Source organism: Chinchilla lanigera, unplaced genomic scaffold (assembly GCF_000276665.1).
Source record: "Chinchilla lanigera isolate Chin_1 unplaced genomic scaffold, ChiLan1.0 scaffold00147, whole genome shotgun sequence".
In the NCBI taxonomy this organism is placed as follows: Eukaryota; Metazoa; Chordata; class Mammalia; order Rodentia; family Chinchillidae; genus Chinchilla; species Chinchilla lanigera.
This window is the reverse complement of record NW_004955548.1, coordinates 740,796-802,157: the sequence shown is the minus strand read 5'-3', so window position 1 is coordinate 802,157 and position 61,362 is coordinate 740,796. Positions and strand designations below refer to the sequence as shown.

The 61,362-nt window shown below is 41.8% G+C and overlaps 1 protein-coding gene and 1 long non-coding RNA gene across 3 annotated transcripts; both read right to left on the bottom strand.

Annotated features, from left to right (window-relative positions):
- Window positions 1-4,911: 4,911 nt before the first annotated feature.
- Plp1 (proteolipid protein 1) lies at window positions 4,912-20,636 on the bottom strand. Of its 2 annotated transcripts, none has more exons than XM_005411997.1 (7): window positions 20,490-20,636; window positions 12,183-12,369; window positions 10,938-11,199; window positions 9,605-9,773; window positions 9,061-9,134; window positions 8,096-8,161; window positions 4,912-6,977 (listed from the first exon to the last, which is right to left on the bottom strand). In XM_005411997.1, exons 1-7 carry the CDS (start codon window positions 20,491-20,493, stop codon window positions 6,906-6,908), a joined length of 834 nt encoding a protein of 277 aa, XP_005412054.1. In that variant the 5' UTR covers window positions 20,494-20,636; the 3' UTR covers window positions 4,912-6,905. The 2 variants fall into 2 exon arrangements, with proteins under 2 accessions (XP_005412054.1, XP_005412055.2); XM_005411998.2 differs by having other exon boundaries at window positions 11,043-11,199.
- Window positions 20,637-28,289: 7,653 nt separating this feature from the next.
- Window positions 28,290-36,103, bottom strand: LOC106147376. The gene is made up of 3 exons (XR_001232239.1): window positions 35,983-36,103; window positions 28,935-29,073; window positions 28,290-28,329 (listed from the first exon to the last, which is right to left on the bottom strand). It is a non-coding gene; the product is annotated as an uncharacterized LOC106147376 (long non-coding RNA).
- Between the last annotated feature and the right edge of the window lie 25,259 nt (window positions 36,104-61,362).

The following is a 61,362-nucleotide window of genomic DNA, read 5'->3' as shown; positions in this document are numbered from 1 at the left end:
CTCTGTATTGCTTGTATTGTTCTTATGCTATTTTGTAAATGGATGTTTGTTTGTTAATATGTTTTCCTTCTTTTGTTTGTAAGATAAATTTTAAAAAAGAATGCTGGATGTGGTGGCGCAGGCCTATCATCCCAGCACTGAGGAGGCTGAGGCAGGAGGATCGTTGTGAGTTTGAGGCGAGCCTGGGCTATAAAGTGAGCTCAAGGCCAGCCTGAACTGCATAGCAAGACCCTGTCTCAAAAAGACAAAGAAAAAAAAAAACAACAATGAGTCAGAAAGTAAGTGCCTTTCAAAAGAAGTGTGCCTTAGAGACAGCATTGGAAAAGAGATACTTGGAACTGTTTGACCATCTTGTGATTCTGTTGCTGAAAACTATGTGTTACCTATTTGCCCAACTGTAAAGGAAAGAATAACAGAACATTTTTAACCTACCTAAAAGAGTCTACTTCAGTATCTTGAGTGCAGTCATAAACAATAGTTTAGCTTACAAGAGCTACTGATTGATGTTAAAGAAGCCAAATTTCAACAAAAACCTTTATGTAATTATGCAGGTGAAAGTGAAAATTTAATAGCATGATTTACTGAGCACAGCCAATGCCAAGTTGGGTCCATGTAGATCCATGAATCTCTGTAAGGTATCATTTTTGCTATGACATCCACTCAAGACTATTGTCAGTTTAAATTGCACTCAGTATTCCAAAATGATAGGCCATGATTTTGAAACTAATGAGGCATACCTAATCATGTTGTATCACTAAAATGTTCATAGTAACATTTCTCAAATAAGAAATCAACTTTGTATATCATTAAATAAAATAAAAATTCATTTTGAAATATTATTTCATATTAGCCTCATTTTAAATGTCCTATTTTACATACTTTAGGGTTAAGGTTAATATATTAGAACAGCAGTAAATGAATATAATGTTAATATATTCATCCTAGGGTCTTGTTAAAATGCAGTTTCTGATTTAGTAGTTGTAGGTCAGGGCCTAAGACTGCATTTTTAGCCATCTCCCAGATGACCCTGGTGCTATTTGTCCTCAGACCACAATTAAATCAGCAAAGACATGGTTGGTGGGAGTGTCCAGTGTTTTTTACTGATTAAGATGTAAAATAGATATATTTGGAAATGACTAGGGAATTAAGTGACCACACTTCCTTCTGGTTGTCCTCCCTAACTACTTCTATCAGTGGGGGGTTCTATTCTACTCTCTGACAAACACCTTAATTCAGCTAATCGCTGCAGTTTTAGAAGTCAGCTGAGCTGGAATAGGATCAACATCCTCATGAGGAAAGCGATGTGATGAATAAGGGCATGTGCTCCACACTGGAGATGCTTCTGCCTCGTAAGCCTGATTGAGGGTTAAGTGAAATAAGATGTGTGAAGTATTTTGCAGAATACTCAAGAAAGTGTAGCTATTCTTGTTGGAGAGATTTGCCTGTGAACTGGGCCAAGATTCTCTTCAGACAATTATTTGGGGTCTTTTTAAATGCTGAGAAATATAAGCCATCAAAAAAAAAAAAAAATGAAAATCATGCCAGATGTGGTGGCCCATGCCTGTAATCCCAGCACTTGGGAAGCTGAGGCAGGAGGATTGTTGTGAGTTTAAGGCCAGCCTGGGCTACAAAGTGATTTCAAGACCAACCTGGGCATAGTGAGATCCTGTCTAAAAAAGAAAAAAAAGAAAATCAGAGCATGATATACGCATGTAGGGAAATATCAAAGTAAAGCCTATTAGTTTGTATAATTAATATGCACCAATACTGATAATAATAATAATACAACAGTTATTGTCCAAAAACATCTATGTCATGAAGTATGGCTAAAAACTGTTAAGCTGAAAAGTATTTTTAAATTGTTTTAAACCACTTCAGCTATTAGAAACAAACCAACAACATGCACACAAATTCAGTAAACATAAACAATCTAACTTTGAGAAATATAATTTACTTATGTCCTTCTACATAAATTAGCTCCCAACTATATCCTTAAGTACTTGGTCTATGGAATTTTTATATTATTTATGAAGAAGTTGGAAACATCTACCAAAAATGACAAATTTGTTTTTAAAAATATTGATATGTAGGCTTTCTCTCTAGTCATAATTAGCTAAGCTATTTGTTTAGTGAGATCATTTGTAGATTACAATAATATGTCACCAGCGTATAGGAAAATTCTTATGTTTACATTCGCATTTTTTGTTAATGTGAATGAGACCTACATTTCCCTTCATTTATACCAGTTGCTGGTATACATCTCAATTTATCACCTATTAGAATTAAAAGCATCTATGGACTTTAAGCTATCAGCTGTTTGGTTTGGTTTCAGTATTGCAACTCTCAGAATCTGCTTTGTGTTTTCTTCCTTTTGATCTTTGAAAGATAGAGTTTAACACAGTATACACAGTAGGATGAAGCCAGGTCCTTTGAAACCCAGAGGTGGGTTAATTGTCAAGTTGGTAAGCAAATCAGTCCAAGGCTATTAAACATTTTCAACCCTGAATATCATAGATTGGCAGGCCTCTTTCTCTAGATGCACATTTGGGTGTCTATATCTTCTTTCATGTAACATTTGTTTCTTTTGGAACTGCACAAATTTCTCTCTGATTCTTTTTTTTCCAAAGGTTCGACAGTCTCATTTTCCCCCATGCTTCCTATCTCCCTTCTAGCCCTTCCTTTGTTTAACTGAGCTCCATGATCACTGAGGCTGTATCTCTTTACTTCACTGCTGTTTTAGAAAGATCTAGCATATTTTGGCACAGAAAACCTATTAAATCCGTATTTGTTAAGTTTTTAAATGTTAAGTTTGGATTTCCTTTGTTTCATAGTGCACAAATTATTTTATTTTATATTTTATCCTATTTTTTCTTTGGAATAAAGTAGAACAATTCAGAAGTACTGGGATATGAGCACATAAACATTAACATTTGTGAGACAATAAAAATAAAAATACAGCTGCTTGCTTCAACACAAGTGAGTGAACAATAAAAATTTTCCCAAGTTATAAATATTGGTTTAAATTCTTTACCACTTACTAGAGTAAAAAAAGGCCAAGTATTGATTTGTAGATATAAGAATGATTATGACTTCATATTCATCAAGCTGTCAGTGTGAAAATACGCACACACTAAGTGTATTCACAGTAAGGAAGTAGAAAGAGAAAAGGACCTTGTGTCTTGCATTGCCCTTCCTTTACTTCTCAGATTTAGCCTTGATGGAGAGAGAACAGGCAGACTGAATGGCTTGTGTTTATTTAAATCCTAATCCATGTGCCCTCTGACTCTTCAAATGACTGAGTGGGTGGAAGCAAGCACAGGCATTGTGCCAGTCTGTGCATAAATGCTGTCACATGTAAGGCAAGAGGCAGGATGACATAGAACAAGTCACAAGCTTTCAAGACTCTAAATTGAAGTTTTGTTTTTAGCAGGGCCCTAGAAAAAAAAAAGTCGTGACCCATAAAGTCATGACCCTTATCCACCACCTCTCCTACATACTGAGGACAGAAATCAGGTGTCCATTGCAGTCAGTCAGTCAGATTGCTTTTTGCATCTCCCCTGCCTCCACTCTAGTCCGCTCTGGGAGGCTTCCGTGTTGTGACTGATGGTAAAAGAGATCCTTACGTCCAGGATCATGCCCCCGTCACTGAATTACCCACACAGCTCCCAAACTCGAACCTCCCAGGGGTTAGCACGAAGCTTAGTAAGTGTTCAAAAAATGTATACAGAATGACTGAATGCTGCTTTGGACAAAGCTGCAGCTTCCACACACAGCATACTTGCACTCAGTACTGACCCTGCAGATAGGAAAAGCCATATAACTGACGCTGTAAGAAAATGTTTCTTGTTTATACTGCTGCATCTTGATCTTTGGCTGATCTAAGCACAAAGAGGGCTCTTTCAGTTCAGAGAAAGGAGGTTTATAGTGTGTGGGAGAGCTAGGAATAATGGACTCAATTGATAGACTGGAGATGCTGTCAGTTTCTGAGAGCTTGGAAACTCCGTCTATAGATCCGTCCCAGAGGGCAGAGGCAAATAAGGGCAGATGGAAAACACAGCTTTCTTGGGTACTGGTTTTCGGCTCCTCCAAGGCAAAAATACATTCACTCTGTAGCACCCTGAATCAATTTTCCACAATATGATGCTGTGCCCTTGTTTACCAGTGCCTAAAAATAAGTCTTTGTCACTCATATTTTTATTCTTTTTTGTCTTAAAGCCATTCGGCCAGATTCATTTGCAGAATATTAATTGTGGCAAAGAAGAAATCAGAGGACTGCATTGAAAGTACCTTCAAATGGATCTCCTAATGATGACTGACTTGTCACCTCCAGCTAAAGTCTCCCATCATGCTCCTTGCCAATTGCAACTGTGGGACAATAAATACACAGCTAATTTAGAATTAGCTTTTCTTTTTAGGCGGGGCATCAGAGACTGACAAATTCTAACCTAGGGCTGTGACAGCACTTTAAGGACTAGTGCGGCAAGCCCTGCAGGGCAGTAAGTTTCACTAATTTATTTTAGTATTGCCTTGCCGTAGCCTGTTTATATTTACATTGCCCCTGGCATATCTGTTCTTCTACAAACATTACATTTTTAAACCTCTAAGCTGGATGTGGTGATGTGTGACTCTAGTCTCAGGTGCTCTAGAAGCTGAGTGAGGAGGGTGGCTTGAACGAAGAGGTTTGAAGTCAGCGTGTGAAATACACCAAAACCCCATCTCAAAACAAAACAACTGCAAACCTTTCATCTAGCAGTTTCCAGATAAAGTTCAGTATTAGTCATGTATGAAGTACCAAGGTAGTACAGTTCTTCAGTTCTGTCGTGAGGTTGGAATAATTCAAAGGACACAATGTTTGATTGATAACATTCTTAACTTTATTTTCTTTAATTTTATAAAATACATTTTGTAAGATAAGTTTCTAAAAGTTTATTCTTTATGTGTGTTAAAATTGAAATTCTATATCGGAAATAAAGGAAACACTTTCAGTTGATTAAATTTCTTTGTGTGTGTACATGTGTATATGTATTCATGTGAGGTTTTCAGAAAAGGGTTGGTTATTTGTTATGTTATTAAATCAAAACAAAACACAAAATATGTATTACTTCACTTTCCTTGATCTTGATTGGTTTCTTATAGAGCCTTTTTCCTCTCCTCCCTTTATGTAGCCTGGAAGCTCATCTTGTATTCTGGTCTAAAAATAAATATCAAGCTTCTTTTTGTAAAGATACTACGTCTCCTAAACATTGCTAAAACCTAAACCGCTTTAGGGGAAAAGAAAACATAATTCTTTAAAACCAAAGAACTGCTATAAAATTCTTGCCTTCAGTAAGAATCAGTGTGATATATATATTTGTTTAACCCAAAGTTAACAAAAACAGAAAAAGACTGAAATCCAGAAGCTGTTCAGGTTTCAAACTCTTCTGTCCTTTTTCATGGAAGTTTGCCAACTGAATAGCTGACAGCTGGTGCATTCCGTTATGCAATCTACGCCAGGAAAAAATAACCTCTATGGTAAATCAAACTCTTAACATGCCAAGATAACATCACTAAGCAAAATAATCTCTGATTAGCTGGAAAAAATGATCAAACAGGTTATTCAAATTAAGGATCAAATTCACCGAATCTGTTTCTACAAAGGGCAGAATACTTGTAGAAAATTCCAATAGTTTCACGGAACTAGCCTATTTTATTTTATTTTTTACTAGCCAATTTTAAATATCATTTCTGATGTTGACTGTTCAGCTGTCCTTTTTTAAAAGAAGAAATATAATCAAAGACTCATTCTCCAGACCTTTCTGATACAACCCCAAACAAGTGATAAGCAAATTGTAAAATGTGAAATGTGCATCGTTCTGAAACAAGTCAAGATCTTCAAATCACTTACTATGACTGAACGGGTAAAACCCTATGAAAAGAGCACCATTGTGAAGATATGACAGAGGCCAGAGCACACAATAATTGAACAGAAGAAAAGACGTGCTATCCAAAGAGTTATCTATCCTGTGTCTACCAGAGGGCCATCCTGAGCTACGCCACTAGCCGCCAGTAACTGTTGCTCTTTAGGCCTGTCTTCTTTTTTTCTGAGTAAGCTAGTTTCCTTCTATTCTCAGCTCCTTGGAAACCACAGGGTTGCCATGGTAGCAGTTATTAAGTAGAAGGGAGTGAAAAGATGCTGACAACACCCTGTTTCTCTTCCTAACTAGGTATAAGGCCAGATGCCCCCTTAGTCTACACAGACACTAATGCTTCCTTATACAATAAGTAAGATTGGCTGAGTTAGGGCTTAAATAGTCCATCACCACTGGGGTCAGAGCTCTCTTTCTGAGGGTGAAAGATCCTTGCTTTGACCTCCCTTCCCCCAGCTGCATAGGCAGATTTGGGCAAATGTTCTTATTATTTTGATGGTATTTTCCCTTCTATCTGTAGTGCTAATAGGGAGACAGGAATGAGTTCTCTGTTTTGTACGCCAAGGAGAATATATTTGGCCCCTCTAGATGGCAAGGGACCAAAGACATTCCTTCTCTCTACCTGAACATCTTTCTTTCCATTTTGTTTCCATCCGTGGAAGAGGCCTTTGAGAAGGAAGTACTTCTAAGTCCTCAGGAGATGCTTAGAAATTGAATTAGAGCTTCCATTTCTTTGTAACTTGCAGTTGGGGAGTCACCTCACACATTTCCCATTTCTCACAGGAACCAGCTGTGAAGCAAAATGACTAAAAGAGGTACATAAGAGGGAGAGTCCACACAGAGGAATTAATCACTGCAAGACTCTCCTATCCTGTTACACTCATCAAGTAAGAAGAGGACCAGTCAGCAGCAAAGGCAGAGTTAAGACGGGAGACGCAGTGTTGTAGGCTATACGGTTAGAGCCTCGCTATTAGGGAAAAGGGGGATTTCTACTGGAGATCAGAACTTGGTGCCTCGGCCCATGAGTTTAAGAACGGCGAAGTTGTAAGTGGCAGCGATCATAAAGGTGAGCTGTAGGGAACAGAAGAGAGAATATGAGTAACAGTAGAAAAGGAAGCTCTCCTTCCTCAAATCCTGTTGGGAATTCAGAGGGTAGAAATAAAAGCATAACTAAATAAAGGAGGAAATTCTCCTTTGGGAAAAAATGCAACACCTCCCAGGCTTTCTGTCCATACACTTGAGTCGAAATCCTCTTTGAGGTATTTCCTTCCAATGGCCCAGGCCTAAAGAACTGAATCAATAAAGGTTTATGCCACACCTATGCTCAGTCTAGCACCTGGATTTCCTCAGGGAAGTGAACAGCACAAAGGTACTGTCACATTCACATGTCTGAGTGACTTGTAGCCATGGGGTGCTTGCTGTAGACACACAACCATAGGATGGAGCACAGACTTCCTTTGCTTAATGCATCAATTTATTTTATAAAGTGAAAAATCAGCTAACTTTATACAAAAGCCTCAGAAGTAGGGGAGAAAATTCTCTGAACTCATCCTTGTCCATTCACTGCTTATCCAACGATTTCAGGTAAATTGCTGCACTGTTTAGTGCCCGAGGTTTTTAATCTCCACAGTGAACACACCTCTTTGACACTGCACCACATCATCAGTTAAACCCAGAACACAGAATTGCATTATAATCATAACAGTTCCAATAATGGAGGTCTTTCCAATATTTCCATGACAGTATCTAAATCCATTGGAGATCACCCAAGATGGACTAATATTTATAGTATATAGAATGCTAGACGATAGCCAATCATGTTTAGTAATGTTTCAGTATTCATGTAACTGACTGGCCAGGCTATGTTGAGAATCAACCGTAATCTGTGACTACAAAGCATTTAGCAATATTACGTGATGTGTCAAAATCCTATGTCATCACTCATTGCTACGAATATCTTAATTCCCTTTTCCTGACATCATTTTTGCTGTTCCTCTCTAATTGCTGAAATCTTTCTACCTAGCAAACACAAATCGGAAGTGTATAACCCTACCCCTTCCTCTATCTTCCTTGTAGTTTCTCTTCAGCATTTCAAGCTTGGAAAGAGTCAGTCTTCTTGCCTTTCAGCATAGCTGTACCTAACCGATCCCAGAACTCTCTATTTGCTGAGATCATTCAAAGACACTCACCAGGGAAACCAGTGTGGCCGCAGCCCCCACAAACGCAGCAATAAACAGGTGGAAGGTCATTTGGAACTGCAGGAAAATGTGAGAAGGAAAACTATTTCTTACCACAGCAAAAACAAAAAAATATGATCTACTATAAATGTGAATGCAGCTTTCTGTACACACTGATATTTTTGTGTGTTAATTACACATCTCTAGGGCTGGGGATTTAGCTCAGCGGCACAGCGCCTGTCTGGCAAGCGCAAGGTCGTGAGTTCAATTCCCGGTATCGGAAAAAAAAAAAATTACACATCTCTAAATGTTTGCCTGTATGTGTAGACTTCCAGTTCTTCAGTGTAAAATACACTCCCTGCCGCACTGCACCCAGAACACAGACAACTCATACAATCGTGCAATGCTGCCAAGTAATCAACTCTTTCCCTACAGCTGTGTCCAGGGTCTCAAAGTTTAAATTCAACACTTTGCTTTCAAAGAAGTTCTTCAGTACCTTTCTCCCCAGGATTTACTCTTATTTCCTTGTCTCATTTGTGTATATCTGTTTTCAATAAAGTGTTTTCCTTTTTCAAATGTACTTCTTTGACCTCTCATTAGAGATTAACTAGTTCCAAATTGAAGGAGTTTTATAGAACTGATGTGTGTCTCTGTGCATAGCCCATTTTCTTGATATGGTTTGTAACTAAAAGGTGAAAATTTTCATTTGGGGAATTTCACAATTAAACTCTATCTCTGCTTAAAGCTACACATTTTTCTTTAAGGGAAATGTTCTGGAATAGTTTTTCTATGCTGCTCAAGGGAAAATGAGTGTTTTTAGCCATCCATGCTCATTGACTCAGGCATACTTAGCCAATATTCCCTAGAACAGTAATCTTCTAATTCAAAATACACCAAAGAGAAAGATTAAAGCCCACAGGTAGAAATTTCTACGCTATAGTTATTTCATTGCAGAATAACCCAAATGGCCCACTCACCTCAGCTGTTTTGCAGATCGACAGGAGGTTGGAGCCGCAAACCTTGCCAGGGAAAGCATTCCACGGAAGAACACCTAAGTAAGATGTAAACAGCAACCATGGTAAGCTTCATGGAGTTAGCGGGCCACACGGAGACACCCCACCCCAAGTCCTTTCTCCTCTAATTATTCTGGCTGTAAAGTTGGATACTGCCAACAATCAGGATCCTATTTTCCAAAGTTTTATGTAAAAAACACAAAGGTGCTCTCTAATAGTTGAAAGTCTTGTGGTTTTTATTGAAATATGTTGCTTTAGGGCTGAAAATAGCAGTTAACCAGATTAGGACAGCAGGAACGGCCGAGAAAACCCGCACCACTTCCAAGGTCCCTTCCCAGGGAAGAAAGTGCTCCTGTTTCAGTGGGAAGGAATTAACAAACTGTAATGCAGGCACTCATTATCTTGCATTTTGCCCATTACCACCACCCTCCTTACACTAAGAAAAGAAATAAATATATGTTGCTTCCGTGGCTGGTAGGGGAGCTAAGGCACCAGTACCCTAACTCACCATACATTCTGGCATCAGCGCAGAGACTGCCTATACTGGCAGAGGTCTTGCTGGGGAAGGCAATAGATTGGCAGGTAGTCCACGTATTGAAGTAAATGTACACAGGCACAGCAGAACAGGCAAACACCAGGAGCCACACAATGGTCAGGGCATAGGTGATGCCCACGAACTAGAACAATTGACACGGAGTAGTTAGAAATCAGCATCAGGCTGCAGATGTTGAAACACAAACTGGGAGATCCTGGAATGGTCTGTGCCAATGAAACCACACTCCAGGGATCTCCCCCAAATGAAATTAGCGAGCAGGACGCCTCTGCCAAGTGTTACTGGCAGCATTTACTAGAGAACTGGCCCCAAGTGTGACGGAAGGAAGGGAAAATAGGGAAGGGGTTGGAGTGAGGAGGACCCCTGGGTTAGAGAGGCTTCAGGGGAGTTTTTTGGCAAATAAGGTGTAAAGAAACCAAAACAGATCTGGAAAGAAAGTCGTGCCATTTTGTGCCTTCGGCTGAGCTTAGAAAATGTTCCTGCTTTCAGGATTTTGGTTCCCTGGTCACTGAATAAAGCCAATAAGATATTTACATTTCAAATACAAAAACCTTTCCAAGCAAACTGCTGGCCATAAAAAAGAAATCACCACAACCCACACATGCTCAGCTCCCAAAAGGCCTTTCTTTTCTATTTTTCTTTTTGTGGTGCTGGGGATTGAACCCAGGACCTTTACATGCTAGACAAATTTTGCTCTATCACTGAACCAAATCCCCAGCCCAGCCCACAAAAGATCTTTAGAGACTGAAAACTAATGTATGTTTTCCCAGAAGCATAGATCACTTTCATGAAGAGACAAATCATTAAATATGTAGATTTACTGTAATTCCCTCTGGGACCTCCAACAATGTAAGATCCCAAAATATTGTGCATTCTACCTTGGCGTTAGTTAATTTCTATGATACACCCTTCCTCTGAGAGGTAAGACTCAATCCCATGAGCAGCATTTTAGACTCATGCAGTCAGACCACTCTTGTGGGCCCTCCTAGGAAGGGAGTAAATGGATACCAACAGATGGCTTAGAAATGGTCTGATTATTCAAAAGCATCCCAGAAACTCATGCTTTTCATTTTGATATAAAATTTGCTAGGGAACCTTTAAAAGGTGAGGCTAAGCCAGCCAGGCACCACGTTCTTCCTGACCATCTCATTTGGCTGTAGCCATCGCTTCCTCACTCAAAAGCCAGGCCCCTGGAGAGGACCCAGCCTTGGGTGGGGATGAGACCACAGATTTATGCCCAGTTGTCCCCCACCCCTTGTTATTGCCACAAAATCCTGAGGATGATCACCTTGTCGGGATGTCCTAGCCATTTTCCCAAACAATGACACACCCGCTCCAAAGAATGAGCTTGATGTTGGCCTCTGGAACCCCTCCCCTTCTGGCCCCCTGTTACCGTTGCGCTCAGGCCCTTGCCGCAGATGGTGGTCTTGTAGTCGCCAAAGATCTGCCTGACTGCACCGGTGGTGTAGAAGCCCTCAGCCAGCAGGAGGGCCCCATAAAGGAAGAAGAAAGAGGCAGTTCCATAGATGACATACTGGAAAGCATGGATCCTGCATTAACAGATGGAAGAGAGCAATCGTGTGAACTGAGAACCTAGCTCTTTTCTCACGTAAGTGAGATCTATCTATCTATCTATCTATCTATCTATCTATCTACCTATCTTCCTATCTATGTATCTATCTATCTATGTATCTATCTATGTATCTATCAACTATCTTCCATCTATCTTCCTATCTATCTACCTATCTATCATCTATCATCTACCTTTCCTATCTACCTACCTATGTATCTATCTATCATCTATCTATGTATCTATTTATCTATCTGTCATCTATCTAAGCTGCACCTTGACAATGTTAAAGCATCTTTAGAAGAATCACTAGGATTCTCCCCTATGCTTTCACTTTATCTTTACTGAAGTCAGTGAATACAGGTAGCCAAGCAGCCAGGAGCACAGGCTTCTGCCCCCACCTGTTGCCTAACCTACAAGCTAAAGAACCAGGAGGGCCCTCTTTTCTTTTGCTTGACCCTTCAGAGATGCTACCTCATAGAAGAGAGGAGCTACACAGAAAGGGAGAGAGCTGAAAGGTCAGCAGTCTAACTTGCTCTATGAGCAGGAGTTCAGCACTAAGCCTGAGCAGACGTACACAGTGTGTCAAACCAAGAGAATGAAGCCTATTCTTTGGAGTCATTGCGCCTCCCCTCCGTTCTCCATACCTAACACTGTAGGGGCAAGTCAAGCAACACTGGCTGTACCCACCAGAAGCTAGAACATGCATGAGAAAACAAGGATAAGGCGGGGGGGCGGCTGGCAGACAGAAAGACCACCCCATTCTGAATCTGGCACTCTTTCTCCCTGCATTTTGGAATTCAGGTGTGGCACAGATGGGGTCTCCACACAGAAGGAAAACCCAGGAATCCTGTCTGACTCTACCCCGACCCCCTACTAGTTCACAGAGGTACTGAGGAATTCCGTATCTCAAAGATGAAGCGGAGAAAACAGATGAGTCTGTGTGAGATGACAGGTACTTACACATTGATGAGATATTCATAGTCCTGGTAGTTTTTGGAGAAATAGGTCTCAATTAGTTTTTCTGTGCCAGTGAGTGCTTCATGTCCACAACCACAGAACAGTGCCACTCCAAAGAAACACAATCCAGTGGCCACCAGGGAAGCAAAGGGGGCCCCTACCAGACATCTTGCACAGCACTCTAACAAACCTGGGAAGGAAGAGAGGGAACAGTGAGGCACACACATGGGGTAACTCATCTACGCAATACCTCTGTGCCACACGGGGTGGCCCTGTGTTGCCAAGCCCTGAGAAATCGGTCACCCTGAAGTCCAACAGCAGGAGAATCTAGAGGTTTGGGTTTGGAGCATGTGACATTGACCCAGAATCCTCATGTTGTTCCATTCTTTAAAAGAAATCCTTGCTCTTCATTCCCAATACTATGGTTATTTTTAAAAATAATTCAGTAACTCAAGTAGTAAACCAGAGAGATTATGGAATCAGTCCCTCTTTTCATATTGTTGCAGTCTTTCTGTTTGCTTGTTTTAGTCATCCATCAACTATTTATGGGCTATTTACCATGTGCCCGACATTGTGCTGGATTTTAATATGGGTGCTGAAGACAAAAAGATGTAGATTCAGTCAGATGGAAGTTTTCAGATCACTGAGGAAGAATTAACTAGGTAGACCTAATATTTTCAACTAACAATTCCAGCCAGTGAGGTAAATGATTACCAAGGGTAAATGCACTTGTAGTTCCAGAATAGATGAGTGCAAGCCAGAAATGTTGATATTATCAGACATAATTTGAGCCTAGAGAGCATTCCAGGTGGAGGAAACACTGGATATTTCATGCTCCTGGATATCCTGAATGCTGGGTATATTTGTTGCAAGGAATGCTCAGTTCTCAGTCTGGATATGTGGAGAGCAGTGCAAAGAGAAAGGCTCTTCTCAATTGTCTATCGTGTCCCATGGCAAGCCAAGAAATGATAATCGGAAGATTGCTATTATTCACAGTAATAAAAATGCAGGCTTAATGATTTTTCGTCACTTGGAATGATTGTCTTACCCTCTGTATGGTAGCATGGCCAATGCCCTCATCCTTGGTCCCAAACTAAGATTTTGTCAGTACAGCCACAACGAGACCTTAAACAAAGTCAACCAAGCAAAAAATGTCTTTCTGGTACAAGGAAAACACACCAGGGCCTGGGGACATCCGGGTTTTATAGTGCTAAAAATCCCTGAGGTCCCCACACCTGGTACCCCTGCCCAGTGCCAATGTTTCTGAGAAACAAGAAGGCGTACAAAAATTCATAGGCTCTAGAAGCAGCTGTGTCACAAGGACTAGCCCCATTTTTTAAGGTGCCCTGTGCGATGAAGCTTATCAAATGCCAAGTCAAAGACTCAATAGATGGGTAAATGGGTGCCTCCCTCTGGCCTCAGAACCCTAAATGGGGAAAAAAAACCCATTAATCTCTTCAGACAAAAATTTTAAATTAATATATATATTTGTACATATACATATATCAATGTATACAAACAATATAAAGTGCATGTGTGTACATGTATATAATATATACTTATATATGCACATGTGTATAAATTACATATATACCTGATTGTGTGTGTCATGTAGTATGCATACACACAAGTAACCAGCACATGTGCTGGCAAGGTGTGATGTTTGGATAAACATGTTGTGGTTCCTTATAGAAAGAAAATAAATTGTATTAACTGATTTGGGTTTTTATATCTAAGCATTTCTCCAAACTAACTTTACTTATTTATAACAGCGTGCCAAGAGACATGGGAGTCCTTTTTCTTAGCCCTTAATTCTACCACAGTTTCTTTTTAGTCTTGAGTGCTTGAATACACAGAGATTTGCATGGCTGAATAGCATCAATATGAACAGATTTTCAAGGACCAAATTGTCTCGATCACTTGTCTCTGGTCTTAAAGGCACAAAATAAGGGAGTCCTATTACCCATCATTCCCTGAAATTGCAGCCCTTCCCTGCACTTCAAAAAGCCTCTTCGTCAAAGATCCTTGTAAAAAAAAAAAAAAAAAAAAAAAAAAAAAAAAAAAAAAAGATCCTTGTATACGTCACACCAGAGAGGAAGCTTAGAAGTTCAAGCCAAGCAAAGCATGTAGCAAACATCTGTAACAAAATTGTGCTCCTTTCCTTTTCCATGAACTAAATTGAAATACTACTGCCAGAGAACTTGGCCTCCATGAGAAACAATCGATTTGTAGTTGTGCCACTGTGAGTGGAGGCTGAGATTACTCAGCATGAACTTCCCAAAAGTGCTTAGTAAGAGCGCCTCATCGCTGCTGCCCTGTGGTGTATGCATGCACATATGTTTTATATACATACATGTGTTCATATATGCAAAACACACACACATGTACCAGAGAGAAAAACAGAACAACTGAAATTGATCACTGTTCTGAGGATAGATTGTAGAAACTGACCTTCTTCTTTGTCAAGATACTAGATGCACCGTGTCAATCAATTAAAGGGGCTCAGAAGTGAACAGTACTGCTGTTTGCCTTCTCTGGTCTGCCAATGTCTTCACACCCTTGAACTCTTACACTGTTCTAGGAAAGAAGCTTTCTGTAGTTTGAGGGTGGGGGGAGAGAAGGTCAGTGATCCTGCTTTTCCCTCTCTCATCAGCACAGGGTCAGAGTTTGGACAGAGCCCTCTATAGCTCCCTTAGACAAAGAAGCCTTGTTTTTCTCTGGAGATCTCAGGAGCCTCATTGGTATTCTGCAGGGGCCTTCAGGCCTGGGGGTGGGGAGGGGGTCAGACCCAGGGAACAATGACAGGACTGTTTCTTTAGCTCAGGGTAAGGAGAGCCACCCACCCAAGCAAGTGGCCATCCTGGGCCCACTCAAGCTCACCCCAGCCTTTTCACCCAGGGAAGGGCTAAACGGCGGTGCAGGTGTGATCGGGGATAGAGAAACTAGAACTCTTGCTAGCCAAATGGAGAATTCCACTGCGGGTTTTAGCTGATGCACCCTCTATATAATACATGAAGGATGATTTTTCCTCTCATCGTGCTAAGATAGCCTGTCTTAAAGATGAGAGGAAAAACCATCCTTTAGTGTATTTGATCCCTTGATCATTGTCCAAGTAACCAAAAGGCAGGGCTGGGGGTTTAGCTCAGCGGCAAAGCGCCTGCCTGGCAAGCGCAAGGTCGTGAGTTCGGTTCCTGGTACCGGAGGGGGAAAAAAAAAAAAAAAAACCCAAAAGGTATCATAAGTAGTGTTTTTACTGGGTGACAAGCTTTCAGAGGGACTCTGAATCACTTGATGCCTTAATTATTTACATCCATGTTTCTCTATTTTCTTAGCAATCAGATAACTTAGCACCCATTTTTCTGTTCCACTGGTGCTCAAAGCAAGAGACAAGAAGGGCATAGTTTTCAATGCATCTCTAATGCGGAGTCTGAAATAAATGGTCTTAGGTAAGTCTACCACTATTGAGCCATAAACAATTTAACAGTACCTGCATAAGCATCAAATGTCCATCTCTTCACACTTCAGGTTAAATATTTATTGGGAGGGCATTTAATTTGGCAAAAATGGAGAATCTCAGTCAGTCCAACAAAATACCAAATTTTGAATTTCATTTGGGAAAATCTTGTTACATGTAAGACATTATCTTTTCAGAAAAGTATTTGATAACTGAAGCATTCTGAGAAAGATCTATTGGGTTTGCTCTGATTTTTCACAGCCAAACAAATGAACTTGGTTATGTGTAAATAATACCCTAAAACCACAGCCTGTCCATTTCAAAACTCCTCATAATTAAAAGGATCTGAGCTGGATTTAGGAAGCTTGTGAGAAATCAGGAGAAGTTCTTTGCTGTCTCGAAAGACATTCTCATACTTTCAGGCTTTCAGAGCCCATGACGTATAGAGAGGGCATAAAAGAACTATACACTAATAATATTACTCAGTGAACTCAATTGGATTAAACTGCCTGACCCTTCTCCACTGTTTTCCTTTCATTTCTATTTATGTGGATTCAGGACAAGCATTAAACACATTAGCAGTGACCTAGAGACAATGAAAAACAGAAGGGGATTAGGAGGCCCAATAGCTTTCTACAGAGAACTCACGATTTTATTTGGGAGAACAAAATTATACCTATAACCAAAAACAAAGTTATCTAGAAGTATGTGTTAAAACAGATATAACCAAGTCCTGCAGACAAAAGTAAGCAAAAGAATGAATCAGTTCTGAGTTGACTACAGTTATCTGCAAACTCTGCAAACAAATCTAATTAATCCATAACAGAACTTCAAGTCTTTCTCACCAATGTTCTCTGATAGAGAGAAACCCAATCACCGTGACTCAGTCCAGGTCTATCGTAGTGATTGTGTTGATCGTGATGCTGTCTCTTTAAGCAGAAGCCAAGAACTACCAAGCCCTCCCTCCTTTCCCATGCCCTGGGCACGCCTCAAGGACTAGCTCCTAGATGGAAATTCAGTGTGAATTTGGGAACTTATCAAAGGGAGGAAAGGAAGGGTTTTCATCGAAAGGAATGGTAGAAAGAGACCAATTGTACCCTGCACAATTCCCAGCTTGTCCCTTGAATCCAGCTGACAAAGGGAGAGATAGAAGAACCCTGCACAATAGAGCTAAACAACAGGCAGGCTCATTGAGTGAGAAACTGGCCCCATCTCCCTAAGTCTCGAATCTGCACTACAGTCTTACCCGCCTCCCAGAACCCACCCCTTCACCTCACCCCATGAACAGAGGCCTCCTTGATCAGGGCATGTAGCAGTTGACAGGGCCAAGATACTAGAGCAGCCGTGACTGGCACTAGGGATGGATGGGGATCAGTGAGTGGGTTCTAGGAGTGAAACAACAACTATCAGGAGGTACCAGAGACAAAGACTTTTGCTTCTAGCCTGATTCTGGTCAGACAAAGCCCTGCCTATAATCTTGTCTTTCCTACATGATATCAGTACCACATTCAGGTGCTGGAAAGGAGTCCTGCAGCCACTGGGGTCTGGGAATCCAAGCCTGCTGGATAGTCAAATCGTGTGTGCAAGGTTCAATTAAAAGAAGTTCCAATCTCCTTTTTAGGAAAGGAGTGTTATCATGGTAACAGCATTCTGGACCATCTTGTGTCCTGTATTCCTTTATAGGCGCGCGCGTGCGCGCGCACACACACACACACACACACACACACACACACACACACACATGCCAATTTCTGTGCAAACATTAGGATGCTGGAGTACAAGCTTGACTGTGAAAGCTATCCCGGGCACACTGGCTCCACTTTGACCATTTATGGGGAGACGAAAGACAGGTACCTGGCACTAGTGACAATAGTAGCTGTACCTCATTCCTTAGGCAGTCTCCCACCAGTTTCTCTTCTCTCCTTGGTTGATCTGGGGGAAGCTGATCTGAGGGAAGTTGTTTTCTTCCTTAAGACTATTTTGAAATAGCCAAAGAGATTAATCAGTCAGTACTTGGTGAGGTTTTGATGTAAGTTTGGCATGTGTTGGGCCTGTGAGCAGGGCAGGAAAGGAAAACTAATTTGTTTACCTTCCTAGTTGATGTGACCGTTCCTGATCATGTCACTGCCTTGAATTTATCTTCTCTAGACATGAAATTCTGTGAAAGGAGAAGGCATGTCTATGTTGCTTTTTATGAAGTCAAAGAATTGCACTGGAGGGATGATATTTCAAGGCTTAAAGATGGTGCACAAAAAGGCAACGGTGAAAATGATGTTATTGGCCGGATTGCTACCTTAATGTGTTTGGAGACTACGTGTCCCCTCCCACTCACCTCTCAGGGTGGAGGAAGTTATTGCTCAGAGAAAGCCAAGGAACTGTCCAGCTGTTGAGTAGACTTCTCACTTTCTTGGTTCAGACCCATGGTGTAAGTCCCCTAAAGCAGGGCAAACTTTTAATCTGCCTGGCTTTTCCAGAGCTATTCAGGCTCTTCAGGGCCAAGGTGAAAAGTTGGATGAGGAAGGCTACCCTTGATCAATATCTCTAGGACAAGTAAGTGAAAATGCTGCTTTATGTGCAGTGTCTTTTTATCTCCTAGTATTCTTACCACGTTCATAGGATTCTGTCAGTCTTCAGGCATTTGGTAAAACTGAGTCTCTGCTCTGCTTCCATATTTTTTGTACAGGGTACACCCACTTACTCCAAGCGAGCCAAAACTACACTGCTTAGCAAATGGCCACTTTGCGAGGAAAGCATTACAGTCTGGTTACCATGGTAACAGTCCCAGGCTTGCAGAAGCCAATGTTTTGCTGTTCAATAATGGCCTTGTGTTACAGAGCAGACAATAATCAGCTACCACGTTTTGGCTCCTCTCTTGTTCTTTTGCTATTCCAACGAGTCATTTGGAACATCTCTCTTTCAAGGTGGGACGAAGTTTAATGAGCTATCACTTCCCTCACAAAGCTACGCGGTGGAGGTAGTGAGCTTCCTATCCCTGGAGATGATTAAGCAGTGGCAGTGCACATGTTTAATTGATGTTGTAAACGTGAATTCTGTATTGAGGGTTGGCTTAGATAACTTCTAAAGTTACATTCAACTCCAAATTAAACAGTATCACACTCTACATCAGAACTAATAGCAGTGTAGTACCTTGTTAGAGATTGCCTGTTACTGCATATGGTCCACGTAGTGCCCATTCCAGGAGCTGGGACCAAATAAATATTCTCAATGATGCCCTTATCTGTGCCAGTCTCACTCTAGAAGAAATTACGCAGTCTCTGTAGCAAGAAAAAGTTCTTGTGATCACCTTACTTGTTCTTATCTTTTCTTCAAGGGTTTCATCCCCTGAAGACGTAACATTCAACTTTCTTCTTTATAACCCTTTTTGTTTCAAATGCATAACCTACCCAATCAACTGCCCTGACATTAGATATGGAACTGAGTTCCTCAACATCCACTTCATACCTGGAGACATATAATTGGTCAAGTGATTCTTACCCAAGAACAAAAAAAATGTGCTCAAAGAAAATCCAACCACCTTGAAAGGGGTAAGAATCTTCCTCTACACACGTTACTCCATAATAGGCAGTGTTATGATTGACAATTGTTATAATGTTTTCCAATTTTCAGAGGAGTTCCACATCATCATAACTTGATCCTCAATCTTGAAAGCAGACAAAGCAGTTATTGCTCTCCTCAGTTTCTAGATGACAAAGTAGTTATTCACAGCGATCCACCAAGGCTAGACAATTCATTAAATGCAAATCTGGGACTGCAGACTTCCTGCTCTAACTCTTACTCTAGTGCTCTACACTCTTAACTATCATACCTGAATACATGTTTCAAAGAACTTTCTCAGTGATTCAGGAGGAAACAAGCTAATGGCTGATAACAACTTATAATTGAGAACCTCCCTCTCTGGACCTTGTTGTCATCTACATGGTACTACATTTGATGGTGAATATGTGGGCCAATTGAATCTTATGTCATTCAGAAAGTGTTTGAGCTGCCAGCCTTGTTTTGCCAAATGTAAGCAATTCTACATGTCTCTGTGGGCTCCTGTATGGATGAAGACCCTTGTACTCTGTAAGTCTTACTCTGTATAGATACTACCACATAACCGCAGGTCTCTCTTTGTTCACAGGAAACCTGGAAAACTTCCATTTCTCAACCAACTCAGCAAGAGTGCTAAGTTCCTATAGCCTGCTTGTCATAGCAGGGATTAAGGCTGAATCCCACGATCTTGACAAGAAATGGCCACTCATATGTGTGCATGCATACACAAACACACACAACTTCCATGTCTGTGGCCCATGGTGAAGCCACTGAAGACTTTACTTTCATTTCCTGAACCTGAGAATGCCCTGCTTTGCCATGGCCTAGCCTGAATCCTGCTTGCCCAGTTGTCCCAACTTCCTACTGATACCAAGCACGGTTCAAATTTTGTATCCAGCAAGCATTTATTTCATACATTTGAGGACTAGCTAACACTTCATTGCCTCCAGTAGAACCAAGGGTTCCAGCTGACCTAGCCATAGCTAAGGCCTTAGAATCAAAGAGAAGGTAGAAGGAAGAGAAAGGGAAGGAGGACACATAGCCACATACATCCTTCTCTGCGCTCTCTCCAAAGATCTGTGTGGCTCCACACACGCTGCTGGAATTTTTGGCATTATAGCATCACGCTCAGTACAGCAGAGAAGGAGTTAATCTAATTGAATCCTAAGGAATTAAAAAAGAAAGCAAGTACCAAAACGCAATTCATTTAAGCCACTGGAAAACCCCAAAGCCCAAATTTGGAAATTATCTTGTGAATTCCTGTGCCTGCTTGAATCTTTGATGCTAAAGTTTGTGAAACTCACCCATGTCTTTGGGACTCTGACTCCAATTGCAGCCGGCTGGCTAGTCTGCTTTGCGTCTGACTCTGTTCAGCTGGTCAGATCCTGGTCTCTCCAGTCTCCTTCTTCAGTCCTTTACTTTTTCTCTCTGAGTATCTTTGTCCTCTTCTCCTGCAATGAAAAGGGCTTTCTGATTGACAGCCAACCCCCTTAAAGGGACAGGCTTGTTTTCCTCCTCCTCTCCTCCTCCCTTTCTCCTCCCCTTGTCCCCACCTCCTTAGGGATACTCCCTTCTTTAAGGGGTCCTTCTTCTCTTTCTGCCTTTCACTGACAATTGTTTCATTTTTGTTTCTTCTTTTTCCCTAAGGCTTTTCTGGGTTTTCACTGTGCTGTAAGGACATCTAGAAATATGGATTGGGGGTAGAAGTAAAAAGAAGAGTTCCTGAAAGCCTCCAACTGATCCTTGGGTCTATTAGTGTGGGATGTGGCAGCACAAGCAGGAGAACCCATAGAAGTGGTGGCAGTGATGAAGGGGTCAGGGTCAAAAACCTACATGTTGTCTCACCGAGTTCTTCCAAATCTGTCCAACGCACCCCTTGCTCCTGGTTGCGCTTGGTCTTCTCCACCTTTCCCCTTCCCTTATTTATTAGCAAACAAACACTTCTCCTCCTCCCAGCTCTAGAAACAAAATAAAGACAAATTGGTCTTTTAGAATAATTACCTTCAAGTGCTTCTTCTTTTTACCTGAATGAGAACAAAATGCCTGTTGTTGATTCCATGATAGATCGTGACCAAGCTGTAGGATAGGATGGTGATAATTGCATAGGTAGGACAACAGAGACCCAGAGACAGGTAAGACCTCTGTAAATTCACATAACAAGCTAAAGAAAAAGCCAGAGTCAGGTATGCGGGTAATTTCCAAGGAGAACGATCAACTTTGAGACAAGTCAAGAACATGGTGTTGGAACTGGTTAGTAAGAATTTCATCCCAAGAATGTAGTGTATTTGAAGAGCTGAGGCCAGGCTGGGAAGAAGCAGAGAGTGGGTTGGAGGGAAGCAGCAGGTGGCAGTGAGGGTGAAGAGGAGAAAGGAAATATAATCCTTGCCTCAGAGAAAGAAACACTAAGAAAAAATGGACAAGCAGCAAAAAACTGGAGAATACTACATGAAATCTGCCTTACTGCTAATAGTAATTTCTAAAGAAAGTATCTGAGGTTTTTTTTTTTGTTTGTTTGTTTTTTTTCCGGTACCGGGAACCGAACTCACGACCTTGTGCTTGCCGGGCAGGCGCTGTGCCGCTGAGCTAAATCCCCAGCCCCTAAAGAAAGTATTTGAGCACCAAGTGCTAGTTGAGATTAGCCAGGGTAGGTTCTGTAAAACAGACGAATCTTGAACAGAACCTGGGTTCACTGCCAGTGTTCCCTCTCCCTTCAGAAGCCTCCGAAGGCACAGGTCTCTTGCCCTAGAGTGCAGAGTCTACCACGGAGGGCCTATAGTGAAAGTGGTTGGCGTATAATAAGAGGGATACCTGTTAGAAGATGCCAGAAAAGAAATATATGGTCTCCTGGAACCGTTCCCATGGCTTTGCCTTGGAGTAAAAGAGAAGACAAGGGAGATATGTGCAGAGCCTAGAGTCTTTCTCTGAGAGGATAGGGGCAAGATTGTGCTATACAGTTTTTACTTTGGACCGTGTGGCCTTGAACATCATTCTGCCTTAGGCTCTGCCATTAGGAAATAGGTGAGTTTTTACGGCTGCCCCTGGGGAGTCATTGGAGTCTAGAGTTCTATAGTGTCTGAAGCTTCAGAGTCCTAGAACTCTAGATTCTTTGCTGTCATACTGGGCCCGACATGAAAGGATCCCTATGACACTGGCCCTTGCAGAATGGTATAGCAGAAGTTTCCAAAACAGACCAAACTAATGTCATAGGATCCATGGGGCAAAGAGTCTTGGGGCTCCTACCCTCCCAACCACTGCTCCCTAGCCATAGGCTGCCTGCCGTGGAAGTGCAGTTGTAGGACTGTGCCATCCATACACTTCTGAAGGGTCCTTGCCAGAGCGGCCCTGGACAAGAGCGATAATGAAAGCAAGAAGTTAGATGTGTGCGCTCAGTTCATCAGACGGCAGAAGGGACTGAGCCCAAAGTTTGGCGGTTCCTGGGTATAGCATGGGAGAGATGATTTTTCATAGCTCAAATAGACAAGACAGTTCTGTGTGCAGGGGCGATCACTCAGGCTGTCCTCTCACAAAGCTCCCCTCTGTGTTTTTCCAGAAGCTCTGGGGATGGCTATGCTATTTGGAAGAAAATACATTTTCCCAATAGAGTCACAGATACTAATTTATCCACCACATCCCCTAATTCAAATTGCTCTTCCCCCTTTATTATCTTACTATTCATTTAATTTCCTCCCCCAGACTCCATCTCTCTGTCTCTGTTTCTCCTTCTTTCTTGTCCTCCTCCTTCCCTTCAAGTTTTTCTTCCTCTCCTCCTCCCTTTCCTCCTCCTTCTTCTTCCTTTTCCTCTCCCTGCCTCCCTCCCCCTCTCTATCCTCTGTCTCTTTCTTTTTCTCTCTTCACAACTTTGATGGAACAGATCTTCCTGTCTCCACCTTGTTTTATACCAAGGGATGGAAAAGGTACCCGTATAGGTACTGTCATGTTCACTGTCTGCAGGGTCCTAAGGATCCCAACTTCAGTGAATCCTGACACTGCCTCAGCACTCTCTGAACCCTTGTCCTGAGCCCTCCCTACAGCCCTCATAGGGTTTCTTTAAATGTCCTCAAGAGGCCTTTATATCTGTGACTCCGCTTCCATTGGTTCTTCTGGCATTGGTGCCCTTGGCAAAATATTGTCAAGTCCAGCTAGACCCGTGTAGTGCCCAAGAATTCCTGAAGAGGGCACTGCCAGCCTTCATGGAAGCAGCCTGCTTTTTACTTTGGATGTCTGTGAGAACAAAGCAGGATTGTGGAACTTGTAAACAGTTTTCTTCATGTAGTTCTGATGGTACCTCAGAGAATCTGGGCCTCTTGATTACATCTTGATTTGGATTTGCAGCTTTCTTGCAAATAACTCTAAAACCCTAGGATATTATCTTCAATTTCTGCTCAGTGTTCCTGGTACTATGGTACCAAATCCCTAAAGGCCATAAAAAAAAGTGGGATCTCTGTGCTCTGCTGCAGAGAGTAAATTCTGAAATTCAAAGAAGTCCTGTGAATTTCTTCCAGAAAACTCAATAAATACTCAAGTGCCCAATCTGCTGGTCTACTTCTCCTCATCCACTTAGAGGATGGGAAATGGAATAGAGAAGACAAAAAAGCAGTGAAATCCAGGGGTCAGCTGCTGGCTTTTGGGCTTCTATAGCTGAGGTTTTGTTTATCCTCCCAAAGATAATGTCCTCAAAGACCAAATGTGGGAAAGCAAATGGCTACTTCTTACAGCTTTTCCAGCTCTGGCATAGAAAACTAGCTCACGAGCAGGCAGGTTTCATGCCCTATGTACTTGCAGCTGGAACTTTCAATACCCAACTCTGTGCCAATTGGCTTTGTCATGCCTTTCTGGCCACCATAACTGGAGGCTGAGAGCCAGAGACATCACATTCTTGAAGCCGGTATTCCAAAGTAGTGGAAGGGGTAGTTTTTGAACTTCTGTCTCTTGAAAATTTAAGGAGCAGTGCAAGGATGGACAGGCATGACTGGGGAATTGGATGTGTATTTGTGAGGGGGAGATGCTCTTGGTTTGGAGAAAAACTTAGAAGCCAAAATAATCAGACAAAATCAGGAAAAATGGGCCCAAGGAACACCGAATAGCTACCAGCAGTATAGAGAAGCTGGCTGTCCACATAAACCACCTCTACCTCCACGATAACTGGGCTAGCTCCAGATAGGCCACATGTTTTACATGATTTCTGGCCACAGCGGAAATAAAGCTTCTATCCTTGGCTGTAAGATACTAGTCTAACTTCAGTGGAATGAATGTTATTTTTTCCCCATTTGCCCAGTAGGTACAGAAGCAGCTTTCTCAATGCCACCTAGTAGGGAAAGGAAAGAGCACTTCTAAAGAATACCTCTCTTCAGACTCTTGTGGCTTGGAAGTTTTTTTTTTTTTTTTTTTTTTTTTTGGATGATTGTTCTGTGCTCTAACAGTATTTGAATTAAGAGTCTCTGCCCTGAGCAACAATAGCCTCCAGGAGGAGGACGGAGAGGCTGCCGTGGGCCATGTCTCAAATGCTTTATATTTCTCAGGCTAAGTAAGAGACCTATGTTCAAAATCCAGGACAGAGGTAAATCCTGTGCATTCTGTAGGATCCATGAAATTCTAAAATAGTGTAGGTCAAGAGAGATTAGATGACACTAAGGACTTTCTGTTATATTTTTAAGTATGATAAAAAAAATCATACCGTTTTTAAAGGGTCATTATCAGTTAGAAACGTATAGAGAAAGTTTCATATATGGAATGTCATGATACCAACGTTAGATGAAATAGCATTGGTCAAAATGTGGTAATTGAAGTTGGTGACGGGTACATGAAATTTTATTATACTTGTTTTTTCTACTTTGTGTATGGGTGAACGTGAAGTCAGAAAAGAGGAGCTGTTAAAGATTCAGACTAACCCAGAAGAAAAAAAGAAAATTTTCCCGTGAGAAACCTTTACTATTTCTGGAAGAATGTACACAGCCAGGTGAGAGCAGCTACGCCTTGAGAAGGGGCTGGGGATTAAGAGTGGGAAGGGGACTTTTCACTCTACGCTCTTCAGTATGGTTGCAATTTGTAATTATATGCATTTCTTACCTATCGTATTGAAAATCTCAATCGAAAAGTCCTTGGCCTGGGTGAGGGACAGCAGTCTGTATCCCCTTAGGTCTGCGCCACTGATCTCAGGTGAAGCTCTCACTGTGCAGACCGGACAGCATTCATTGTCTGTGCTGGCCACTCACGATGTCAGTATCCTTTTCCTACTTATGTCTCTGAAACTCAGGCTGCCCAGAGGCCCAAGGTTTGGCTCTGAAGAAGCTCTTCTTAGGCACAGTTCCATGGGGAAGAGAAGTGGCTGCTCCTGCCCTTCTCCTTGAAAGCCAGAAAGGTCCTCAGCCCAAGAAGCCGCCGTCTGGTGGAACAGGCACAAATGCAGGGCTGCATTTATCCCAAAGAGATTGGCTCTGGTAGCTGCTCAGAACTCTTTTATTCAAAACCATTGCCTTTCCAGAGATGTGATTCCACCTTTTCCAATACCACCACCATCATAATAATATAGTTTGTTTTCCCTCTGGAAAAAAAACAAACAAACAAGCCAACCCTCTCTGCTCTAGCTACTTGGCTGGTCGAAGGTATCAGTCTGGGCTATGCCACCTCAGCTGAAAACAGGATGCTATAGAGCAGACTGACTAACCCTGAAGCTGAGGTTATCTTCCTTGGGAAACTGTGCCAGAAGCCAGAATGGAGCAAGGGAAACCTCGGTTCTCCCTTCCAAAAGCAAAACACCTAGGACAAGCACAGATGGTGTTGCTGGAGCTTACAGCAAATACCCCACACTGTGACACCTTGCTTTCCCTTCTCCCTCCCCTGCCCCAGGCAAGCCTTGGACAGGCTGGGTTCCTACTCTCCCCACAAGCACAGGCCCAAGGGACAGTCCATATCCTGGCACAGGGAGGGAAGAGACCTCCTGAATCTACACAGGATGGGGGATACCCTAGGGGTCTGGGGAAGTCCCAGGCTCCAATTATTCCTGCCCAGGGGAGTCCGGTGTTGTGGGTTCTTGCTTTGAAATCATGGAGTCATGAGGGACATTAGGTCCTATAACTGCTGCTGCCTGTAGGCTCTGGTGAGCTGCTGCCTACCCCTAACCACCACAGTAGAAAGAGGCTAATGCATCCTCTCTCTTGGCCTAGTCCTTCTACCCTGGGCCTCAGAGAAAAATCCTTTCTTTTTTGAAGCACAATTAGTCCAAAACCATAAAGTCTAAAAAGAAATTCTCTTGGAGGACCCTCCAAAGTGAATTTTACATGCTCCTTGGGTTATCCTTGAAAATCCTTCAAAATTTCTAAAGCACTGCAATTCTTTCTACAGACCGAATCCAGCAGTTCTTGGAAGGATTTCAAAGGGTACAGTGCCAGCAGCTCCCTGCAGATTTTCTTCCCTACCCACAGCAGAAACCTTCAGAAAGTGAAACAAACGCACGCTGGGACATCCACCCTACTGTAGCTCTACCACTGCAGACCAGTCACGAAAGATCCTTTCAGTTCTTTGCCTAAGAGATTCCCTGCAAGGAGCTAGCTATAGGGAGAACAAGTAAGCCTCAGCTATCAGCCTAAAGATACCACAGAGCTCTCCACTGGGGCAGCAGCTGCTCATCTCACCTCAGACTTACTCAAAAGGGTGACCTGATGCTTGTCGTGGGCCTGGCTCTCTCGGTCAAACTCGGTTTGGAGAGATTGGTTATTCCTTAGATTCCTAGGAGTAGCCCTCCTCTCTCTATTGATAACTGTGTGAAAGAGAAGCTATTGCAATTGCAGCATGAAGGATTTTAGCTAGACATGATGCAGGCCTTCCAGAATATCAGGGTTTGCTGTGAGGTATGAAATGTAATGAATAAAAACATAGGTTATAAAGTCATACACATCAGGGATGGAGTATTAGACTTACCAAATACCAGCTCTGTGACCTTGGACAATGATTTAATCTCTCTGGGTCTCAATTTGTCATCCCTAAAAAGATAAAATAGCAGAGACCTCACAGCTCAATGACTCCAGCTCAAGCCCCCATCCCATCCCTTACCAGGGAAGTCTAGCATCTTTCTTAAGATTTCTGAGGATTCTGAGGGCCTCAGAATCCCGTGTGGTTCTGAATTTGAGTTCATGCAGAACTTCTAATTTCACCATTCCTCTTTCATGGCCACTTTCTTCTTTCCGTTTTTTATTACACCACATCAGGGGCACTGTTTTTCTTCCCTAATTTCTATTTTTTAAAAACTCATTCATAGGAAGGACTTGTGTGAATAACAGAATCTTATTGTGGTATGGATAGCTAGAAAGGACATGTGTTAAAGCAACACAAACAACAGATTACTAGAAACTCCAGCATTTATATGTTCCTGACGGTATTGCCATTTGGAATTTCTCTGCAAACTCCAAAATCTTGCTATGGAGCCATATATGCTCCTCCCTTCCCTCCATATTTCCTCTTTTTTTTCCTGGCTCATTCAAATTCATGTTCAGTTCTTATTAAAAACAATTTAGCTCCATATGTGCTACATTCCATTCTTTTTCATCAGAACTTCTCCTTTCCCCAGTTGGTTTACCACGGGAATTTTCCTTTAAAATTCCTGTTGGAATATGTCTTTCTTAACAGGAACCTTGATGACAACCGATGGAATAATCATTTTGTCACCCCCATTCCTCTTCTACAGACATAGTCATTGCTTATTAAACAACTTATGAAGTAGAGGTTTTACACCAATTTCACACATGAGCAAACTGAGGCTTCTGAAGTATACTGCTAGTCCGGGAAGAGATAGAATTTAAATCTAATTCTTCGAAGTCTAAAGTGTGTTGCTACAGAGAAAATGTATCACAAAGTGCTGACTTATGTGCTACAGACAAGTACAGAAAAAATACGCGAGGGATGGGTATTGGAGAAACTGTTGTCAGGCAGAAGGTTCCCTGACTGAGGGAAGGGCTCATCTGTTGTAGGCTATAAGCATCCTCCTCAGGCCAGCTCCAGAGCCAGAAGAGCAGAATTCTGGGGCTAACAAAATCATAGACTTTCAGCTAGGTGTGGTGGTCCATGACTGTAATCTCAGTACGTGGAAAGCTGAGGCGGGAGGATCACCACAAGTTCAAGACCAGCCTGAACTACATATGGAGATCCTGTCTGAAAAAATCAAATCAAGTCAGACTTTCATAGCCACTAAGCCACTAGATTCCCGAGTTGCTTATTCTAGGAGCCACTTTAAACATGACCCAGTTAAACTTTTGTTTTTTAACACATTTCACTTCTAGGTTTCACCTCAGTCAAAAGTGGATAGTCTTCCTACGTCCACCTTACAGAAGAACGAAAAAATATCAGAGAAATCAAGTGACTTGCCCAAGTTAACACTGATAATGCCAGAAGCCAAAACGCAGACGCTCTGATTTCATGTGCTGTCGGTACTTATCAGCCAAAGGCCACCAGGAATGCACCTGGGGTTGGTCAGGCTAGGTCTGTTGTTGCAGAGAGAGACACCATGCGATGACCAATAAACCCAAACGGGTGAAGCACAGGTGTGCTTCTGGTGGTCACTGGCTAAAAGGCAGAAATACAGGTTTACTGAGGTCAAGCTGAAGCCTTTACTGCCTTGGACCTACTAGGTCTTCCATTCAGCAATAGTGGCCATATCTGAAAATCTTTATATCTACCTCTTTGAGGTGCTGGCCTGCCCACTCTGGAAAGCAAGTTCACACTGAAATGTGCTGTGATATTTCACAGAAGCCCTTTACCTTTGGGTTTTTTTCCTAGGAATTAAGTTCCTTGGATACTTTTGGTCTGATCACATTTATATAGCTCTTTGGTGAAATCATTTTCCAGGCTTCTAACAGGTGCTCCTGTTGTCTGCATGTCTCATGTCTTTGATGTTGCCTGTTTATAAGAAAAAAAGTTCAGATGGAAAGGATAGGCATTGATCCACTAAGCTCGTCCTTGAGCAGCCCCTGGGGATTAGAGAAGTTCTACCTTCTTTAGTTTCACCTACCCAGAATCCGTGATTTTTGTTTGTCTCTTTGCTGTTTTGTTTTGTTTTTTTCCTCTGAGCAGTGAGTGATGCTTGTCCTTTGGCCAAGTTCTGGAAATATAAAGTTCACCAGCACCACCTATACAGACCTTTGAGTTCTCATGGGACTTTCTCGGTCTAAAAAATACCTCTTCCGAGGCTAACCATCTGCTTCCTTCATGTTTTTCTCATCACAGCGCGAACTTGTATGCTTATCCTTCTGACAGGCACAACTTCACTGGGAACAATTTTAAATTCAGGGGGCACTTTGGAGAGCTTTGCACATGAACAAAAGACTACTTTAGAACATAAAGCAAAAGAGGAGAAAATCAGATTGTAAGAGAGATACCAGTTGCTGATTCTTTGTGATAGTTCCTGTTTGATCAGGGTTTTATTCATGAAGTCTTTGCCTACACCGATGTCTTGAAGAGTTTTACCTATTCTATCTTCCAGCAGATGCTTCTGTTTTAATATTTAGATCTTTGATCCATTTCAAATTTAGTTTAGTGCCTGGTGAAAAGTATGGGTCCAATTTTAATCTTCAGCACATTTGCAGAGCCCATTTTTCCAGCACTATTTATTAAAGAGGCTACCCTTCTTCCAGTGAACATGTGTGGCACCTTTGTCAAAGATAAGGTGTGTGAGTATGTCTGGAGTTGTTTCTGCATTTTCTAATCTATTCTATTAATCCTTGGGTCTGGTTTTTTGCCAGTACAACACTGTTTTTATCACAGTAGCTTTACAGTATAATTATAAGTTAGGGGTGATCATCTCAATACATGCAGAAGAAGCTTTTGACTAAGTCCAATACCCATTCATATGGAAAAAGCCTACAGAAAATTGGAATAGATGGTCTTTATCTCAATCTGATAAAAGTCATTTATGACAAACCAACAGATACTAAATGGACAAAAACTGAAAGCTTTCACTCTGCAATCAAGAACAAGGCAAGGGTGTCCTCTGTCTCCAATCTTATTCAACATAGTTCTAGAAACAGCCAGAGCAATTAGACAAGAGAAAGAAAGAAAAAGAATAATAATAGGAAAGGAAGAAGTTCAACTATCATTATTTGCAGATGACATAATACTCTATATAGAAGACCCCCAAAATTCCACTAAAAGACTGCTAAATTTAATAAGCAAATTCAACAGCATATCTGGATATAAAGTCAGCACTGACAAATCAATAACCTTCCTGTACATGAATAAAAAATTCACCGAGAGAGAAATCAGGAAAACACCTATTAGAGTAGAATCCAAAACAATGAAATACCTAGGAATCAATCTAATGAAGGATGTAAAAGGCCTCTACATTGAAAACTACAGTACTTGGAAAAAGAAGATTGAAGAGGGTATCAGAAAATGAAGAGTTTTTGTAATCCAAAAGGTACAATAGATATAGTGAAAGGGAAAGAAACTGCTCAAAAGGAAAGAACTACTGGGATGGGGGAAAAGAGAAAAGAAGGAAGGGGAAAAAAGTTATGTATATATATGCAAGATAGCTAAGATAATTGTACTACTAATTTCTTTTAGCTCATTGAAAGGGACAGTTAGTGCTTATATTGTTTGATTAATTTTGCATGCCATATCTGGTAATCTGCGCAACTACTTTGAAGATAACAATATGCAATATAATAATCTTTGTTAATTTCCTATCATCTTGTTCTGAAATTCTGTATCATTTTTATTGTTTATTTTCTCTCTTTAAAATTAAAAAAAAGAAAATGGAAAGATAACCCTCGCTCTTGTGTGGGAAGAACCACTATAGTGAAAATGGTCATACTTCTAAAACTGTTATACAGATTTAATGCGATTCTGATTAAAATTCTAGCAGTATATCTCACAGAATTAGAGAAAACAACCCTAGAATTCATTTGGAATCAGAAGAGACCTAGAATAGCAAAGGCAATTCTGGGTAACAAAGGCAAGGCAGGGGACATCACAATCCCTGACTTGAAATTATACTATAAAGCTACTGTGATAAAAACAGTAGCTGGCAAGAGGAATGATTTTTTAAAAATTATACAGTTTGATAAAAACTGTCAAGGGCCCATGCTATGTCAGTGTATCACCCTCTTTTGTGTCTGTATACATATCTCAAAATAGGCAATTCTACATGTTAAACATCTTTCCTCTCTTTGAAGAGGAAACGTAACTAGCCTTTCAGAGATAACTGCACAGTGGCTATAGTTGACGTTCCTGTTTGTGTGCAGTTTTATGTTCTGCTTCCTCTCTTTTTCTTCTCTTAGGAAGCTTTAACGATTAGCTGATCAGAAACCATTTGTTGTCTTGCATATACTTTAGGACTATCTCATCTAGGTAAAGTCAATCATATCTTTGAAAATATTTTTAAAGTTATTAAACTGTGTTACTTTTTGTGCACATTGAAAAGTACTTACCCGACAACCTTTTACAATACTTAAAATACAAAAAGAGTGTAGTTTCAAGGCAGAAGAAAAATTTTGTTTGTTCAAGACAAAGGTTAAATTCCTCACAATTCAAAGTTCTTTGATTTCACACATCAGTTTCATGAATTAAATAAGTTACCACTGTTTCCATAACTTGTTTAAAATTAAATTATATGTATAAATGTGTACTCAGTGAAATAGACTGATAATTGCTTTGATTTATGAAATTCTCATAATGCTAGTGTTAGCTAAATTGTAATTTTTTTGTAGGAGAGATAAGTTCAGGAAGTTTATCATACATCTTGATTACAGTTAATAACAATGTATTGAATTTTTTGTTTGTTTGTTTGTTTGTTTTGTTTTTTTTCCTGTACCGGGAATTGAACTCACGACCTTGCACTTGCCACGCAGGTGCTGTGCCGCTGAGCTAAATCCCCAGGCTGTAGTAACGTATTGAATTCTTAAAAATTGCTAACAGAGTTGATCTTAAGTATTTTCATGAAAAAATATGTGAAGTAATAATACGTTAAATAGCTATGTTTAGTCATTTCAAAATATATACAATATAAAGTCATCATATTGTACATGATAAACATATATATACATAATTTTCTTTCAATTTTTATTTTTATCATTACCGGTTTATAGTACATAATTATTACATTCTTTATAGGGAATTGGTACATGCACATAATACATATCAATTCTTTTTTCATTCCTATCCCCTACTCTCCCTCCTCCTCCCTCTATCTCTTGATTCCCTTCCCTTTTGCAAATGATCTATTTATTTCATATCTTTTCTTTTTCTTTTTATTTATATTTTGAGTTTCTCAGATAAGAGAAACCATGTGATATTTAAACTTATGCCTTTGATTTATTTGACTTAATATTATGTTTTCAAGGCTCATTCATTGTCCTACAAATGACTCAAGTTTATCCTTCTTTATGTCAATATAGCACTTCATTGGTACATTCTCTTTATCCATTCATATGTTGATGTGTATATGGACTGCTTCCAAGGTTTAGCTGTTGTTAATTCTGTTAATACCTATGAACATAGGTAATCATGGATCACTGACATATGATATCTTTTAACTTTTCTGAAGATATCTACAAGGGGAATCACTGGATCAGATAGAATTTCTACCTTTAGTTTTTTGAGGACTCTCCATACTGATTTCTATAGTGGTTGTAGTAGCTTACATTCCCATCAGCAATGTAGACAGGTTCCTCATCCTTGCTCCAGCCTCACCAGCACTTGTTATTATTTGATTTCTTGATGATAGCCACTCTTTTTGGAGTAAGATCGAATCTCAGTATTGTTACAATTCGCATTTCTCTAATGACCAGAGATATTGAACATTTTTTCATGTATTTATTGGTCACTTGTACTTCTTCTGAGAAGTGTCTATTCATTTGGGTTGTCTATTTTTTGACTGGGTCTTTTATTTTGGATCTAATTTTTTTGAGTTCATTATAGTGTAGATATCAGTCCTCCAGTTAAGGAATATCTGGCAATCTTTTTCCCGTTCTGTAGGTTGTCTCTTCACTCTTTTGGTTATTTCCTTCGCTGTGCAAAAGCTTTTTCCTTGATATTATCCCATTTTATGTCTTGTGCATTGGGGCTTTGTTCAGAAAGTCCTTGTGTGCCCCTGTGTCTTCAAGAAATTTACCTATTTTATCTTCCAGTTGATTAAGTGTTTGTTTTCACATAGATCTTTGATACAGTTTGATTTTAGTTTAGTACATGGTGAGAGACATGGATCTAGAGTCAGTCTTCTGCACACGGGTAGCCAGTTTTCCCAGAACCATTTATTACAGAGACTGTCTTTCTTTCAGGGAACATTTTTGTCCCTTTTGTCCAAGATCAGATAGTTGAATGTGCCTAAGGTTGTTTCTGCATCTTCTCTTCTGTTCCACTGATCCTTGTGTTTGCTTTCATGCCAGTACCATGCTGTTTTTTACCACTGAGGCTTTGTGTTATAACTTTAAATCTGCAATTATGATGCCTCCTGCTTTGTTTTTGTTATACAGGATTACTTTTGCTAAATTGTAGTTTCTTGATTCTCAGCTAATGTAATATCTTAGACCTAAATTAGTTATAAACAATCTTTGGATATCTAGACAATTCTAAAAGGAAAAAAGAAAAGTGATACATAGGTTTATATTTATTTTTTAAATGGCAATCAACTACGAAAATGCACAAAAACTTTTGAAAATTACATATATAGAGTTAAAATAATATTAAATAATTAATCATAGAGAAATATAGTTAAGAATCCTTTATTTTTGTTCTCTATCTTGTGTTGGAAGAGTTGTTTTTGATTAAAAATAAGAATTAATAAAAATGACCAAGTATAATTACAGATAAGCAGCAATATGCATGAAATAATGGATATTAATTTCTGTTTCCTTATTAAGAAAGTTGTTATAGTTTATTAATATAATTAATAAGATATGTGGTTTTATTTCATATACTGATACTGATTATATTTAAGACTATAGTCAAAAGCTTAAGATTATAACCTAGTTTATATTTATATATCTGTATATGCATAAATGCATACATAGTTTATATTAATAATTCTTTTTATATAAACTATCTTATGAATGATGTGTGAAGTGAGTAAAATTGAATTTGAGTCTTTTTATGTAGAATGACTATGATACTTTTGCCTAGATTAGTAGAAATTCCTTTTAGACACCAAAAATACTTAAGGCAAGTCAAATCCTGTAAGTCATCTCTGACACCTTCTTGCAGGCTCCACAATTCCCCACACTTTGCATTCTCCCGCATTGCAATAAGTAGTATGTATATTGCTTCACTTCTATCCCACAAGGAAGAAATTATTATTATCCCTATTTTAAAGATAAATTATTCTGCTAATTCTCCAAGCTACTGAGAAATGAATTTTTAAAAATAGGAAGAAAATGCTCAAATGTGGAGGGGAATAGGAGAGGAGCAAAGGGAAAGGAAAGAAAGGAAAAGTTTAAAAAAGTGAGAAAAGAAGGAAAAAACAGAAACAAAGCTTTTGTAAATGGGGAAAGGAAAGAGGGGTTGAAGGGAGGGTGGGAGAATGGGAAGGAAAAGAATCAAGTTATATCTTGTACAGGTACAAATTCTCTATGATGAATGTAATCATTATGTATATCTAAAATGTACCAATAAAATCTAATTGAAAAAAATGTGTCCTTACTCTTAAACTAAAAGCTAATTTCCTGATAGCTGTTTTTTTTTTTTTAGCTAAGTAATTTTACAATGTTGACTCTATTCCTTGCTTTAGATATATGTATGATTTATACCTTTTAACCTAACAAATATTCTGAAGAATATTTATAACTTTGTCTTTCCTGAATGCAAAATAATAAAATTAGGATATCTTTTATGCCTGACCTATCTTTGGTTCTCAAGTGGCCATTAGGTCACAAAAATTTGCCCTTTCATCCTAAAAAATAAAGGGTAATAAAAATAATTAGGTTTATCTAAATTTCTTTAAATTTTAAATAAGTAAAACTCGTGAGAATTTTGTCTACCAAACTTAGTATTAAAATAACCTAACAAATTAAAAATAGAATTTATCATCCAGTTATAGGTAAAAATATGCAAATATATACCTTGCAATGATAGAATACTTTTTAAGTTAAAAGAAACATATTTAAACACAATGACTGATAAAATAGCTAGCCAATAAATGATTTTTTTCAGATTTTTTTTTTTTAATTTCTGAGACTGTCTCACTATGCAGTTCAGGCTGGCCTTGAGCACACTTTGTAGCCCTGGCTAGTCTCGAACTTGCAATGATGCTCCTGCCTCAGCCTGCCGAGTGCTGGGATTACAGGCGTGTGCTACCATGCCTGACATTTTTCAGGATTTTAAGTGAACAAATCCTTTTTCCTTTTTTCATGAAGTTTCTGGGTAGGTCCTAAAGGTACTTATTTAATTTCATGGGAATGGTCAGGAGTTCATTGCTTTTTCAGGCTTTCACTAGATCTAGTGACTAAAGCACAGCTATTTGGTGTAAAAGCTATATCAGCAATAACAAAACCTGTACATGCATACTTCAATTGGCTTAATTTTATATCTCCACTAAACTTCATGCTTCTTTGTGCTATACAAACTGTCCTATTGACCAAAACTGCTCACCACTTTTTAGCTAATGGGCTAACCTCCTACGAAAAATTACTGTTTTTCCCTTTCACACTATCTGGTGTGAGGTGCAGTAAACCCAGTCATGCTTCTTCTCACTTGAAGATGGAAATACTTACAGCTGCTTACTTCATTATGGAATTCTCCACAGCCTGCATAACCCTTCAGAGACATTTCAGCACATTTTTACAGGAAGTGTTTAACTCTACTCAACAACTCGCTTACCTCAGAGGGACACGGTGTGCTCACTCCTTTTGTCACAACTGATACTTTTGCTCCCAATGCAATCTGTGCCCTTTGAGGGTACTACTTCATATGTAGGCATCATATATCAATGTCACATCCTAATATCCTGTAAGTTTAGGATAATTTTAGAGGATTTTAGATATTTAAAATTACCATTCAGGGGCTGGGGATTTAGCTCAGCGGCAAAGGCGCTTGCCTGGCAAGCGCAAGGTCGTGAGTTCGGTTCCTGGTACCGGAGAAAAACAAAAAAACAAAACAAACAAAAAAATAAAAAATAAAATTACCATTCCTCCAGAAAATTGTGTTTCTGTAAAAATATTTTTTAAATTATCACAATATCACTCGTTTACTTTCAAAATGAGGCACACACCAGATACTTTGTAGAACTCACAGAAGGACTCTCTTTATGCGTATTAGGCAAGCCGTTGATTTTCATATTAAGAATAATGAAACAGGGCTGGGGATTTAGCTCAGCGGCACAGCGCCTGCCTGGCAAGTGCAAAGTCATGAGATTGATTCCTGGTACTGGAAAAAAAAAATCAAAAAAACCAAAAAACAAAATATAGAACCTTTATTTTTAAAAAAAAAAGAATAATGAAACGGGCAAAAATGATTAAAAGCTTGCTTCTAAACCCGAGAAAAAGTCATAAACAACATAACTTCTACTTTAAACCCTAACAAGCTATTCTAATTTCAGTAGCTAGGGTTGTTATAGGCGATCAATCACACTAGCCTTGATTTTCTCTTAACTCTTCAAGGAGAATTTTTTGTTACAACAAATACTTCTTGCTATGTCTATATATTATGAAATAAACACAACAGATGACATTTTTAAAAAGTCACTTGTTTCCTGGACCAATAATCATTTCATTTATGGCAACTGTTAGTGTTCCAGTTAACTAATGTGTCCTGTCCAGTTTCAAATGCTACTGTACCACCACTGTCATTGTAGAGGATTCAACGACTCATCCTGCAACAGAGCAGATGAACAGCATAGAGTAATGCTAGCCCTACTACAGAGTATATTCTCTCAAAAAAGTCTTGGCATTGGTAAAAATCTGGCTATCACTGGTTCATGTTCTGTAGCCTGACTTCACCTCCCCTTGGCTACAAAGGAAGCAGTAAGGAAGAAATAAACAGCCCCTAGCAGCTGGGAGCTGGCCTGATCCTAACAGTTGGGCCTGGCTGTTCTCCTGCTAAAGAGTTTCACAGAACAGCAGTACCAGACAACATGAATGACTGCTGCTTCTTTAGTTATACCTTTATCTTTCCTTTAATAGTCTCTCTGGAGGAGATTTACTGAAATACCCAGCTGTGGAATTATTGCACCTCTTCATCAGCTCCAATCCAGAGCAAAGCCTTACTTCCTTAGGTACTCCCCAAAAGTACTTAAGGCAAGTCAAATCCTGGAAGTCATTTCTAACACCTTCTTGTTCAGGCTCCACAATTCCCCACAATTTGCATTCTCCCTCACTGCAATGAGTAATATATATACATATATATATATATATATATATATATATATATGTATATATATATTCCTTCATTTCTATCCCACAAGGAAGAAATTATTATCATCCCTATTTTACAGATAAAGTGTGACATAGAATTTAAAATTACCCAGTTAGTAAGCTGAGAAATGCACCCAAGAACCCAGGACTGGCTTTTTGCATTATGCCACACTGCCATAAAAGGAGTGTATAATGGGAGATTTATGAGGTAACTGGAAATTCCTTTAGAAAAAATTCCACTTTTCAACAGGTAACATCTTACTGTTCATTAATATATTGGCATACTATCCCCCAAGATTATCACTGGTCAATTCTAAATGTGTGTGTGTGTGTGTGTGTGTGTGTGTGCGCGCGCGCGCGCGCTCTGGTTGGGTGGAGTGTGATGCATCTTGATATCTCATATAGTTTGTTCTACCCCTGTACTTGGTTACTAGAACCACTGTAACCATATTTACACAGAACAAAAACAGGCAAACCTCTTTCTTCAGGCCCCTTCCAAGCTGACGCTATTAGCTGAGAAGCTCAGCAGCAAGGCTGCTGCTAGCTCAGCTCAGAAGTTCCTAGGGAGTATGAAGGGAGGGGCCAGAGCTACCACTGCAGAACTTCTATTTAGTGCTGACAGAGGAGAATCAGCAGTCAGTCTCCCAGCAAGAATAAATTCTTACTGTCGTCAGCCTCCTGCCCACCTTGCACTGGACAGAGGGTAGAGGGAGATTTAAACGGGCTACAAGATATGGCTTCTCCTCTGGAAAAGCCCAATGGATAAGGCCTCTCTCTCTCCCATCTCAGACCAAGTGTTGAGGTGCTAAAGGAAACACTCCTGGGGAGAGGGGGAGAGGGGGATTGATGGGCTGGCTGATGGGGGCATGCAGTCTAGCCATGAAGGCCCTCAGATGAAGTGTGAGCATTCATTGACCTAGGACTGTCTGCTCTAGGAAAATTACCAGGCCAAAAAGAATAGTCTCCAGGGGTATGGAGGAGGGGGTATGGGAGGAGAAGAACAGAATTCTAGCCATTTTTATGCAGCAGAAGCTTTAGAGACAGCAGTCTGAAGTGTGCATTTGGAAAACAGGAGAGTTTGCCTAGAGGCTGCATTTGTTTAAGAGAATTTTATTTGGATTAGACTTTCATTCTGGATGGTTTGGTGAGCAGGTGACAGCTTGCATCAGTAACAGAAGAGCTAAAGTTGCTTCTAGCCACCCCTACTTTCAGGTAGCCTGAGAGGGGCTCCTTCTTGAGCCAGCCAGGCAAGAGAGAAACCCCTAGAAAGATGAGACCAAGGAGAAGGATCTGGAGTCTTGAGAAGGGGCCAGCAGGGGACAAATTATCTTACACACCGTAGTTCCTTAAGAATCACCTGACATTGGCCGGGCGTGATGGCACACGCCTGTAATCCCAGCACTCGGAAGGCTGAGGCAGGAGGATCGTTGCGAGTTCAAGGCCAGCCTGGGCTACAAAGTGAGCGCAAGTTCCCCTTGAACTGCATAGCGAGACCCTGTTTCAAAAAAAAAAAAAAAGAATCACCTGACATTATGGTTTGTGTCTAGATGTCCCCCCAAAGCCACATGCAGTCTGGAGTGGGCTTCCAGAGTTTTTGATTGATTCATGGTCCAATGGGATTATGCGTGTGAGTGCTGGGTTTATGGGTGTGAATACTACACCCATCTGGGGCAGCAGCCTGCATACAATAAAAGGGAGGGAAGGAGGTTTGCTCGCTGCTCCTCCCTTTTGCTTTTGTTGCTTTGTGGCTTCCCTAGCCATAAACTGTTGCCCTCTGCCATGCCACCCTGCCTTGGGGCCAACTGAGTATGGACTGAAACCTTCACAAACTGTGAGCTAAATAAACCTTTCCTTCCTTAATTTTGTGTGTCAGGTATTTTGTCCCAGCAATGAAAGAACAGTAACAGAGACACCTGATAAAAAAGAATTAGCTGGGACAGTAGCTGTTAATGGGCTCCCCAAGAACATACTCAGGATCTTCTCACAAGGGCACTGTGATAGTAGGGGCAGGAGTGTGTGCTAGATAGGTCCTACCTGCAGGAGATAGAAGGATCAGGCACTATACTATGATCTAGTGTCTTGGTATGGCTGGCCTTTATTAAATAATCAGAGAACATCACAGATGTAGTAGAGGAGTAGGACCACTGAAGTGATGCATGGGATCTTTGATCCTTCAATCTTTGACATAGGATGTTAGAGTAGAAAGCTGCCTTGGCCTATCTAGACTCCTATTCTATTGTATATCCCTCAGCTACCAGCCAGTTTCTGCTCCTCCTCATGGAAAACTCCAACCCCAACAAAGACACAATGGCTCTTTCTCCGTCTTCAGCAGCCCAGCTGATATGGTCTGCATTTTTAAAAAGAATCTTCCTTCATCTCCTCTCCAAACAGGAGATAATGAATAAGAAAGAAAGTATCAATTAAAATCCAATGAAAACATTTCTAAGGCACTGACAAATTTTATTAGAGCTCCTCACTGGATGGACAATGCCATTTCCCAAAGTGTTTTAGAGAATGCCAATTCCACTGGATGGTGAAAGTGAAATGCAAAAAAATAGTGTTTTGCAAGCAAATACCTCTGGGAAGGGCTAGTACTATAGTTTGAATATAGTTGATCTCCAAAACTCATACTGAAATTTGATTCCCAATGTAATGGTGTTGAGGGAAGGGCTCTGGGAAGGGCTAGTACTATAGTTTGAATATAGTTGATCTCCAAAACTCATACTGAAATTTGATTCCCAATGTAATGGTATGTTGAGGGTGACAGGATCTTTAAGAACTGATTAGGTAGTCAAGAGGGTTTAATATTTTTCTTGCGGGATTGAGTTCTAACTCTTCTGGGACTGTATTAGTTATTACAGGAGTGGGTTATGGTAAAGTTAGGCTGAAACTTGTGTTTTGCCTCTTCTGTTCGTGCCTGCCTATGCTTCCACTTTCCACAATCAGCTGAAAGTGGAAGCATGAGACCCTCACTTGAATAAGCTCTTGGACTTTCTAGCCTCCAGGAGGATGAGCCAATAAATCTCTGTCCCTTAAAAATACTCAGTATCAACATTTTTTTTTTTTTTGGTACCGGAAATCGAACTCAGGACCTTGTGCTTGCCAGGCAGGCACTTGTGCCACTGAACTATATCCTCGGCCCTCAAGATTTTGTTATGTCAACATAAAATAGACTAAGACAACTGGGTTAACCAAAATTTCTTTTAGAAAGTGTAACTAAGATGTTCATAGAACATCTACTATGCTAATATGCATTATTATGGTCTGTAAAAGACAGAGAGAACAGGATTTGCAGCACAGTGCCATTTATTTGTCTAGCACTTACTGTATACTAGGCTCTACACTAAGTGTTTTACACATATAAATCCTATTTCATCTTCAGCATTTAAAATAGATGCTCCTTTTATCTTTATTCCATAGATGAAGAAATTGAGATGCAGAGCGGTTCAGTCACCCATCCAACATCATAGTTAATAATTAGAAAAGCTGATAGTTTGAGGGATTACACTAGAGGTTATTGATTGGATCAGTGTGGCAGAAATTGTATAGGTGTTCACAGAGCCCATACCCTCTTCTTATAGGGAACAGGTTAAATTACATTTCTGAGACTCCTTTGCAATGAGTTGGTCATTCCTTAGCTGCAGAATGTTAGCAGAGTTGTTTCAGTTCTCTGCAGCCTGAAGAAGTTAACAGTAGGGATGCCTCCTCTATATTCTCTCTTCCCACAACTATAAAGTATGGGAAAATTATACTATGAAATGAGATTAGATCTCTGAATAACTATGTAGATTAGAGCCTGCCAGTTCACCTCATCCCACCCTTGGACTGTGACATGGATAAGAAATCATTGTTGATTTATTAAACCACTGAGATACTGGTGTTGTTTGTTATAATATCTGCCCTAACCTACCATGACCAACACAATCAAGACATTCTTTTTCCTATAACTTCTCTTGGGACAAAGTGTCTGAAGCATTTGTTTACACTGAAGAATGGCAGTGTAGTATAGTAAGCACTAGTTTCAAAATCGGTAAAAACTAAATTCAAATCTGCACCAGCTCTGTAATTTTGGGCAAGTTACTTAACTTTTCTGAGCTTCTGCTGCCTACAAGTTGAAATGTTAATGTCCAACTCACAGAATAGGTGTGCAGACTAAATAAGTTCATGTGCAGAAAGCGCCTGACCAGAGTAGATGCTCATGCTAGAAAAAGTAGCTATTTTCATTACAAAGAAGCCTTGCCACTTTGCCTGACACATAATAATAAACACCTGATCAATAGCATCTCCCTTCCTGTAATTCTTTCCTGTGTCCCAATAGCATAAGGGCCAGTTTGTCTTGGCTTGGGAGACACCTTGTCTGAATTAACTATCTATTCAGCTCTCTCCTGGCTACTGTCTTCTTGGTAGTGCCATCTCTTACCTCGTCCTTAGGAACTTGTCCACTCTCCATCCTCATCCTAGTACAGACAAATGTCAAATCCCCAAGTGCAGCTACACTTTGGTAAGGACCTGCCTTTTTAGGAGGCTTTGCAGGGTGAATTATTCCTCCACTAGGCTTCAGCTCTCAGCTCCACTCCTGTGGAGTTTCCTAGGCTGGATCCTTTGGCTAGAAATAAGCAAGACTATGTTATCTCCTTCTGCTCCCAGTGTTCAATTTAATGCTAGCTTCAGCGCAGTGACCATGTGTGGACTGAGTGTCAGCTAACCTGGTGCCACTGAATGCTGCAAAAAGGCAAGCCCAAGCCCTGTAAAAAACAGAAGTTGCATAACTGCCAGCAGAGGGCGGGTGTGTGGGTAGGTAGGGGGCAGTGCTTGCCGCAAAGAAAATTCTGATGCTAAGAAGATTCTTGATCTATGGCAATGTTTAATGTTTCTTGACTCCAGAGATAACATAGTCTTGCTTATTTCTAGCCAATGATCTTGCTTATTTCTGGACAATGATCTGGAAAATTGACCTTACATATGCCCACCTCTTTCTAGAGCAGGCAGAGCAAATGTTACTTGTGGCCTGCCCATGGCCATGCATTCTCAGTCCCTACTGTCACCACCACATAAAAGGAAAGAAAATATATTAAAAGCTCGGCTATTTTTAATTCTCCATTTCTCCAAAGTTGGCCTGAATCTCTCAATTGTTTTTCCTCATCCCTCTGTACTGGAGTTTTCATTGATCTGAGACACTCTCACACCCTTAGGCCTCTGACAAATCTCCTGAGGTAACATCTTTAGTGGGTTAACTGGTGGGTGTCGATGAGGAGCATGTTGTTGCTGAAGGTATGGAGGGCCTTCCCTCAGGCCCTGTGGGCTATGACTGCTTCCCCAGCTCTTGCCAGTATTTCCTGCTATTCTTGACTCCAGGGCTCATGGGCATCTAGACCATTCTGCCCTCTGTGGGAATAAGACCAGTGTGTCTTAAGCCCTTGAAGAATTCCAAGTGGGAACCAACACTGAAAGCACTTTCTGGAGGTCTCAAAGGTTTCAGGGCTGATCACATTGGACCCAGGCTGAGTCAAAGATCCATGGACAGAAACCTTTAGAAGGTGCCATCGCGCTCATCAGGGCAGGCACCTAATAGGAGCCCTTGTCCACCCGGAAGTTAAGAACAAATCCTCCTAAGCCTATTCTCTAGAAGGCAGACAAAAACCATTTGTAGCTAATAGTTACAGAGTGCTTGACAATGCCCATCCCTGTTCTAACTACTTCATAATTACACATTGAATCTGTGAAACACTCTTATAAGGAAGGTGCTATTGTTATCCCCATCTTACAGGGAAGGCAACTGAGGCAAAGTTTCATAGCTGGAAATACACAGAAACACGTTTTGAACTAGACAATCTGCCTCCAGATCCCACTTGTAACTACTACGCACACCACCTGGCTAGCGTGTCTCTGCATAGATGAGGGTCCTCTTCTGCCTTCCACCTCCTGAGTTAGTCCTTCTTCACACAATATCTGGTTCCCAATGTCTGTAAACTATCCACCTCAGAGAAAATCCTAGTGTTTTGCATTACTTACACCATGGGACAGTGTGACCTTACGGTACGAATCAGGAAGACCCTCCCAGGAATTTGAGGAGGGCCAGGAAAGGAAAGGAGGAAGGGTAGTAAAATGAAATAACTGAAGAAGGAAACAGTCAGTAACGTCACTGGAGAGGAGATGAGAATCCCTTCCTCTCCCCAGACAATACAACTGCTGCCGCATCGGACATACACGTGTGTGCACACACTCACATGCATTTTTTTTTTTTTTTGCTCAATTCTTCCAGCAGAAGGACAGGAAAGGGCTGCCAGAAAAGATATTGATTGTTAGGTAAGACCGTTGGTAGACATGTCCTACAGCTCTGCTTTTGGAATAGGGTAAAGCACTGGGCGCTGGGCAACCTGAAGAACCCCTGGGGCTCACAGAACACCTCCCCTAAGGACAGATGCTGAGAAAACTCCAGGCTGCTCTGCAGGACTGGCTCAGTCAACATGCTGTGAGCATAGCTTTGTGGACAGCCTCTTGGGCTTCCATTCTGGAACTTTCCCAAGGAAGACTCAATAGGGATATCCAGAAGAAGCCTCATTCCTTCTTGACTCTATTTATCCTGCAGGACCCTCTCCACCTTATAAACCAGCGGCCTACCTGTTAGTAGAACTCAGCCTCCAGTTTCTTAGGTTTTGATTGCTCTGCATAAAAGTACAGACCTAGTGAGCCCTCAGTTCCTCAAGAATAAGCTGGCTGAACAGTAACCAAAGCCTTCCCTTTATGCTTCTCCCAGTGTTTCAGCATCTTGTGTTTTTAGGGTCTGTTCTCCTCACACCATCATCACCTTGGAAACTGGCACCTACTCTTCTTACTTTTATAGGCACACGGTCTCGTATGTGTCACTTGTGTGACCCAGTTCTCTCATTTGCAAAATGAAGATAATACAGTTCCATATATCTCCTAGAAGTTTTTGAGAATCTGATGAGAAAGTTCTGAATGCTCTGGTCAAGTACGAAACAATGCTGTCTGTGCTAAGAAACACATCTGTTTCACCCACCAGGCTTTCCACTTCCGTCTGCCTGCTGGTTCCTTTCCTCATACCTAGCAGAGTACTTTGCGCATAGCACATACTCAGTAAAAGCATGCCTCATGAATTCAGTGTATGACTGGGAACATAGTATTTTAGGACTGCAAATGACTATCAAGCCTCTGCTACCATATGATGCTTCACAGTCCTGTCCTTAGACTAGGCCCTTGCCATAGTTCCTAAAAGCAGCCCTGAGTGACACCAAACGAAGCCCAAGATGCTCAGTTGTTTTTAAAAGGATACAGTGAGAGTATGTATATGCTGGGCCATGTGGAGATTGGATCAAGGCAAAATTTCTCCCCCCCCCATTAATGACAAGGAGGGGGCAAGGGTAACACCTAAATCAACACTGTGATGGTAAAGGATGATGGAGGAATAGTAGAAAACATACTATCTTTTGCCTCTAGCTCTTTGCCCATTACACACCATTTCCGATCCAGTCAGTGCAAGCACAGTGACGGAAGAAAAGCAGCAGGCAGATGGTCTGAGACTCAAGAAAAGGGAAAGGATCAAAGACTCATAGACCTGGATGAGACCTTTGAGCCGTCCCCACTTCACAGTTGAGGCTCAGTAACCTGAACTGATTCATCCGGTCACAGAACCAGGACAGGACACTGCCATGACTGGAACCCAAGAAGTCCAACTCACCGTCCAGGGTACATGTTATTCTCTAGCCTCCCACCCAGAGGAATGGTTAGTTATTATTTTATATCCCCTACTTAATTTTATGTTCACAGCAATTCCAGAGCTTGGCAGGACAAGGGTTGTCATTCCCATTTGATGCCAAAGGAAACGGGCCCAGAAGGATTTTTGTATTGATGGTCACATATATTAGTAGCAAGACCAAGGAGTATAATCTAATAATACTCCTTCCAGCACAGCTTCATGGCTAAGAGTAATGCAGCTGAAGTCACACAGACCTAGATCTGAATTTCAGTCCCACAGTTTACTGTCCATGAGACTTAGCATCCTTTTGAGGCTTGATGTTCTCAGCTATCAGCTGCAGTGATGGTGAACCCTTTAGAGCTTTCAGTGATAGACACAGCCTGCTGCAGCGCGTGTGCCATAGGTTCGCCACCACTGAATTAAAGAATGATGATAGTATTCACATCCCTGAGCTATTGCGAGCATTGCGTAAAACAAAGATGGTATTGCGTAAAACATCCTGGCATGGCTGGAGGCACGTAGTAAGTATCTCAGTAATTCTTTCTTTCTCTCTTTATCCTCCCAAACTCAGTGCTTCTCTCTTCAGAAAGAATCCAGTGGGAGGAGGAGGGAAGGAGAAGTTAATAACAAATGCTGAGAAGTGAGCTTTGAAACACATAACCGGCAGCATTCTCCTATCAGCTAGCTCTGGCCTCCCCTCTCCCTCCCTCATCCCACCAAGGACACTGAACAAAAGAGTATCCGGAGAGGACTGGCACTCCCCGTGCCATTTGTGATGCTGGGCAGGCAGCCTGCAAAATCTTTAAATACATTTTTTAAAAAAATCAGCAAATCCCAATTGCCTGACCTTGGAGACAATGAGACAGACAGATAGACAGCAGATGTAGACAAATGAGCCAGGAGGACCGAAGGCTCCATGGCCTGGGAGTGGGGGAGGACACAGAAGCAAAGATGAAAGCAAGGAGATAAATCTGCATAAATACGGATGCTCACCACATGATGGAGCCTCTTTTCCCCAAGACAGACAGTCAAGCAGCTTTGTGAACTAGTAGCATGAGGCCTGTATGTCTCTTAGTACCACTGAAACCAAGGTCAGTGTCAGGTTCTGACACTGGCTCGTAAGAACCTAGCCTGTACGAGTGTGGCTGAGAAGGGAAACAGAAATGACAAGCAATTGCTCTTTCTCAGAAGCCCTTCCTTTTCATGGCCCATATACTTCTCAGCTTGTCTCCCATCTATATCATTTTTCCTATTGCAGAAAACTGGCCTGGCTCTGCCTTGGGACTACTACAAGGGAATGCTATCCCCTAGCAATAAAATAGGTCAAAGTTAGCCTGGAAACTGGTATTCCTTCCTGATTTCTTCTTTTGTCATGATTCAAGTATAACAGTTGATCTTTAAACTATGACCATTGCTTCTCTTATGGAAGCAGGCTCCCAACCAGATACTAATCCTCTTCCAGATGAGCCAGGCTGCGTTAAGCTGATCAGTCTCCTGCAATCACAGCTGAAGCAGATGAAAGCAGGCTTTGTAGGCACTTACCTGCTGAGGACTCTTCAGCCTAGTGTTTGGGTTGTCTTCAACCAAACAGTATTCCTGCCTTTGGGTTCATTCCCTGTGTCCATATACAAGAAGCACAGTTCCCTTAAGCCAGTAATTAGGTGTCTTGGCCTTTAGATTTCTAAGCTATGTAGTCCACCTCCTAGGAAAGCTAGGTGAATCTCTGGCCTGCTGTAGCACTGGCTCTCTCAGTATAGGAACTAAACTCCTCCTTTATCCTTGAGTGAATGGGGAAGCTAGTCTCGCTGGATCCAGGACAGTCAGGCCAGTACATTACTGATTGAGTTTCTGGGGTCAAGTTCTCAGCACAAAGATAGGAAGTATTTGGTTCATGAGAGATCTACCCTCACAACCAATTAATGCTGCTATAAAGAGGGCTTGTGGCAGTTGGTTCACTCTCCTGCCCTCCTGCCTTCTGCCTTGTGAAGACATTGTATTCCACCTTTATGGAGCATGCAGCAATCCAGACACCTTGAAACCAGAAACGGAACATGATGGTACCTTAATCTTGAACTTCTCAGCCCCTAGAAAGCTTTTTATAAATTACCCAGTTTGTGGTAAGAAAGCTTTTATAAGAAAAGCTTCTTAAAAGAGCAGAAAGTTACTAGTTATTTTTTGTAAGAAACTTTTCTTATTTTTTGTAAGAAAGCTTTTTATAAATTACCCAGTTTGTGGTGTTCTGTTACAGCAGCACAAAATGGACTAAGACACTAGGTGTTTGGCTTCTGGGCTCTTAATATTCCCAGCTCACTATCATTTCCTTGTATAAGAAAAAGGTGAAGCAGAAACAAGGAAAAATATCTGCTGCACAGATATTTGTTACCAGACACGGTCTTGAGAACTTTCTTATATTGTATCCCATTTAGTTCTATTTTCTCTTTGTACTGGGGGATGTGCTTCAGTTGCAAAGAATTTCATTGATTAGAATTCTATTAGAGTCACATTTTCACCATCAGTTCACACAGGACCCACTTCATTTTATTTTATTTCTATTTTATTTCATTTAATTTTCTTTCCCTCTTTATCACTTTTCCCAGTCTCATCCCCTTTCCTGATGTACAGTCACTCTGTTTGTCTTGAATAAATAGTATTATTCAGTATTATTCTGTACATCTCTTTCTCTTTCTATATATAACCTGGTAAATATAGAGAGCTAGTTCTATTGCTATCTGTGGATTTACTGTGTTTCATTTTAACTATGGCACGGTATTCCACAATTTCCATGTGCTGTATTTTGTTTTATTTATCCATTCTCCTGCTGATGCTTATGTAGGATTGCTTCCAGTTCCAACCTATTACTGTACAATGTTGCAACAAATACATTGATGTAAGCCGCTTGTGGGCCCGTGAGAGCAATTCTTGGGATATGTATATACTTAGAAGTAGAATTTCTCTGTCATAGGGTACATACAAATTCAAATCTCTAAAACACTTCCAAATTCCTCTCCAAAGTGGCTGTGTCCATTAACATAGTCCGTAGCACTGTGAGGATCCCTGTCTCCCTATTTGTTACCAATTTATTAGCTTATTCTTTTGAAGTATTTTGCCAGTCCGATGTGTATAAAATAGTAACTTTCTGCTCTTTTAATTTGTCTTTCCTTGACTGTAATAGGTGGAATAGTTCTTCAGATGATTATTATCTATTTATTTGTGCTTTCCCTTCTGTAATGTGCTTATTCATATATTTATGTTTTTTCCATCAGGTTTCTTATCTCCTTCTTGCCCTTAATATTGTGGATATTCATTTTTTTGCCCATATATTTCACAAATACTTTTCCCAATCTGTCATTTTTCTCTTTTTTGTCCTCAGTAAAACAGAAATCTTTACTGTTAATGAGCAATATTTAAACCCATCTACTAATAATTGTACAGGTTGCCTTTCATGTTTAAATTTCCACTACTTACAGAGTTTATTTTGTATATAACATGAGATAAACACTTAATCCCGCTGATTCCAATTTCATGACATTATGCCAGTTATACCTATTACGGCCCCTTCCTGTGGCTCTCAGTTCATGAGCAGTAAATTGAGACATTCACAGAGCTGACTGTTCAGAGCCCTAAAGAGGGATTCTAGTGGAGTTTATGATGCAGAGCCTGCCTTCAGGAAATGTGCCATCTAGCTGGTAAAATATTCCATTGATAAAAGAAAAAGATTTGAGAGTATACACAAAGCCATAAATAGGCTAGGATTTTAAAGACTTTGGAAGCAAAGAATACAAATTCAGAGAACTAAAAGGGAATAGTACCCACTGCTAGGCTGGGGTGGATAAAAAGGCTAGACTAGAGGGACAGGGACACCACCTGATAGTGTGACTCTGAAATGCTCATCCAATCAAGCTAGCTCCGTGTATTTGCTCCAGAATAAAAATGCAGATAGGAGACCCAGAGACTTCAGCTTGCGCCCTGACCTGGTCTTGCCGGTGAACTCAGGTTTCCTTCTCTCTGTATTGCTCCTCAGCCCCAGGGTACCAATTAAGGAGGAAGCAAAGTCAGTTCTGACTACATTCCAGGTATCCAATCCACAAAACTCCCTGAATCAGCTGTCTCCCTTCACAGACGTGGGTTGAAATGAAGAGAACTATTTATAAAATAATAATAGTAGTAATAATAATTATTATAACTTCACAGCCCTTCTAAGACCCCCATTTTCTGTATTAATATGCTCAACCTTGGTGACCAATGGGAAGAAAAGTAGCTGATCAGAGAGATTTTGTGGACTGAATGCCTGGACCCCAGTCACAGAAGACCTCATGGTGTGAGAGCAATAGGATATAAATTCCACACTGAGTTGCCTCCCTTTTTATAGAGGCGTTCCTTCAGCCTAAACTCTTCACTTTCAGTTTATGCCTCTCCTTTCTGTGGCCAGAGAGGAAAAACTATATATAGCTCCAGAGAGCTTCAATACCCCCATTCCCTAGCAGTCCACCTTGCACCACGCTATAAAGGTATAACACCTTGTCCTCCAAACCTGCCCTCCCCGGTGTCTGCACTGCAAAGTACACACAAATTATCACCAATAGGGAAGCCTTATTTAGTGTAGGCTGCATCGAGAGCTGATTTTGCTCCTAGTAATCTTGTTCTGCCTTAGTGGCTTGAGATTCTGGAGGGGTGAGTAGGAGGGGACCGGAAAGGAAGGGGAGGTTGGAGAAGAAAAGCAAAGAGAACTCATCAAAACCAACAAACATAAAAGCTGAAGCTCCCAGCTCCTTAATCCTCCCAGGGCCTACTCCTCACCATGGCAACCAGTAAGCCTCCAGGCCTCCTCACTCCTCAATCCAGTTGTTAGTGAAAGGTGGAGGCTGGCTGCTCTTCCTGAAATGATTTCAATGCTAGGCAGATTAAACTGATCTTGGGGAGATGCAGAACTTGAAAGAAGGAAGTGGCAGAGAGAGGAAAGGCAAGATTGAAAGGAGGAACGCCAAGTTTCCATTAGGCTGAGTCTTTCAGAACTCTATTGCAAAGATAGTGAGAGACGCAAATGCCAACTTGTATTAACCCTCAAGAATCTTGCTAAAGACTGATCCTTCCCACTCTCTTCCCCAGCCCTGTCAGGCATGATTACAGTCTAAGAGAAGCTGCAGCATGTGTAGGTATTAATCAGCTCTTTGCAACACAAAGTGATTTGTTCTCTCTTTAGCCAAAAGCAAGAAGAGGAGGCAGATAGTAAAAGTTGGAAAGGTACCTTGATTCACCTCACCCAGGAGGGAGCTGGCCACTGTTGAGGGTATCACTTTCCAAAGAAACAGGAAGTACCCTCCCCAGGAAAGATTCCTGGCAACGCAACTTCTCTGACCTACAGCTCCGCTTCACCAAGCCTCCCCCAGTGCTGCCACTGCCAGTGTCCTTGTCCGCTTTGTCTGACCCACTACAAGGCACTGGCTGCTAAGGACGGACAGCCATCAGCCAGAGTGAGCAGCCCTTCAAGTCTTCTCACAAGCTGTCTTACTTCCCACTGGGTACTGTTTGGGCAGCTATCTTTCCTAAAAGACTGAGACTGAAGTTGGGCTTGGGGCTGGAGTCAGATTCACTGACCCACACGATGCTCTGGGCCTTGACTTAGAAAGCAGATACAAAGCTAGTCCCTATGTAGCTCACATTGGTTCTACACCGCAGACCTATGGATGAATTCTTAGGTTCTCTTGTAAATTCATGCTTTAAAGCGGAAAGGAAAGGCATTAAGTTGGAGAGGAAGAACTTTGGGGAGGTCTTGGGTGCTTTGTTCATGTGCACACCTAGTAAAGGGTTACTTGTTCATCTTGTTTTCCCACTGGGCTTGATTTCCCAATTTTTGAAATAGACACAATCTGTCTTTAAAAACACAACTTTGCTTCCTTTGCGGTTTCCCTTGTGCCTGATATCTGTACAATCTTCCCCATTGCCCTAGAAAGCAGCTGAGTCCTTGAGTCTGACAAAATAACTACCTCCCCCTTAGACTCAGCCTATAGGATCTTGATGACAGAAATATTCATTTCTGAGCTGGGATGGAATCTTGCTTCACTCACTCACAAATCACTAGACTAAACTCCATGAGGGCAGGAGATTTTGCTCAACACTATGTCTCCACAATACTTCTTGGTGCATAGTAAGTAGTCACTAAAGATTTTTTTAATTAAACCTACTGTGTATATGATCTCAGAGTTTGTTAATCACTTAAACTAATAAAAGCACACAAAGCCCCTATTTATTAAACAACTACTATATTCCAGGGCATATATTAAGTAGCTCACATGCACACTCTAACTTCAAACTTAGGACAACCCTGAGGGATAGCAACTATTATTAATTTCATTCCACAGACGAGAATGCTGAGGCTCAAGGATATTAATTTTTCCAAACTCACATGGTTAACAAATGGCAGAGCCTGGTGCCAAACTCAGATCCCCTGGACTCCAAAAGCTGGACATAAGAAGGGCCATGAGACTAAGGTCACTATTTGGCTTCCTCAAAACCAGTTAAGTTTGCACAGATACAATTCCTTAGGCACATTCTTTGCTCACAACACCAGCAAATTAGTTTTTCCAAGGGGCCTGGGTGGGGACTTGTGAGTTGCTCACTACACTTTTCTACTTGTAAATACCTCTGATATAAGTACAACATTTTTATAGTGTACAGAATCATATGGAGTTCTCTTAGCTATTACCCATTTTGAAGATAAGTACACTGAGGCTCAGAAAGGCTATATCAATTGCCTAGGATGATCCATTCAAACAGTAGTAGAGCTGGTGCTAGATTCTAGAACACCAGATTCTATGATAACAAAGTCCAAGCCCCTGGATTCCCTTGCACATAAAGCATTGGAAACCTCGCTTTGTGTCATATGCTAATTCCCACTAAGAGACTGGCATGAGCTAGGGCAACAGTAGTGTGTCTCCAACTCTCAGTCGAGAAGAAGCCTTACATTTTCCATTATGTGAGAATGAGAAACACATCACCTTGCAGGAAAAACACTTGTATGCCTTTTCCTAAGATATGCTGTCTAAGAATTACCTGGAACAGTGTGGCTGCCCACTGCTAAGAGCAGAGGGATATGTGCTCAGATGCAGTATAAGTTGGCAAGTACTTTCTGTGCTCTTGTTCCCCCTTAACACCTAAATGAGGATTAGAAATGCAGGATTTTCCTTCCTTGCATCTGTACTATTACCCCTTGTAGCACACTTAATCATTTTGAAAGTTCAATTAACAAAGAAAACCGGCCACCATCCTCAGATATGACAATGTTTCTTTTTGAGGTAGGTAGGCACAGGTCATAAAAAGATCACTGGTCCACAGGGCAAAAGGCACGAAATTACTGAGGATTTTGCTCCATCAGAAGTAGGTTTAACCCCTAAGGGGCAAGGAGGCTTTAAATGGATCCCTCAGAGTTCTGCTAGCGATTCCTGTGGCCTTCCTCCTGCTGCGGAACTCTTCTCCGTCACGCCACCCCCAGCCCCAGGCCTCCCGTAGTAACATGCACTGGCTCTCTGGCTCTCCCACTCTCCAGGGACTCTTCTTGAAACAATAACATTGCCTCATCTTCCTTCACTGAATTATTCATATTTGCTGCCTGGGCATGACAAACTTCTCATTAAAAGCCTGGGGTGGGAATGACCTACCTGGCCCAGCCCCAGAGCTAGCCAGAGGTATAGAGTGGCGGGGGTGGGAGCTGCCTGCAAAGGGCCTGCCAGGGGCAGGCCTGAGCACAGAGCCTCAGGACAGGGGACAGAACCTCGGCAGGCTCACAGCCACTGAAGGGCCACAGTGTTGATCTGGACCGTCCTCCTCCTCCAAAGCTGTGGTCCAACCCCGGAAAGCCTACTCCTTCCCCATTGCCTCCCAGTCTCAGGACCTTCTTAGTGCTGAGGAGTCAGAGAGAAAATCCAGTCACAAAACTGAAGAGGCCTCAGCTTCCTGTCTGAGCCCCTGTGACGCTGCTTGGCTGGCACTATGGGACAAGTTATCCCTAACTGTAGCTGGAGGGCCAGGAACCACGTAGGGAGGAGAGCCTGAAGGGGCAGAGGAGATGGAGCTGCTGGTGCTCGCTCTGCCAGGAACAGGCGGGCAGGTCCAGGGCCCTGCCGGCGTTCCCTTCACTGGACCCTCCCTGCAGGAGGGGTGGCCCACAAGCAGCAGGGCTGCAGAGTATGGGCTGTCGGGCCAGGATCTGGGATTCACACCCCAGCTGTGCCTCCTGGAGGGGGTCAGAGAATAGCCACCCATTTATCCTGACACAGCTTCCGGCTCCTTATCTCTAAAACAGGGACAATAATATTGCCTACCTCCAATGACTGCCTAAAACACATGGAAAACAACCAGCGGGTGGCCCAAATGAACAATAAGCAGTGGCTATTTGTCTCATCAGACACCTTGCTCTCCCAAAGCCTGACCTGCTGAGCAATGCGCTTTCAGGCCTGTCCTTCGGGTGCAGCGTGACACTTGCTTGCGGTTTTCCTGAGGCACCCCTTCAGAATATATGCAGATCCATACCTGACCTGTAGGATTTCATGCACACACGTGAGAGGGCTCATGCCCCAGGCAGCCTTGGAAACGGCCGTAGAGACCGGTGCTCCCACCACTCACCCAGCCTCTGCACACAGCAAGGGCAGACAAGCACTGAAGACCCCCTCAGAGAGGCACGAAAGCTGGGGAGCCAGGCCAAGAGGAGCAGACAGAGCCAGGGGCTCCCCTTCCTTCCGCCGGCCTTGGGTATCCAGCCAGCCAGCTGGAGGCGTGGCCCTTCCCCTGGCCACTTACCCAGGACCTGGCTGCTTTGGCTTTCATGTTTGCTGTGCACTTGGGGAGCGACTGAAGACCCCGCCTGAACACTGCAACCCGCGGCGATGGGGCCCAGTCCCTGGCTTTGGCGCCTCTCGGGCCATCAGTGGTTGTTATGGCCTGAACGGCTTTGAAATTCATACGTTGAAGCCCAACATCCACATCCACCACGGTGATATTTGAAGATGGGACACTTGAGAGGCACTTAGGCTCACATGCGGTTAGGAGTGGGCCACACAACACGCAGAAGGGACTAGAATGCTTCTATCCATTCTCTCCCTGTCCCTCTCTTACTCTCTGCTGAGCACAGTGAGCGAGCTGGTCGCCATCTGCCCGCAAGAAGAGGAGGGACTCACCAGGCCCCAGCAACACTGGCGCCCTCGTTTTCAGGTGAGATAAGCTCCCAGACTGTGAGGAACAGTTCTGTTGTCATGGTGTCGCTGGAAACCCTGGCAACTGAGCACTTAGGCCCGGCCCCGCGGAGGCACTGCCACTCAGCCACGGTCAGGTGGGGTGCGCACCAGCACCTCCCATGCGTTCCGTCATTTGTGCACTCACTCAGCAGTACTCAGCCGCCACGTAGCCGTGCCCAGCCCTGTGCCAGATGCTGTGGGGTGCACAGCGGTGAGATGAGCAGGCCCAGCCTCACCCTTGTGGACATTCAAGTCTGGTAAGGAGGCGCATCCATCACGAACCATTCACAGGAATGTGAGATTACAAATTGTGAGAAGCACGATACAATAAATTGAGCACTATGAGTGTGTGATATGATTGGGTAGGAGGCGAGGAAAGAACTCCAAGGTGGTGATGTTTAAGCCTCAAGCCCAAGAAAGAAAATAAGCCAGGCTGCAGTCAGGAGAGACTGGTGCGGATGGAGGTGAGGTTCATCCCTGCCGGAAGTGGGGCCCTGTCCGCAGGCCTGGACATTTGGAAACCGCTTTTGTGTTGGCCGGGTCAGTCTCTCAGATCTGCATGCCTACTGGGTTTCACTTGTTTAACAAACTCTGCTGCCTCCCAGACCTTTGTCAGTCCTAACCTTCAGGCCACAAGTGTCACAGTCACCAGGAAGACTTGAGGAGGTACTGATGTCTGCGCTGCACTGCCCCAGAGACTGTGATTCAGCAGATCTGGGTGGGGCCACCCAAGGATTTGCGTTTCGCTCAAGGCCCCCATGTGGTCCTGATGCTGCATAAACTTGGACAGTTTCTTTATATACTACGTACAGATTGGGGAACATAAGTTGGTGGCAAAATCCCAGCTAGTAAACCAGTGCCTATGTGTAGGACCCTGAGTTAGATAGTGACATTTTCATACAGGCATCTTTACTCTATGCACCTCATTTTTTCAGGTATCAGGCTCTGAAGAGCGTAGATTTTCTACAGCTGGAAAATTTTGAGCATTTGCTTTAGGTTGACCCATGATACTGATATGCCTTGTACCCTCCCAGTTTCAGCATCAAAAGTTCTGTGTCCCAGGAAACCCATCAGTCCTGAGAAAATCAGGATTACTGGTTGCCCAGTTTCCCAGAGAAATGTGCATTTGGAATCACCGATCTCCCTGTGGCCAAGGTGCTCTGTACCTGCTGATGTCCCCTTCTCTTCCACCTGGCAAGAGGTGCATAGAAGGCTTCTTCCTCCTGCTTGCCAGTGGGAACTAACTCTCTCTCTCTCTCTCTCTCTCTCTCTCTCTCTCTCTCTCTCTCTCTCTCCATTTTCTTCCTAGGCAGGTATTATATCAAAAAGGAGCTGTGACAACAACGTAGTAGGTCCTAGCGCACAATCCAAGTGCGGGAGGTGAAATCACAAATGCTTCACCAAGTGCTAAGCCCTGGTCTCAGAAACTATCAGCTGGCAGATTCACAGGGTAATAGAAAAGAAGACATATAGCATCACCATGGCAACCAGCTTCCTAAGGTCCCAGCACCTGCTCCTTTCTACATAAGATTTCCTCAAACATGAATATTGCTTACTTTCTTCTTTTTCTTTTCAATAAACCTGCTAATTTGATTTTCCCTCATTTGTGCTTGATGTTCCCGGAGTAATTTAGTTTCGCCTCAGCAATCCTAGCCCTGCCCCATCTCTCCTAAGCCTTTTCTTCCCATCTCCTTATCCTTCTTTTTCCCTATTCTCTCTCCTCTGTTTTTTCTCTCTGGCCCCACACGTTCTTGTCCCCTCCCCCAATATTTATTTCCCTTCCACGAGCTAAGCCCTCATCCTGGATGCTCCAGCAGCTGCAGTTCTAATGGCCTAGTAAGCACTGCTCTCTGCTCTGGGCATGCTCTAATGCCCACATCCTCTCTTCTGGTTCGCCCCCACTGACAAGCTGGGTGACACAGTGCAGTAAAACCATTTTAGCCCATGGAGCAAATGGAGGGAAAAAAGTGCTCTGGGGTCAAGAATAATAATAGTTACCATTCATTGAGTGCTATGTGCCTGATTCCACTCTAGAGCTTTATGTCTATTATCACATTTAAACTTCATGACATCCTTAATGGCATAAGTATTTTGTATTATCTCATTTAACAAACGGGAAAACAGACTTAGACGGGGTAAGACTTTGGAAGTTGTAGGGCAAGGATTTAAACCCAGGCAGTCTGTCCTCCCCACTTACAACTACTTTCAAAAGAGGTTTCAGGAGGAAGATCTGTCCTGACTCACTGAATGAGAAGCATGAGCTCACGAAAGCCCTGTGCTCATCATTATATGAAGTGTTCCTGGTCAGAAAAGAAGCCCTTGTCAAAGCACCCACGTGTGTATGCACATGTACCTTCTGCTTGAGTCCACAGGAATAGTGGGGCAGAAAGTGGAATGAAGGGGTGGAGAAGTCCTCACTGTGAGCCTCTTTTCTATTCGGACATTCATCCACACACATTTAGCCAACATTTCCTATGAGAGTGTCTGTTCAGCTTATCCTGAGGCTTTGTGTTATTGAAGAGAAACTGTTGGGTGTACATAGCCTTGTCTAGGAAGCCTGGCTCTCCACTTTCCAACTTGGAGCCTGATTCTGGAAATGACACTTATGAATTGACCCAAAACATATCTATGGAAGTGAATGGGTTGCCTGACACAGAGGGGTCAAGTTTCTAGAAGCAAAACATTTCTACATGGCAAAGTTTCATTAACACAAAAGGGAAGTGCTACATTTTTCCAGAGGTGAGGTGGGTATGGAGATACTGAGCCCAGTTCCCTTAGGGTAGGTGACCCAAGGCTGCCCACACCATGTATCTTCTTCCTCCTGGAGAAGGTAGTCTGTGCTTTCCAGATCATTTAATTCTTGTGCTCAAAGTGGAAAACCAGCTCTTAATAAATAAAGCATAGCATATGGTTCTAAACCAGTCTTCCAGGCTGATGAGGCCACTGGGTAAAAAGATGCTGGGACAACATTATTATCATTGTACTGAGACAACACGCAAGTTTACAAGTGAAGGTGGTCCCACCACATAGAGTAAAGACATGATTTGAGTAAGAGGGCAGAGTGCCAAAAAAATTGCCCAGAAATCTGACCATTTCTGTTTCTCCCGCTTATCCTCCTCTCTTTTCTCTCCTCAGCTCTGTCTTTTGCAGAATGAGTTATTGACTAAACAGTGGAAGAAGCAGCCTACATGTGTGTATAACTGAGCTGACTGTGGCTTAATATAGAGACTTTCTTGACCCTACTGCTGAAACTTTACTGCGAAGTGACAACTTGGAAAGGCAGATTGCCTGAGCCTGCACTCCACCAGGAAGAGCTCATGGCTACAAGGTGCAGTGCAGAGCATAGGTGCGCACAGGCATGTCCCGTGGGAAAAGGAATAGGGGAAATATCACAGTGCACAAAGAAAAGGACCAGTTTGGACTTTTGGGGGAAGGCAGCAATGTGACAGGGAACAGCTTGCTTGGGAGCCAATGTTTCTGAGACCTAATCCAAGGTCTGCACTAAGTCTCTGGATTGCACTGAGCCTTTCATTTCACTCTTCTGATCCTTACTATGGCCTTCAGAAGGAGGAGCTTATATGTTATCTTTAATTTCTAACCATTTCTATATTTGATGGTTTTACATGAAACTTTCATCGGGTTGAAACTAGAAATGCAGCCTGCTGAAATGTATCAAATAAATGTTCTGCATCCCACCAACTTGTAACAAACCGTCTTCCCTACTTCTGACAATTAAACACTCTTGAATGCCAGAAACTTCTCTCTCATAGTAACTAGAATGCCTTTTCAGTTTCCACAGGAATAGAATAAAGAGGTAGAGAGAGCCTTTTGGGGTCACTAGAGTCTGTGGTAGGCTCAGTATTCAATCAATACAATGAATATGAGCTAAGACTCTCAAGGTACTGGCCTTTTCAGCACTGATTAATAGCTTCTCCCAGATTTGGTCTCTGATGAGGGCTTATCTCTGACTTTCTCTTCTGACTGCTGCTGATTGCTGTTTGATCTTGAATGGAATCACAACCAACTTTTTGCCAAAATCTGAGCCATCAAAAAAGAAAAAGAAGATGCCACCTCAGATTCTCTCCCCTAAGTAACTCAGGATGAACTGAGATCCCCTGCTTTTACTCCGGTTTCCTCCTGGATGCTTCTCTGTAGTACTAAAGTAGCCATTCATACTCTTTAAATCTTCTACATGGTCTTCTACTCCATTCTAATATGTCATGGATGTGATTCTGTACATAGAGAAAACACAGCCTCCCAAGTGCTTTTGCAGAAGGTGATAAAAATGAGCAGATTTCTTGGCTCTGTGCTACTGCTTGCCTTAAAATGTTAAGACTTCAGCATCCTATTTGTCTCTCTGAAACTGGACCACAATTGAGACTAGATCTACTGGGTATGCAGTTGTGAAATCACATCTGCCTTTGACTCAGCAGTGGGCACAGCGCTGAGGAAAGTGAAGGGATTACAGAACACGTGGGATGTAATACATGGCATAAAGGCAATGTGAAGGTTGCAGAAAGAATCTGACAATGGACAGAAAAGAGAAGTCACATTTCTCAAAGCAACACTCAGTGTCTGATGGTGATGTTGCTGACAGTGCAAGCGTGAGTGGGAGCAAAAGCTGATGTGTGTGACCTGCTGAGATTCAGAGTACCCTGTTGTCTGATTAGCATCTCTGATGACTTTGTAGGAGTACCTGTCATTGATTAGAACTTGTCACTGTTAGCCATATGTAGCATAACTTCATAAAATGAAATCCACATCCCCCCCATACAAAAAGAAGTGGTTCAATCTGGCACTATACATAGACATTTCAGAGAGGTATTGATAATTATCCACTATCCTTTAATCTCAAGGAAACTTAAGGATCTAGTTTGTTCTCACTTGACTGGACTCAGCCAGTTGGGGCTTACCTGGCATTTTCTCCTGAGTTGATGGCCAGTTTATTCGATCTTTGGGGAAAAGGTCTATTCCTGGACAAACTCCATGGAACACAGGCTACAGAAAGTGCAGTTTCTTCCTATTAAAGCCTCCAGAGAATCCTTTGATTCCTACAAAAGCAGGATACTTGTCCTTCTTCACTTTTTACTCACCTCCTGAGATTAGGGGGAGCTGCAGAGCAGAAATCAATTCTTACAATGAATCAATTATTCAGTACTTCTTATTATCCTTTTCCTTTGAAAATGAAGAGACCCATTTTACAGGTGGGAAAAGGAAGGTCTATAACACTGGATTATCTCTGTTTTCTCTACTTGTCATCTTGTATTTCCACTCTCATCTTACCTCCACTTTCCCAAACACAACTATATCATGTTTATAAGGTGGTAAAAATCAAGGTAGACTAGAGCAGAAATGATACGAGTATTCTTTTTTTAAGTTGGTGGTCAGGAAATATTTGGGTGTCTGTCCTATGTCTAATTGCATACTCAATCTCTGGCCTTTCCACTACTCTGTACCTACTTGAGCCTATACTAACCAGCATGTTCAGGGTGTCATCTTCTAGATATCACCTGAGGTCCCCTGCTACCCAGAAAGGGTCAAGGTTGATCTCTTCATTTTAAGGGCTTCATTAGTAAAATACATGTGGAAGTCACAGCCACAAAAGGACTACTCATCACACCCCAATTTTTTCAGGCACAGTCACACTCTTTGACAATAATTGCTAGCAGCAGGGGCATCACCTTCAGTTTAGGAAGGAGAGTTTTGTTCTCTGTACGTGTTTGCCTGCAGTCAAATATATGTGAATACTCAGATGATGAACCTTACAGCAGTGCAAGGTTAGGCTAATTCATTGCTCATAATATTAAAGTTATAATTCTAGGCATATAAAATTTGCAGAGTTAACTATATCCATATTGTTGCTATAGTTTGTGCAAATTCAGCTTTTCATATAATTCTAGGTAGTCACGAACTGAACTTTTCACTACTTTAATGTCCAGTGTCCTACTGCGGCAGATTTTGAATTTATTCAAGTTAAAACCAAAAGAAGAAAGAGAAAGAAAAACAGAAGACAGGAGACTAGATGGATAGAAAGATGAACTAAAAAAGGTGGAAATGGATAGAGGAAGGAAGGAGAAAGAGACAGAAGGAGAATCATAAATAATTGGAGACCACATGGAGAAGCCCCAAAGCTAACAGCGTTGTTAATTCCACCTAACTCTACAGTGAAGAAGGTATTTATTAGCAGTTGCAGAAAAGTATATATGCATCACTGGAGATAATTATGCGATTCAGACATGTGTGTTCTGTAGGTTTGGATTATTGGGAGGATAAGCTTCTTGAGAGGGTGTGATGGATGGAAACGAAGCTCGTTTCTGACTGCTGAAAACTATTATGTTTTCTAGGCCATGTAATTAATGCTTTGCTCAAATGCTGTGAGAGACCCTCAGGCCCTGGAGTGACAACCCATGCAGAAGTCTTCTTTGAGAAGGAAATAAGTACATTACAAACCCTGTAGAATATGAGCTACCTGAGGTATGACTTTTGCTCTGTTCAATATTGTATCTCTGGCACCTAGAAGAGCTAGCATTTTATTTTCACTTAATATATATTTGTTGAATATATGCATGCATGAATTAATGGAAATTAGATCCATTCCATACAGTAAATACTTATTCATTTTTTCAAGTCCTCTTGCTTTTGTTATGTAAGGGATTCTTTCCTTACACAACATGGATTATCACAATCCCCAAATGAGTGAAATAAGATATTCAGGAGCATAATAACAATCAAAAACCAATTTACCTTTGAGGAGCAGCATGACACGATCCTACCATCCCCAAAGAAGAACACTGTGCAGTTATGAGACCAAGAGACAAGGAGAGACAGTGCAAACTCTGTGGAATCCTTGATAAAAGGATTCTGCACAGCTAGTGAATTATTCTAAAGTGCTTCATGGGCTAAG

Bases quoted from the DNA above. Each gene is read 5' to 3' on its own strand.
- Plp1 (XM_005411997.1), bottom strand. The intron at 9,774-10,937 runs GTGATCATCCTC...CAATTGTTCTAG, and splicing joins GGCTAGGACATCCCGACAAG to TTCGTGGGCATCACCTATGC. The intron at 8,162-9,060 runs GTGAGTGGGCCA...ATTTTCCTGCAG, and splicing joins CGATCTGCAAAACAGCTGAG to TTCCAAATGACCTTCCACCT.